Source organism: Anser brachyrhynchus (genome assembly GCF_964034855.1).
Source record: "Anser brachyrhynchus genome assembly, chromosome: 24".
Taxonomy (NCBI): domain Eukaryota; kingdom Metazoa; phylum Chordata; class Aves; order Anseriformes; family Anatidae; genus Anser; species Anser brachyrhynchus.
The window spans coordinates 5,526,022-5,597,471 of NC_137717.1; the positions used below are offsets into that span (position 1 = coordinate 5,526,022).

Below are 71,450 nucleotides of genomic sequence, written 5' to 3' on the forward strand. Positions count from 1 at the left end.
CACCCATTTTGCAGTTTCCTTTCCTCCTCTGAGTGGGCCCATTATATTGCAGGGGTTGTTTCCTTTTCCTTCATGCTTCAGTTTCCCTTTCTGTGGCACAGGGAGAGCAGTGAGGTGTGTTTGGTTTAGCTTCTTTACTTCAAGCAGAGTGAGAGGCCTTCACTGACCGAAGGCAATAGCACAGGATGCCAGGAGAAGAACGGTAAATTAAACCCAACAGAAGTGCTCAAAGCAATGTGCAAGACAACACACAAAACAAAAAGCCCTTTTCCTACTCATGTCAAACACATTTCCAGCTGCCAAGTTCCCTAATTTTCACTCTGCAAAAGGAGAAATGGGAGAGGGGAAACCAAAACCAAAAGCTTTTGCTTCAGGTCGGGTGGGGGAAAACCACAGTCAGACAGGGAACCCAATGGACATCTGTGGAGTCCTGGAGCATCTCTGCCTCCATGAGATGCCGCTGCTTCTAGAGGTGGTCCTGTCACTCCCACTTATCTGGCCTGCCAGTGCTGACATTATCAGCTCAATCCTCTATCTGTAGCAAAGTATTGCTGCTCATTTCTCTTCTGCTTTGGAAAAAAAAAAAAAAAAAGAAAAAAAAAAGGAAGTGCAGAGCAGCATTAAGCATATCTGTGTGAATTGGTTCGCAACCTATTTTAGAGAGACTCACATCCATAAATCAGTTTAGAGGTGAAAAAACAGTGCAACAGTAGCATACTAAAAAGAGTCTTTTATCAGTCTCAAAAACAGCATTGATAGTGCCATCATCTGACTTCTTAGCAAACTGGTGACAGCTTGTGTTTGGTTTGTATTGGCCAAATCATCTAACATTTCAGAAAACCAAAACCATTTCCTGTCTAGAACTCAGCCCTGACCTGGCTGGAAACTCACAATAAATCTATACATTTTATCAGATTGTAGGTTTTTCTGAGCCAGGCTTTCACAGGGAGCTATTCTGAGCCCCACGGAGAACACACTGCACGAAGCAGAGATCGTCTGGCTTGCTAAGAGCCACAAAACATCAGGTTCATTTAGAAGATCAGGTGTGTACCTGAAGGCTTGACTACTAATGCACTTTGAAACAAACCCCACCTCGGTGAGACGCTGAGTGTATTTTAGTTACTTCAGCTCTGTTATCAAAGTCAATTAACCCAAGAGGCTTGGGGCATTCCCATTAATGGGAATTTAATTAGGAGTAGAATCTGAGCCACTTAAAAAGATGAGAAAGGATTTTTAACACCGTTCAGTTGGATCACATTGAGAAACTCTCTTCTGGTTTAGAAAACAAATAAAGTTACCTGCATTTCTTCTAATGAGGCCTTGGGCAGACCCAGTCAGCAGGCTCTTGGTTGGGCCTGGTCAGTGGCAGGCAGTGGGGTAAAGATGTCCTGGTGCCGTGGTGGCTGTCACACCCCACCTTGGCACCTACAAAGGGAGGGACTGTGCTTTCAAATACCTCCCTAAACTAACGAGGGGGGAAGCTCCACACAGGTTTGTGCCTTGGAGGTCACCCAGCCCATGGCCCCCTCCAGACCTGGCCTCGAGGACTGCAGCCACAGGGGCTGGTAGCTGATGGGATGGGAATTGGCCAGTTTCAGCACCCAGCCTGGTTTTCAGGACTGTAACCGAGAAGACGGACAGGTGATGGCTGGAAGGTGTTGCAGACTAATGATTATTCCTATTTTCAAAACCAATCTTTTCTCTCTCCACCTAATTCAGCAAGAAATGGGGTTGGACCTTGATGCAAGAAGCTGGTTCTTCACCTACTCCTACAAGCTAGATTCTCAGATGAATATGCTGGACTGGCTGGTGGAAATACCATATTTCTGTTTGCAAACAGCATACACGTGAGCTGATACCAATGAGATGACATCAACCTAAACCCAAAATACCGTTTTTTGCTAACTAATTTTTCAAAAAATGAATTATTGCTCCCTTGTGACATGCTCCACACAGTAAGGACAGCACCCTTTCAGAAATCAGACAGCAAAGGATTGAAGCTGTTAACAGTTTTTCATTATTTTATTGAAACTTATCTTTCAATTCACACTAAAAGCAAAAAAATAAAAAATAAAAAAATTGCAAACACTCAGATATAAAATGGCAGAGCAATACTGTCACAATTCCAGCATGTTCTATATTCTGAAGTACACACTATTAATCATTATCGTAAGCAGACAGAATGAAAGCTGCATCGTTGTTCATTTGAGAACTTCATTTTTTTGCTGATCACTTTCCCTTAGGTCCTCATTAAAAGATGCTGGTTAGCATAGCATACTTCAGGGTTGGGCTATCTCAGAGAAAAGGTTCTTGCTTGGTTTTCCCCCCCATTCCACTTCCTAAATGCCTCATCTGCTGGGTTGGAGATGTAAGACAGATGAGAAGCAGCATCCTGCCTGACAAGGGATCCAGGCCAATGCCTCCATTTCCACATTAGGCAGATGTCAGAGGCCAGTGATGGGAACCTCTGATGCCTGGTGCCAAATTTATTACAATTAGCACTGCAACTCAGTAATACCAGCTCAAAACTGCCAGTGTAGAATGAGGCACCAGCACCAGCGGTTCACCATCACTCTTCATAGGCTCATAAAGTGAGCTGGAGTGTAATAAGCACGATATGTTATAAAGTAAGGACTTCTCAGTGAGGCCGAGTATCTGACAGAAGGGGTAAGAGGCACCAACAGCAGTACAGATGTCTTCTCTCCAGGAGTGGAGCTTAGATTGCTACGTAGGGCGGTGGGCATTCCTTGGAGGGCAGCTCTAAGGCTTCCTCATACGATGGCAGTACAGCCTGAAAGAGAAGAATATTATAGTCATGCTCTGGGTATCACACGAAGGGTTCCAAGTGAATTTATCTTGGACATGTTTCTCTTCCCAGTTCAACGTAGGGGAGAAGAACTGGGTGGGTTGTAGGAGATGGAGGGCAGAAATCCAGAAGAGTTGGAAGTGAGCAGCACTTTACAACCACTTTGCTGCCAGTCCCACCTCTGTGTCCCAAAGCATTGCCACAAGTGGACCAAAACTCTTTAATGCCCAGAATATAAGGCTCATCGCCTAAACAAAGAAGCTAAGATCAGATCACTGCCGAGGGCCTTGATGCATGCACAGCAGGGGCACACACTGCTGGCAAGACAAGGCTTATATTTGCCAAATTTCAACGAGACAAATGCCTAAGCTTAGCATTCCATATTCTTCCTCTTTGCTTCTCATCCCTCTTTACAGTATCTCTCATTTTCGGAAAGTCTTCAATATTCTTCCATTGTGTTAGGGCAGCTGGATGCTACTAGTAAAGAGATCACTGGTAATCTAGGTATGGACATTGATGAATATATATATATATATATACACACACACACTGCACACATATTTTAGCATACTTAAAACGAAGGGCAATGCACCAAATCTCTCAGACATTGATCCAGAAAAAGGTGAAGACAAACTTAATTTTAAACAGGAGTAGCACTGTTAGGCACAGAAACCAAAGTTGACCTGAAATTAAAAACACATCTGCAGATCAGAGATTAAAAGTGATATATTCCCATTTATGTACTTTGCCTGAAGTCTGTGTATCAGCTTCCTTGCGAATACCATTTGTAAAAAAAACATTTTATAAAACCTTCCAAAGAAAAAATTGAATGAAATATTACATAATTGTAAACTGGTTATTAGTACCTGTCAATGAACATTTGGAAGGTTGAACCATCTTTCAGACCACCAAAGGAGCAAAAGTAAGGATCATCATACATCTCTCCATTTAAACCATGCCTGGTTTAAATGATTTTCATGATTTAAATGATTTTCCTGGTTTTCATGATAAACTTAAAGCAGTCTTCACTCACCTTTTCAACTGCTTGTTGGTCAACTTTCACACTGTCTCTCTTGCTGGCTTTAATATACTTAAAGCAGCTCAGGACACATTTGAACATATAGGCCTGAAAAGGAAAGGGAAGTCCACCATTTTACTGCATGTCAACAAGAACATTTCCACTCTTGCCATCAGCCTGCCACTGTCCTTCTCTCCTTGAGAGATGTCTGGGACCGTACATCCCAAGGCCTTACATCAGTCTGTCTTGATCCTTCACTAGAAAGGTGAAAACTCCATCTATTCAGAGCAGCCCACTTGTGTGGGAAGTCAATAGGACTATTAGTGTAATTAAACATAAAGCACATGCTCAAGACTGCTGAGTGCTCAATGTCATCAGGTGGGAAAGGAAAGCATGTCCTAATTTTTGTGTTATTTTTCTTAGCAGGCTACAAAGTCTGGATGTCTCAGAAACATGTGGATGGGCACGAAATCCACCTCTCAGAGGTCCAAGGCCCCCTGGTCAATTAAGACTGACCTTAATGGTCAGCTCATTCGAGAAAATCCTATATTTTCATTAGCTACACTTTTCTGAGAAGACTGCCTTGCACCTCACAGAGTTACAACATGCAGTAAATACAGAGCTTTTCTAAGAAAAATGGATCGATTGACAGATTATGGCACAAGAAAATAAGCAAGGCTTGTAAAACATACCATATTAAATAAATATTTTCCCTACATTGCGCAGTGAGGCGAAGTCGTGTGCCTCTTATTTTTATTGGCGTAAGACCGTACTTTAAAAACAGTTGGCATTTTCAAAGGAACATAGGGAGTTATATGTCCCAAGAACAAGGCATGTAGCTTAGGATTTCCTAGAACAATGAGGACTGTTTGTCTTGACACAAAGCCAATACAAAGAATGAGAACAAGGAATGAAGTATCTGAGTTAAAGGAATCTGCCTCTCAAACAGACTCACAGAGATGAGGAGGTAAATCCAAACTTTAAACACCTTCAGGGAATACTGCAAAAACCTTCTCCTTCTGAAAGCCTCTTCATGCAGAGAGCAAATATGCAATGCACTGAAGCCATCGTACAAACTGTACAAAAAAAAGCACTCAACCCCTAAAGAAACTCCAATAAACTAAAAAAAAAAAAATTAATAATAACAAAAAAATCCTTTTTTTTTTTTAACTTTGATTTTTCAGAAGAGTTTGCTGCAGTGCCTATCCAGAATCTGCACTGAATTCTGTAAGAGTTGGCTTACATTAAGGCTGCTGCAAGCAATAGCAGGTTCGAGCAGAATGCTGTAGTACACACAGCTTATGCAAAGGGATCCAGTGATCTTGGGATCATCCCATTACTAGCTAACTTAGAAAACACTTGAGTTGGTGTAGGATATCCTTTTCCACACTGAATTGAAAATGGAAAACATCACTGGCAGCCATTGGCATTACAAGTGGATGGGAAGCTTGTCCTAAACATCAGGAGGGAACAGCAGTGAGCTACTTCAGAAGTAATTATATTAGTTTCTTTCATCTTCCATCAGAAATGTTTTATTTCCTCTTGGTTTCTGCATTCTTATCAGGATGGTGGTAGAGGGGATGATTTAGATGTTATCTTGGTGGGGGCAGTCAGTGAATTGGAGCTGATGGGCCCTAAATTGGTCAGATGGCTGTTTTAGCTATAAAATATTTCCTGTTCTAGCCTTGTTCCTCATCAGATCTGAATCACTGGGAAGGAACTCCCGCGACAATGGTTTTGCTAGACATAGAAGATGGAAGGGATTGTCACTAAGTTTGAAGGATGGGTTCCTAATGATTTGTTTTGGGGACTTTTGAGGACCTCAGTAGACCAAGGAGTACACGTACCTGTCCACTTCATCTTTCAGATTGATCTTCCCCAATCCCTCCATCTGCAAACTCCAGCACAAAATCTCATTGTAACTAACTCGGTAGAAAATTCAAACCAACTGATTTGCCAGGTCAGGGAGATTTCTGCTGAAAACCCACACAGCCAGCTGGGTTTCAGGGTTATCTCCACTCCTATTGCTCAGTTTATGCAAATACTAAAATATATGCTCAAATGCAACCATACAAGAAGCTCCATTCCACACTGGCTTTTCTGGCCACCTAGGAAGAGTCTAAATAAAAAATGCTTTCCAATCAACAATTGGCAATTTTCTCTGTGACAGAATCTGCTCAAGTACCTGGAGAGAGATGAGATTTTCTTAGCTGGTCTGAAACCCCTCGGTGAAAAATCTGTTCTCTGATCCAGTGAAGCAGGAAGAACAGAAACCCTCTCACAGTGAAGTTTTCTAAGATGTAAGCAGAATCTAGCAGCTCATTGCTTTTAATTAAATTTCAGAATATCAGCGTGCATTGCTCTGTTTACATCAGTACACATACAGAACTTACCCAAGTGGAAGATCTAACTTGCTGTTTAATTATCTAATTTATTTTGTCACACAATAGCAGAATAGTTTACAATAAGTTGTTTTCAAACATCTTGTCCTTTTACAGATGAATGGGCAGTAAGAGTTTTTAAATATGAGAGAGAGCTTGCTTTATAACTCACACTTGCAGAAGCATAAAAACAGAGATCTGAGGATCAGACCTACACTGAGGCATATGTCCTATTGCACCCAAGGAGAGACTGAGAAAGCTTTCCAAGGCCTTGGAAGATTTGAGAGAGAAGTAGAACCAGTTCCTCCTGTCCCTCAGGCAAGGGAGCTTTATTTCAGCCTTCACTGCTCACCACCCCCTGCAGATATTTACCTTCAAGAAGAGGACAGCAATGAATGCAATGGTGAAGGTGACCATCACTTTGGCATATTCCTCTGTTGGCAACTTCTCCAGGGTTGGCAAAAAGCCCTGTGGAAAGAGGTAGAGGGTCTCAGTCAAGCACTTGTTCCCTTTCCCAGGGTCACATAATGTGGTGCATATCCCAGCAGGTTTGTCAGCCTGCCTCTCAGAACGAGCACATCTCCAGTTACTTCTGGGTATATCATTATTATTGTTATTATTGCTGCTAACACTCCTTTGGCAAAGATCTTCAGAAGACTATTTAAATGAGAAATCAAAGTGTGACTGTTAAATAAAGATGAAAAGTTGATGCATTTTCAATGTATGCAGGCAGGCTCTATCCAAATTATTTTGCTCTGCAATTTGCATCCATAAGATTCTTACAAGAAAAACAGAGTGTACTTTTAAGAAACACATGCATAAGCAAGCTGTCAGTCAAGAACACTGTGTTGGTGAGAACATATGGAAAATCTTCTTTTATCATCAAACAGAGCAGTTCTGGATATGCCATAGAGATCAGAGAAAGTTTACTTTGTCATAACAGCCACTGAAAGAAACTTCTTAGCAGTTCACAGCATGACAAATCTGCTGGGCTTGCTCACCACCTACCCCATTGTCTGAAGACTTGAAGCTGAGATAGGTGGGGACCTCCATGTAGGAGCTGCAGAGGGTGAGAATACTCAGGCAGAAATCCAGGAGCTGCAGAGCCAGGAATGGGATCTTCGAGCGTCCCTGCTGCAAAGGCAAGAAGGGCAGGGAACAGGGTTTTGGTTATGATTACAAGATTGTGTCACGTCTATAGATCTCCCCCATTTACACAGGCCTCTGCTTTCATCTCATTTACAACCTAAGCTATTTAATTCACTTATACAAGCCAAAATGATTATCAAACCATCTTGTTGGGTTCGTTTATACTAGCTCCTCTGAAGAAGCCTCTAGCTGGTGCAGTGATATTCCTAGCTTATCTTCAGCACACTCACAACAACCTCCCCAGAGCCCTGAGACAGAAAATAAAATCAACAGGAAGACTCCCAGACATGGGAAATTAAACACTGTCCCAGCTGTCACTCGTTTTCCCTGTGGATTCTCTAACCCCTAAGGATTGCATCCTGCCTGCAGCCAGTGTAGGATCCACCTCCATGAAAAGCTGCGGTCCAGGGCAGTGACCCTGCACCCCTACATTTTGTGTGGGCATCCATCCCATAGAGGACACCAAACACCATCCCGACAGCGAGCTGTGACCTACCATGTGGCTAAGGGATGACACAGAAACGATGGCTGGGACTTGTATGTAGGAACTGAACATCGTTAGGAGGCTGAGTAGAAAGTCCATGATTTGTAGAGCAAGGAAGGGGATCAGGAGACGTTCCCTATTCTGAGAAAGAAAAGCAATGCCAGTTATTTCTGTTCTGAGTGAGAGGAAGAGACCAGAAAGGACATGTATTAAGGTACTTTGAGAACAAATCCTCTCCTAGAATTTCTACTTCTAATTCCAGATATTGTGGTAACAATTGCTTCAGAAACAGCGAAGAGTATCAACATGGATTTTTTTTCAAGCCCCTCAGAAATTTTCCATCAACTTTCACATTGTGACCTTGACACTCGATCCCACCAGAGCTGTTGTTCAGCTACCCCAAGTTTTGTGCTACAAAGAAAGCCGAGTTCCCAGACTGATGCAGTCATCTCTTCTCCCGAAATAGAAAATGAATCCTCACGTAATAGGGGAATTACGGCTCCCCTCCAAGACCTGACTTGCAGAAGAGCAAGGAAATGAGGCAATACAGCAACTTTTCCAAATCAGAATATTTCCACCCCATAACATAATAAATGGCTTTGATTTAAATGTCACTCAGTTTTGGTGAATCTGGCAGTTAGCAGCCTTGCAAATGAGCCTGAAACTGCAAAACCAGTTGCTCTCCCCCTGTTTTAAAAGAGCAGAGATATTTACCTATCATTTTGGTCTTACTTCAGCATTTTCAATGAGCATCCTCCAGCCCTTCCCCCAGCACCTCCCCTAACACAGAGAGGCCCCGGCAAGCGGCTGAATGTTATCTGTGGAGAACATACCTTCACCACACCAAGGAGCAGGTTGAAGCTGATGATAAAAAGCATGATGATCAACAGGAAACTGGTGATGACATCAGCTAAAAGTAAGAAAAGTAATTTCCACATTACTAAAAGCTGGAGTCTAACGTACCTATTCAACTGTACCTCTAGGGAAGAGTTAAACTGTGATAACCTGGCAGAAACAACTGCAGATGTGACAGAGTGAATGCTATGCAGCCAAAGTGCTGGAGATTGCCCTCTTTTCACTTCCTGCACTCACTTTTTCAACCATCTTTGAAGTTTCTGTTACTTTAGCCCTCTCCTTGTGCAGGCTCTAAGCTCAGGCACATGGAAGCCAAAAGTCTTTATTGCTTGGACTGAAATTTTAAATACCCTGGGCTACAATATTAAGGTAAAACAATAATACTACTAATAAAAGGCAGAGTAGTTTTAGGCATGCTGGATAAATAAGTCTGAGCAGGAAATTATTTGAGACTCACACAGATAAACAAACCAACAGCAAAAGCTGTGGGACAATCTGCAAGATACTTCGGCAGGCAAGAAGCACAAATTTCAACCACCCACCACTAGCATGGACCACAGAGTTTCAGAGTGAAATACGTCGCCTCCATCCAGCCTCTGTCGTTACCAAATGCAACATCCTCCTTAAAAAACTGAACATGCAAGGGGAACAACATGAGGTAGTTCTGCCTACAGGGCCAGGTAATCGCTGTCAGCTGCTGTGGGCCCAGGAAGGCGATCTCTGCCATGTGCGCAGCTCCCTACTGAACAGTTCCCAGGAAGCAATTTTCCCTCTTGGTATTGCAGCCTGTCCTGATAAGGACTACCAAAGTCTTGCTCGCACCGAACACTATACATATTTGATCTCTGTAGCAGTCTACACAGTGTCAATTTTTTTCTTAAAAAAAGAAGGAAAAAAGCAGCTCTCTTCAAAGGCAAAGCACTTCTACTTTCTTTATCCACCTCTGCATGATGCATAGTCTTTTGTAGTGCCTCCTCCAGCTCAAGCCTGATTTCTTTCTCATTGCTTTACCTGGACTTAAAATAGCAACACATTATTTGGGTCTCCAATTCCAAAATGCTTGAATAAAGGGTTTAGATTTATTAGAAGAGAGCCAAACTTTTATTTTTTCTGGCTTTTTTAAAGCAACTGATGCTTTCCAGAGGTACAACATCCCTCAGACAGGTTTGATTACTGGTTTATTTTCCCCGCAGACAGCTGCCCAATTTATTCCATGACTATTGAATAAATCCAGTCCTTAACTATATTTTTCCATTACCTCTTTAAGCCCTTCCACTTGCTTTCATAAAGAAATATAGAAATTATGTTGTCATATATTGGATTCCTTATCTATTCCAGCTGCAATGAAATCCTTTCACTGCTCCATATTATACAACTCCACCCCAAACCCTCTCTCAAAGACACCATGCCACCTTGGCCAGCTTCGAGGATTTTTGCCTACAGATTTGGTACCACGTTACATTTCCAGGGGATGGGAGTGTACATTAGTGTTTGGGCGTACACTAAATTATCCTTAACTCAATTCTTATCTTTGCTAACAACAGTCTTTGTTTGTTTGTTTGTTTTTATATATATATATACACATGTATAACTGTTGAGGCAGAGCAGTCCCTCTTTTTCTGGCAGGTAATCCCAACACTGCTGTTTGCAGCAACAAAATATTTGCCCCAGAGCAGTTGCAGCTATGCCATAATTTGGCCAGTTACTCCGAGGGACTGAAATTCACTCAGCTGTCCCCAGTCAAAGCAGGGGCTGTGCTGGAGAAGGACAAACCTTCCACCCAGCCATGCCCGTGACATCTGGCAGGAGAGGAGCATCCACGAGCTGCAGGAACTGCAACGTACTCAAACTGTCAGGCGTGCGTCTAGCTCTAAGCAGCGTGGGTATGGACAAATGCCAGCTAAAGAAAGGACCAAAAACGATAGCGAGAAGCTCTGGAGCCCTTCCAGGGTTGTAGAAGACCTGCCTGGCAGCTGGGCTGAGCCACAGCTGGCAGCCAGACAGGGCAGGTGGCACCAACGCTCCTCGCTGCGCGGCCTTTGCTAGCAGAGGGCACCCACTTTCATTTAAACGCATTGATACAGCAGTCAGGTATTCTAACTTCCCTTACTTTCTTCTCAAGTAGTTAGCAGCGTGCTTGAGCCTCCCCTAGAGATAGCATTTGCCGACAGAAACCTTTAGCCTGAGAAGAAGCTCTGACCAGCACTTCCTTCCCCGAGCATGAGACACTCCTTCTCTTCGGGAGCTCGAAGGGAAAAACCCTCTGCAGAGCCCACATCTCCCGGAGGAGCACAAGTGGCTTATCTGGAAGAAGAGAGGCAGCAGCACTACAAGAGCTGCTGCACATGCAGGTGTCAGCCAGGAAAGACCTAAGGGAGTGATAGAAAATGTCCAACAAACACTTAAGGTGTATCAGGAAAAAAGAGAGCTTGACAGCACAAAATAAAGGAGCAGCTTTTACAGCTTTCACTTCTATTCTGTAAAATAAATCCTGTTTTTTTTTCTTTTTTTTTTCTCCCCACCTTTTTTTTTTTTAAAAAAAAAAAACACTATAAAGTAATGAGAATTGAAACACATAAGAAGAGGAAGAAGTCTTAGGCAACAGCAGAGAAAGGAAACCCAAACCAAGCAAGCCCCAAACAAGAACAGAGAGGGGAATGGAGACGGAGCTGTACTGCAGAAGAGGCTGCTTGCAGCTTTGCAGCTCGCGAGGGTCACGGAAAGAGCCCGAGCTTCAAGGCAGAAAACCAACCCCACCTCTCAGAAGCAGGAGAGTGGAGACAAGGTTGAGATTTGGTGCACAGAGAACCAAAGGTTAGCACACGGACAGCATAAACTCCAAATAAAGAAGAGCTTGACAAAGACAACAGGCTCAGTGTTTGCAGAGAGGGATGAAAAAGCAAACAGCCCTAGCCCCACTAAACCCCATTTTCCCTTGTTCTCCTCCCAGAACCAGCAATCAGCTGCCTCCCCCAGAGGGGATTTCTCTCTTTAGCATGGCGTTTCCTCGGATTCAAGGCAGCTGTGTTTTTCTGCCTCTTTCTGCCTGGTCTCATGCTTCAGCTCTCTCGGCAGGCTCGCTAATTAATGGGATAACCGGCCATTGGTTCTGCAGGCTAATTGTCCAGCTGAACTTCCCAAGCAGAACCTAGATTAAAGGAAAAACACAACACAAACAAAACCCAAAGAAACAAAAAGTCTGCAACCTGACAGGCACAGAGGGATGGAAAGGAAAAGGAAAAGCAAGAAAAAACAACCTTCCACCCGCTGCCTGCCTCCTGCTTCTTCACAGCAGATACACTCGCCCTTTCTGCTGGCAGCACATCTCTCCATTCCAGGGATGTTTTAGCATCAACAGACACGGCCTCAGTAATCAAAGATTTTGCTTTGACAAAATGACTTCTTCCTTTGTGAGAGCACATCCATTTTTTTCCTCATTTTTTAGCAGAATGCGCTAAAGGAGTGAACCCTTGGAGAGTGGTAGCTGCTGGCTCTTACCCTGCCTATGCAAATCCTCCGTGGGATGGGAACACAAGAGCATGTTAGAGAGGCCAAAAGACACCTGAAATACTCCACAAGGGCTGGCAGTGTGGCAGCTTGCCTTCCAGGACCAGCAGAACAGAAACAGGGTCCCTGGGGTTGGAGGCACTCGCCCACAGCAGACCCCGCAGCCTGGCCCAGCATCACTAACAGGCTCCTTCCATGCCGAGTATCTGTGGTTCAAAAATGTTAAAAAAGTAATTTTTATGTCCCTTCAGTCTCTCCCTTCATGCTTAGTTGGCCTTTGTAGGATGAACGTTTGTCTCCTTTGTATTTAAAGGGCCTCAGAAAATGGCCAAATTTAGGACTCGTATAGCAAGGCTGTGCACCTGTATAATCTCAAGCACAGGGGCTTCACTCCACAGTTTTCCTCTCTGCTCTTCTCACACATTCATCTGCTGTCTGTCTCAGGAATATGCTGTTCTCTTCTGTACCACCTTAAAAATACTGAAGTATTCAGAGAATACCGAAGTTTGCCCCTGTAGGAGGTACATGGGCTCTTCGAGGGCTGTTATTGCAAGCGAAGACTCAATTGTCACAGTAATGGAAATTCCATAGAAAAAGAAAAAAAATATCTTACAATAAGTGATGCATCCTTGAGCAGGGATGCAGAGAGGTTATGGAATCCTCATTTTTTGGAAATCTGCAAACAGCAACTGGCCAAAGGCCTGGGCAAGCTGCCCCAGCTTTGGAGTCAGCCCTGTCGTGAGCTGGAAGTTGGGCTGGAGACCTCCAGGGACCCACCTTACTTCTGTTCTGATTTTATGATTACAAAATCAGGCAGGGAAGAAATCTCACTCCTCACAAAACCTGCTGCACTTGTTCAGCCCTAGAAGACTGTACTCTTATTTCAGTTCCACAGCCACCTCCATGCTAGCAATGGCACTTCATTGCTGGCAGAGCATGGTGAGAGCTTGTCCATTTTGAGGTGCCTCTTCTTCCAAAAGCATAGAGCAATAAAAAACAGCAAGTAAATAAACACATTCCGCCTTATACTTTTTCTTACACCCAACATACGGAAAGGGAGAGAATTGATTTGCCAAATGTCTATTTTTGATTAACTTCACATCAGGCTTTATGTTCTGAATATAACCAGGAGGGACTTTGAGTGACTCCTCATATTTGCCATGGAGGCAGAGAAACTCCTTTCTATTTTACGGCCAATAAACTGGCTCGGGAAATACAAGCAAGGCTCATAAAGCTGTGGTTTAACAGTTGTATTCACAGATTGTCGAGGATGGTTGTGTGCTGCTGATAAGCTGCAGGGAAATGTTTCTGGACAGCCACATTCGAAGGATGGGCAGCGCTAGCAAGGGAAAGAAGCCTCCCAGTCCCTTCAGCTTGATCTGCTTCCTATCAGAGCAGGAGGGACTATTTTCTGCATGGGATATGGGATATACATGCACACAGGTCCAGGCATACCATGGTATTTTTCTTGGCTGACAGGGCAGAAATTGAAACAACTTTTTGAGTTGTACTTTGCCCACAGTGATGATTTTTATATAGTCATTAATGAAAAATAAAAGTGATTAAAATTCAGGCATACGAAAAGACATGAACTGAAGACATACTAAAGATCTGAACTATGGCAAGCAGTGGGGCGTAACATCTCCAAGACAGAAAACCAATCATGTAAGTGGCTTAGAACTCGTAAGGAGGTTTTAATTGAAATGTTTTGGGGGGATTAGTTTTTCGTTTTATTTTTTTCCAGCAAGAAAAGCTAGTCTGCCAAAGCTCGTATTTTTTTTTAAAGACTGAAGCACTGCCAAGGAGACTTTTGCTAGAAACACTTCTCAGCTCCAAGAGGAGGTTTCTAATAGCCTGGAAATGGAGGAGCTGCACGGGCAATGCACACCCAGCTTTCTGCTGTGTGTGAGACAGAGCCTAAAGATGTGAACCTGATTCTTCCAAATTGCACGTGAATGCCCCAGATCACCACACAGCAGAGTTTATTTCCTGTTCCCTCTGTCTGGACAAATCAATCTTGTGTTATTGCTTAAATATTACGTAGGTAGTAAAGTTCAACCTGCTTTAGACTAGCTAATATCCTGGCGTTAACCCCACCACGGGTGGGAAGGTCATCCTGAAGGGTTCCCAAAGGACAGAGAAGAAACTGGGTTCTTCTTCCCATTTTAATATAACATTTTTAGTAGGTCTCCTATTAATCTCTTGGTCAACTTTAATTGAAAAGCATATTTCAGAGGAGTGCTCTAGGTCCCAGCCTGCCTGTGGCACCTTGTAAACCTGCATGGAGTGGCAGGCTGCTAGGGACAGAGCATCCTGCTTCTGAAACATACTGCTGAGAAATCCTGAGCGAGCTGTCATTAGTTATAAAGAGCTATCTGTATTTTTTTTTGTACCGTATCATTTATTGGTGGAAAGAATTTTCCCATAAACCTTGCCTTGTTTATATTCTTGGGCCGTGACTACAGTGTTAGCATTATATATTCTGAGACGTGCTTTAATCTGGCCGAATCTACAAATAGAGCAGCAGATGCTGAGGGCATCTACAGAACCTCTCCCCAAATTGTTCTCCAACTCTTCCATCTGGGTTTTGAAGTCGTATTGAACTTTGTGTACCGCTTAGCTCTCTTACTTCCCTGCTACTTTCTGGAAATAGAAGGGTTGCGCTGTGTTTATTCCAACTATATTCAGAAAGCACTCTCAATCTCCCAGGCAGAGCCCTTTGAAAATGCTTGGGAAGAGAAGCCAAGTGGAAGTGCTGGGGATTTCATTATGAAATGTTCCTTTTCGTGTAGGAGGCAGTGTAAGAGGGGGAGGGGGAAGACCTGTCATTTTGATTGTGTGGGAAGAGGGGGGGGCTGTTAAAAACAGGGCCAGTTCCACTCGGAATGGTTCTGTTCTTAAAGAAAACACTCCAGATTTGCAAAAGTGCACATATTGCTTAGAAAGCATATAGAGGTTTAGTATGGAAATTATCTGGAAAATGTGTCTTAACAATTCGATTCTTTTTCTTTTAAAAATATTTTACTCAGATACTGGAAGAAAAGTGAAAATTATTGGCCTCAGATGATCATTCTGCAGAAAAAAAATCACGAAAAACACTTGTCATTTTATGTAACTGTATCTGTGGGAAAGTATTCTGATCTGAAAATACCATGTTCAGTTTTCAGCACTTCAGATTACTGAATTAGTCAGAATGCATGTGCATATTGTACCATCAGGAAAAAATATTTCCCACTGTGCCCATGTCCATGCCAGGTGTATCAAAACAACAAGAACAAACATACAAAAAAACCCCACCAACAACCAACCAACAACAAGAAAAAAGGAAGACTTTAAGGTCACACTTGCATCATGTGATTTTTATCTATAAAATTAAAATGGGAAACCTATATTATAGAAATGGACAACTGGGTACTCCTACCTATGTTGTGCTGATCCCATCAAGGAAAGCAGCAGGGCTTTAGAGCCTGTTTGGTGCATTGCATGTTGCCTTAAGGAAGCCTCTGGAAACCTCTGCAGAAAGCATTTTGCAAAGCAGTCATCATGCACGTCTGCCCTGGGTATTGAGATGAGCCACAGCTGCAGAGGGGCCCGTGTGGACCACAGCCAAGCAAAGTAGCCTCCAACCCACCCAGCTTGGACTTGGTTGGAAATAAAGCCCCGTGTGGAATATGTGAACCACGAGAGCAGACCTTTGCTCCGCGCCCTAGTAGCAGGACTCACCCAAATTTCCATTCTCCACTTAATGTTGGTGCCTGTCAAAATAGCTGTGGCGGATCACAGTAGTGCCTCCTAAAACACAGATGGATTTTTTGACAAATGCAAACCCATCTGTCAGCAGTAACTTCGCCCAGACCAGCAGCTATGCCTGGTGCTTTCCACAGCCTGACCCCTACCACGGGGCAAGTGAGGTTGGGATGTGCAGGAGGCTGCTGGGCTTGGTCTCCTTTTCCTCCCCTCTCAGGGGTCTCTCTCCACATTTCTGCAGCCTGGGGAAGGACACGCTGGAAAAGCAGGGAACGGGCAAGTCCTTGCTGCTGTGGGTTGTATTTTTTATGGGGCTGCTTATGACTTCTCCACAGGGAGAGGCAATGCAGGCTGGGGGAGTCTGGTTTCCGTCTTTCTGAGCACAGTGGGGAAGGGTTATCTCAACTTGTGGTTTTACACCGAAAAGTGACTAAGAAAAGGAAAAAGTACCCAGGCGTTTGTTGTCTCCAAACAGCTTCACGCCAAATTAGCCTGGCTAAGTAATTTTTGAGGCTTGGGGAGTTGTTTTCTTCTAAATGGCACCCTACATGAGAAATCTGCCTGTCTCCGAAAGCTAAGCTAGATCCTCCCTGTCTCAAGCAGTAGGAATTCAATCAGCTGTGATGAATGTGATGCTTGTGACTATTTGTGAGATATGAAACAGACTAGCTGCTTCTTGCAGACAACTCATTTTCTGAAAAAAGAAACAGGAGGGATTGGGGGCAAAGGGATGGGAGTGGGAAAGTGTATTGCAGAGAGAAGGAAAGCTGGAGCAGTACAAAGGCACTGGTGAGTTTGTGCTGAGGGCCTGATCCACGCCCCTCTGAAATAAAGAAATAACAACTTCACTGAGCACACATTTGGTCTCCAAACACCAAACACAGCCATGGACTAAACCAAAATCCAAATCTGTAGAGGCTAAATTTTCTCTCCAGGTCTGAGCTTTTGGTCCATCTGCTCTGAATACCAATTTCCATTTCCCTTTGATGAAAAAGAAAACTGACCCCATGCAGAATTTTGGGCTCCCTCTCAAACCCACTGTCCCCTGCTGCTTTCCAGCACCCCTGCAACCTACCAACTCTGTAGTAATCCTTGTCCAGGTCTTTGCAAAAGCCTTTCCCGCTTGCCACCTCCAGGGAATACTCGATCAGCAGCAAAATGCTCATAACCTAGAAGAACAAAGGCAAAAGACACAATTCAGTGGGCCACAGGCCAACTTCCCATCAGCAGATTTGTTTCCAGAGAGCACGCAGTGGCCACAGTCCTGAGTGCGGGGTGGCTCTCCAAGTGAGACAGCCATGAAGGATTTAAAATCCTTTACAGGCAAACACTGAGGGAAAAGTTATCAGTTTATTAATGGTTTGGGTTTAACTGCCTTTTTCTGCCAGCTTCTGAAATAGGATGGAGGAATTATAAAGTTATTAAGTTTTGCTTCAGTATTTTTTATCACGGAAGTCCTGGCTTTACATTTCAAAATTGCATTTTGCTTTGGAGTTGAACTAAATGTGACAAGAGCATTTCAAATTGCAAAAAGAAACACAAAAAGAATAAAGATCTCTCTGTAATTTTGGATATACTACTTCATTGACAAAAATATCATTTTCCTTCTTTTATTTATTTGAGAAAAACCTGGAAATGTGCTTTTTTACATTGAACCAAAATTATTTTCTCTTCTCCACCAAGTTTCCGAGCTGTACTACCAAGCTTCCAGGGCTGAGCTCAGCTGGCTGTGAGATGGCGTGAGGACAGGAGCTGTGGTCTCAGTCCTAACCCTGTACTTCTGCAGGGAAAAAATAATTTCTAACCCCCAGGTTAGAGAGAGCTCCCGGCTCACACGTAAGGTGCTGGGAAGTCAGGCTGCAGGTCTCTAAGGCTAGAAGCCTCACCATGGAGCACCTCAGACAGCAGGTCCAGGGAATTTCCATGCACATAAACCCAGAAAACAAAGAGCCACAATGCCAGACAGCCTCACCACAGCTCCTCCTGGGGACAATCCCACCCCGCCAGCCTGTACACCACCGACAGCACGTCCCAGGGCATCACACCTGCTGTGGATGCAAGAACAAGAAGTCCAAGGCCACAAGAGAGCAACAGTCAGTGCCCACATAGCGTTGTCAGAGCAAATACCTCCTCCTGGGGAGTACTGCCCTGATGCCATTTATTGCTCCTTCATCACCTTTCTGATACTTTCAGCACCGTGTAATTTGAAGGCACATTTCGGCACCACCATGCCTCCCACACTGTTCATCACTTTTCTTCCTCATCCTCCGTTCTCCGCTGTCCTCCCTCATGCTCACTACGTCCTTCATTTCTTCTGCGTTTTTTAGGCAGGAGCAAGCAAGAGCACAGTACGGTCTGCCAGTCCTATACACGCAGCTGCACCTTCCAAAAGCAGCACAGGCTGTGCTGGGTTATTTTCAAATTGGCTTCACAGCACGAGGAGCTGGGGAGGAAGGCTGCTGCCACGTTCCCTGGGGAAACAGGAAACATGGGCTTGTCATCCTGCAGCTCCATCTCTCACTGTCTGGACAAGCTCTGTGACCTCTCGGCAGCTTGCAAAGAGCTGCCACGTCTTCTCTGCCTGAGCTGTACCTCTGTCCAGGAGGACCTCTTGCCACAGCAACAGCCTGAGAGCAGAGCAGGAGTCAGACCAGCAGAAATGCAGGGACCACTGTGCCCCGTGTGATTTCCTGCAGAGGCATGAGAACTGAGTCTGCAGGAGAGGAAATCCTGTGCTGTGCAAAAACGTGGGAACCTGTGCAAACGTGGCTCCGTCTTCACCCCACCGATGCCGGGTCCAGCTTTGGGAGCACCCATTCTGCACGCTACACGGGACAGGAGGCAATAAGAGGACCGTCAGCAAAAAAAAAGGAGGTCACTGTGCAGAGGTGAGAGAAGCCATTTTACGTGAACCGCACAGCCTCTGTCTGGGAGTTACCTGACCCCCGCAGTGATGCAGGAAGCCAGTATATCTGCCACCAAGATCAACACAAGCTCGCGTACCGTGTAGCCGAAACAACTTCTCCGCAATAGCTGTAGCAGCCTTTCGTTTCAACACTTGCTTGAAGAAGTGATGCAGGCAGGGAGGAACCGGAACAGCTGTGGTTGTGCTATGTTTGCAAACGCCGTGTGTGGGAAACAGCCCAAAACAAGCAACTGCAGGGAGATGAGACAAGCCTAGCTGCTAAGCAAGCAGAAGTGAGAACACATTTTGTCTTTTGAAGAGCGGTGGCTTGAGGTGCAATGCAAGATCTAGGCAAAGTTCTGGCTGGAGTAATGCAGTCAGATGCCTCCTGCGCTATCCTTGACATCGAAGGCAAGCAAACGAAAGAAGCTGGAAGGAAAGGCTTTGCACTGGCCCAGAAATGGGGAAGCAAGGCTGGGAGGGCAGCAGCGATAATGGCCTGTAGGAGAGACAGAAACTGAATGCAGACTCTCCCACTGTCTGCATTAGCTGAAGAAGACTAGGAACTATCCTCCAAACCAAATTAATCCATTTTCTTTGCCATAAGCTGCAAGCACAGTTTCCAAAAGAACTGGAGCACGTCCACGGGGTACCTGGGAGCCCTTCACTTCTTGAAGGAGCATCCACCAAGCCATGCTTGCTGCAGTGGGGACTGCAGCCCAGTGTCCCACCCAGGGCATTAGCCTTCCCTTTGAATGCAAATACTGTCTAGAGTCAGAGTTGGATGTGTCACATTTTCTCATTTTCTTCTGGATTGTCCAATATCCCACAGGTTTTTTTGTTTGTTGTTTTCTTTTCTTTTCACTGTACAGCAAACAAGCATTGCAATTTGCTTGGGGGGCTGACAGAACTCCTTACAGGGGCACAAGAAAATTAACATGAACTCAGTTTAATGTAATAGTGTTTAAACTCCCAAGGAAGCGCTGAGCCTTGCCTAGGATGAAATTGCAGCGATCTCAAGTTTCTTTACACCTGGTCTCTCCTGAGATGTAAAACACCTCTTAACTAACTACACGTGGAGATCCCGTGCTGACTTTGCCTGCCCTAACTTTTCTTAGGATTCGTGCACATGCTCCCCAAGAGACTTTGCTTTTCTTATTGCTGCTGTTGGTCAAACTCCTCGACTGTCAGCATGGGAAATACAGGAAGAAATTGCTTTTTCGGGTTTCTGTTAAACAGAGGCCTACATATCAGACAGGAAACCCAAGCGCAAGCAGAAAGATTGCTGAGAAGATTTTTTAAGCGAAAGTTGGTTTAAACTTTCCATTTAAAAGGGTTTTTGCACAGAGAGAATGAGCCACTGAACACACTGAGATAAGAGACGAGGCTCCCTGGGCCGTTCCCTTGGCTTTCCATCACAAGTGCTGAGCCTGGACCAGGAGATGTCTCCATCACCCAGCCCTGGGTCTGCTGCCTGGCGTGAGACGATCAGATCCATTCCTGCAGAGAATATACTCCCCGGGGCTACGTGAATGCTCTCACTCGAGATACAGCCATCTCCAGAAGAAACCAAAAGGTTCCCATTTCAGACAGACACGAGAGCTCTGAGCAACATCCTGTTCCCTTTTATTGCTATGTCATGATAGCAGAGAGAGTGGTTTAAAATAGGAAATTTCACCTCCCGGCACTCAATTCACAGCCTGCTCAGTGCGATGCCTCGCCCAGCCCCTCCACCAGCCTCCGCTTCTTATTTTCTCTCCTATGGCCACATCCTCCGGAGGACACCCCGCTTCCTTCTCAAATGAGAGCTGCAAACTGGCTGGTAAAAGTCCGACCCCTGCTGCGGGGCTGTTAGATCTGTAACACCGGGGAGTGATGCAGGACTAAGGTAGAGCCAGTCGTTAACCCAAGGCAGCTAATTTAAGCAAGCAAGGGGGTGTCTTGCAAGGCAGAAACTTAACTGCACGATGCATGCAGCCCCTGTTCCCTGGGGAATAATTCTTCTGCAGCTGCAGTGGGGTTAAGCTGCTGTCAGAGGCTGCGTCATGTGCCTTCTTTTTTTTTCTGAAATCTGTGCCACTTGACTAATCTCCAAATTATTTATATTTACGCACGTGGCCTTGGTGTGACGGCTGCTCCTTATTTTCACACCCAGCCTTTTCGGAGGAAAGAGCTTGAAGCTGTAATGAGCAGGGGTCAGTGGGGATAGTGACGTGCTGCTCTGGCAGTGCACTGGGTGCTGCGAAGGCTCCTGGCAGCGGTGCGTGCAAGCTGGTGACACGTGGCACTTTGAAGGCAAATAATACCACGTATAAATGCTGTACTTTCAGTGCTTCACCTTTTCTTACTTTAATATAAAAGTGGTTATTGTGGCTGCGTAGTTGAGGAGTGTTTTTAGCTCCCACTTGGTTTCCTTTCAGAGCATTTCATCTTTTTCCTTTCTGCTGCCTCCTTTCCCCCTCTTGTTTGTGTGCTGGAGATGTTCCAGAAGGGCGAGGCAGCAGCACAGGGGCTGTGGAATACCCTGGGTCAGCCACAGCCTGGTGAAAGCACAGCGAGTTGCAGCTCTGTGCCATCATGAGCCACATCCACAGGTGAGGACTGGACCTGGGGAAGGTCCCAGAGACGGACTCTGCTCCCCGAGATACCAAAGAGAAGAGCACAGCTGTGGCAGAGGCCAGACCAAGCTACTGAGATGCTACTTTCCAAGACCTTTGTCTCTAATCAAGAACTAGGTGCAAATGAATTGCACCTTCTCTGCCCATGCTGTATGCACAGAAGCAACTGCCAGGCCTTGCTCTTGAAGCCAATGTCAAATAACCTGAAATCTCTGCAGGAGCCAACAAGCAGAAGGACAAATTCCTGCACATGCTTCCTTTGAAAGTCACCTGAAAGTCACCTCACAACACCTCGTGAAGCTTTGCTAACCACACGACTGTCCCCTCCTCATTCCCCTCCTTCTTCTTCCCCACTTGTTTGAGCACACCCATGATTTATTTCAACTGCCTATGAAGAGATCAGCAGTAAGACAAATCTAATTTATAGGAGGACAAGACATCACCACAAAGCCTGAGAGCTCATGTTTGATGGCATTGCTATCACCCAGCATCACTATGATTCATCACTGGGACTCCCAGCAATAATTTACACCGATACAAACCAACAGTATTGATGTAGCAAATCATCCATGTCGCTGCTGAGTTATAAATTCCCTTTCTCTTCCCCTTCCTCTGTCCACCTGCAGCAACATCATCGAAAAGGTGGAGACGAGGTAGGAAATGAAAAAGGTTGCTATTCCTCTGTGTTAGCTCATAAAGCAGGAAGACAAGACAATCTACTCTAAAAATCAAACTGGTTTTCTTGGGGATCTGTGTAAAAGAAACTGACTGAGATGACACAGTAGGTACAGACACACGGGGACCAGCAGGGACTCGGGGTATTACAGGCAGCGATGGTCACTGTCAGGTCACTGTCAAGAGCCAGCAGCAGCGGGGTCGGAGGTTTGGACTGACCCTGCACATTCCCCATATGCTTTCGTGGGTCAGCCCACATCTTCAAGAGCATCTCTGGCTCCTTAATCTACGCCCCAGCTGCATATTAGCTGCTAATGCTCCCTGGCACCACATGCCCTGCGTTGATCTTCCAGAAACCAATCTTCTGCTTTTGTAATGCTGTGCCACAGAGTTTCCGAGGCTGACCCTAACCCCTCCTGCCACCAGCCACATCCAGCCAGACACCGTGGCAGCAGCTGAGCTGCACATGAGTTGTTATTTTCAAACGGCAGCTTCCTACCCAGCTACGGGTGGGCAGAGGGAGAAGGACCCAGCTGTGGCCCTGCAGGATCTGCTCCCAAAGCGTGGTGAGATCCCACGGTGTGTTCGCGTTGCTCGTGATATGTCTGGTGCAGGGGGGAGCCAAATTATGTCCCAGCAGAGCAGAAAGAGGGCACATGCAGATGGCTTTGGCTGAAAAATGAGAGAGTTCAGGCCTCATTACAACATGGGTTATCCCGACTAAGTCCATGCCTGTGAATGGGCTTAAGACACAGGGTGAGTCTGTTTCATAAATATGCTCAGAGTCACATTCAGCTGCTCAGTGCAGGCTTGTCCTACATAAAGGAGGGTCAATGGGTAGTTCCAGCAATAGATCTCGATTGCCCAGACTACTTAAAACTTACTTAGCTTGCTCCCTGTTTCTGGTTTGAACCACTGCAACTAGTTTCCTTCAAGACCAACCTGCCCTGAAAGGGACTGACCCCAAGCCAGACAGCATCTCTTGGCTTCAGGACCCAGGATCCTCCTTTACACCCTTTTAGCAAGTAGTGCAGAGAATCTAGGTGTCTTCTCACATAAACCCATCCTTTTATTTATATAGGAGAAGCTATAAACTACAACTAAGCGTACCACACAGTTTCTGGTTTGAATCATGTCTCCATTGCTAACAGTCGGCTGAGGGACAAAATTCACAGCAATATAAAAGAAGTTGTAGGAAACAACCTCTGCTCATGGAGAGCCCTGTTATACTAAGATTTGTCAGACTTGGAAAAGAAATGATTGAAAGGGAAATATGTGCACAGCAGCGCTGGAGATTTTTTAATGCAACAGCTAGAAACTATGAGAGTTTTGATGTAACCCCAAGCAGTCTCTCTTGTACTTACTCTGGAGGATGCATAGGGCAGGGATCACTTGTCCTGCTGCCAAGACCTTCTCCAGGCAGCAGTGGTTGGCTGCTGTTGGAGACCAGTTGGGAGGCTGCTGGACTTCGGGGCTGGCTCGGGATGTCTGTCTTATGACTTCTGCCTTTGCCATCTCGCAAAGAAAAGCAGCTTTTCCTGCCCACACTGAGTGGCCTTTGTACCTCTTCTGTAAAGTCCTTCCTGAGAGCACGGCAAAGCCTCACGCCAAGACTCTGCCTTTTGCTGTTTAAAACTCATCCTGTGTCTTCAACAGATGTACAACACTTTATTTAAATAACACATCTTTCATATAATGTCACTGGAGCTAAAGGTTTCTCTGCTGGCCACCAGCACCATGAGCTGCTGTCTCGTTCTCTGCCATCTCACACTGGTGAAAATCAGGAATCTCTTCTGTTAGGGGCATCACAGCGAAACAATTATGAGAAAAAATGTGCCTCATTTCAACATGTTTGCAGACTTTGGAGAGAGACAAAGGATATTTCTTTATGATTCCCCCTCCCAGCTAGGAAAAACTAGCTCCCATTCTGTGCCTGTTTCTCCACTGACACCAGGCAGCTCACATCACAAGGCATGCTTGTAGCCCTCTGAAGAAATCGTGTCGTAGCCCCCTGTCATGCATTTCCTGCCTTTGCACAGATCTTTCATTTAGCCAGTTCCTCTTCAAATCTTGGGTAGGCTTCCTATGAGCTCCCATTTCTAAACAGTTCGTGACCGTCCCTCTGCAAAGGCTACATGTTTAATTGGTTGTCAGAAATTGTTAGTGCTCTGCTGCAAACCCTCTGCTTTCATACGGCTCAATTTTTGTGTCTTGGGGTCATGAGACTGCACAAGAAATTCAGCAATTTCCTTTTCTTTAAAACAGAGAGATTATAAGTTTTGAGCTTGTGGTGAGAAGATGAGAAGCCTGCCTGGGGGGTAATCTAGATGCTCAAAAAGCAGAAGGCAAAAGAGGCTATAAAATTGCATGATTCTTTAAACCAATCTCATAATATTTTGAGGTCCCCAAATGATTAAAATTTGGCATTAGAAATGCCATTACAGCACCTGGCTTTTGAGTAATGCCAGGGGGAAGATACTGCAGACCCAAATGTCTCTGCTCTCCTGCTCTGGGGTGGCACAGGGCCACCTCCTGCCCCACATCACAGAGCTGCCAAGACTCTGCTCACTCAAGCACAGCCACTGCCTTGCTCCGAGCACAGCCACCCCCTCGCTTGCAGCCTCCAGCAACCCCTGGTGCTGCTGCTCCTGGCGTGTTGATAACCCCTTATCCTTCACTGAAAGCTTTCCCTTTCCCTTACCTTACCAATAGCAGCTAAACTGACCTTCAGATCCTGTTACCCTTCATTTTATGAATCAAATCCTCTCTCAATGTATGCAGGGTTGGCATTATGGAAGTCAAAACTGTTACACCAACACATGCTGGACCCCAGCCTTGGCTTTGTGTGATTGAGGAGGGGACTATGGCACAGTGAGGGCACGCCTGGTTTGCTCTGGCTGCCCCAGGAAAGCCGGCCAGCTCTGTGGCAGGACCATGGCACATCCTTTTGTGCATGGCACAGCTGCCACGGATGCCAAGCTGCGAGTCCCCGCTAGCTGTTATCACCCTGTGGGCTCCCAACCTGTGACTGTGCGCACTGAGTGCAGCAGAAGGGATTATTTAAAGTGCCTCTGCTGCACAAGAAACCACATCCTCAGCATGACTCAAAGCCACCTGAAAGCACTTCTCTGCCACCGGGCTGGGGGGGAAGAAGCGTCCCCCCCAGGCTCTGTTGCCTCTTCTCACTGCCATCTGCAACCACCCCGAGCAGCTCACCAGCTGCTGGCAGCCGAGCACAGCTGCATGTCAAAACGGAAACCAAAAGGGTGTGTATTGGCTCCAAGTGGCCGTACAGAGGGGAACGAGGTCGCTTTGCCCACCCAGACATTGCTTGCCCCAACATTCGCATTGCCCTGCACCGCCCAGTTCCTAACCGATAGGTCCAGGTGGCCGTGCCGAGCCCTGCCCGAGCAAGAGCTCCTGCATTAATGCTCCTGCATTAAGCTGCAAGGGAAATAACAGGAAGCAGAGGTAGTTTCCACGATCTCCAATGGGTATAGCTGGGGAAAAATAGTTAAAAACTCCTCCCAGGACAATAAATTTCTTCCTTCCCCCCACCTCTCTCCCACCGTTCCCCTGAACTTGTGCATACCTTTAAAATCATTTGTCTTTCACTTTTGGGAGCACAGAAATATGAACGGTCAGGAAGCCTGGTGATCTGCAATAATTACACCTTCTGCAAGGATTGCACCTCTGCCTCTCCCTTCTCGTCTCCCCCTCCCCGTCCCCCCTTCTGTAACTTACCATGTGGAAGATCCCTAGAGCGACTGTTGCCGTCTTGATGTTGAAGAAGCAACATTTTGGGGGCTCGGTGGTCGTTTCGGCAGTCATGTTCGGATTCCTCTGCACAGCTGGGAGTTAGAGGAGTTGAATTTGCAGCAGCTGCCCCACTGCAAAGCGAAGCAAGCAGTGCAGTTCAACTTCCTTCCTGGTCTATAAATGTGTTAAGTCATCTACACAGTCACATGAGGTCTTTGATTTCTCAATAATAAAGACAGCAAAATTGTGTTGCTTTTCTGACAGATCTTTAACTGCTTGCACATCCCAGATGGCAAATGCAAGCAGGAAAGCTGCTTCGGGCAGGTAGTGGCCAGCAAGCGGGGCGTATGGGGAGAGGCAGGCACTGAACCTGGACGCAGCTTTGTCCTACAAAAATCATCGGAAACAAAAGCAGGGGGCCGAGAATTTCACCTTAAACTTGACCCACTGTTTTTGCAGTGCAGCATCCAAATTCCTCCATCTGAAGCAGCTGCTTCCTTGCCAGCAAAGTCACCGTTCCCTGGAAGTGCTTCTGGGAGCTGGTGCCTGAGCAGCCCCTGCCTCCAGGCCCAGCAGGGCCGCGGGACGGCGAGGGACAGGGTCCTTGGCCACGAGATCCACAGGTTCAGGACGGATGTGATTTGCATCAGTCAGCCCCTGGTTTAGAAAGGTGAAGCTGCAACGAGACCTGAGCCCAGGTGACTTAGCCCCCATGCAGTACGTCTGTGTCTGCTTGAACTCATTAAAACATGCTCTTTGCTGTACATTTACCATCGTTCTCATGAAAAACATTTTTTTTCCTTCTCCTTTCCCCCCTTCTTTCCTTTCCTTCTCTTTTCTGTCCCTGTCGGACAGGGCTTTAGGTCTTGCTTTAGCCCTCCTGTGGAGCAGACTGGCTTGAGTTTCTGGCTTCCTGAGCAAGGCCTGGCGTGGCCTGGTGTGGGGAGGGGACACTCACACAAGGTCTCCATGAACTTGGGCACCTTCTTGCAGCATAGTAAACGTACTCACCAAGCTCCTTGCTTCACTCTCCCAGGTACTTTGCCTAGCCAGCACAGCCAGCCTTACCTGCTTTGGAAGAGGCTTCTCTTGATTGTTCTTCATGAACCTACGAGTACAAATTCCACCTCAGTGCCAGGGAGTAGCTGGCCTGTAGCCCTCCAAGGCCGTAGGGAGTACTGCAGGTCCATGGACGGTATGGATGTGCACTGGAAACCTTCAGCCGGGCTGAGTGGATGCTCCCAAATGCCACGGAGGTCCCACGGTGACGCGTTTTTAGAGAAACTCAGGAGTTCTGGGCAGCGTGAGTACGAAACACAAGAAGCTGAACGCCCCTGGAGACGCTGCTGCTGAGACAAGCTAAACTTATAACTTAAATCATCCGAGCCATAAAAGCTTTTATATCCAGCTCCCCCTCCAGAGCCAGGGATCTCTGCAGCACAATGACACGCCAGGGCAGGGCAGGGGCAGTGCAGCTGGGCCCCGTTGCATATTCTCATGGTTTTCTTTGGACTTTTACCAAACTTGACAGTTTATTACTGAAGTCCCAGGTTTTGGAGTCACATGCCTTTTTTTTTTTTTTTCTCTGTGTTTCTCAGACTTGCATTTTTGGAAAACAGCTTGCAAATGACAGCTAAGTGCAGCTGGGGGAAGAAGAAAATGGAAAGGACTCTTTATTATTTTTTTTTCTGTTTGGTGATTATAATAATGAGGTGGGGAAGAAGATGGACACATATTCTTCAAAAGACCGATGACAGCAGCACAAATCCTGCCCCGTGGCCATCAGGAAACCAAAGGCAGCCTTGAGGTCTCCCTGGGACCAGCTGAGAGCCAGAGCCTCACCCAGCCATGGATAACTTGTGCTCTCTGCTATCCCACTGCTTCGGCAGAAATGCTCAAAGCCTCCAAGTCTCCCCATTGCCCTTTCACCATGGGGCAGCAGCACAGCCCTGCCCGATGGGAGGCTGGTGGGTCAGGGGCCCTTGGGAGGGCTGCAGACAGCCATGGAAACCTGTCACAAAGGTAGGATGGAGCCTATTGCAATTACACTCCCACATATGCTGCATTTCTGGCTCCCCAGCAGGTGAACTGCCCGCACGTGGGCCATAACCTTGCTTTTTTGAGTCAGGAGAGCACAGATTGAGCAGGGCCTCGTGCAGGGATCTTCCCTTGTAGGTGTGCCTACAGCCACGGGTTCTCCATGCCATGCTGGAGACCCTGGCAAGGGAAACAACATCCAACACTTGGCTCCATTCGCTTCTCATCCCTGTTCACCTCCATAAATGTCACTGTGGCTCCCATACACACCATAGCACCTGCAAAGGGTACTGTAAGATCCCTCTTGTCTGGAAGACTTGTCTGGTCTCAGCAGACTCTGCAGAGGTGGGCAGGCATCACTACCCCTTATCTACAGGTGGGGAGGTGAGAGTGCAGAAACACCCCAGTTTGTGGCCACGCCGCTGGCCAGAAGGGAGCTGGGAAGGTAACCAGTGCTTGCAGATTCCCAGGCTGCTCAATTTACAAGGAGAGAACTCTTTGCAAGGAAAACATGAAATTTATAGACTGAAATTACAGTGTTGGCAAAAGATGCCATCGCTGTAAGCTATATTTCTGCAATCCACTCCAAACCTGCCTACCTCCGAATTTCAAAGATACATTTTTTTACACACAGTAAATTTGAAATATGTTTGGTCTCATTACTTCCTGGTATGAGCTTTTACAGATTCTGCCTCTTTTTCTTCCAGGATGGGAAATAAGTAACTTCTACAGAGTATAGCTATGGGTGTCTCGCTACAAGAGACCTCCTGTGTCTTCCTGCCTTCATATGCAAACGCAAACCCATGGCAGCAGCTGGGAAACGCTCCTTCAAGATAGCTTTTGCTTATTGACAGAAGTAAAGATTTTATCATGCATTATCATTGCGCTGAAGGGTTTGGGCTGAAGCCCCCAAGATGGGATCTTTAATCACTGAAGGGGTTTGTCTGCATTTGCTTCAAGTGCAGTTGCTGTAGGTTTTTGTTTGTTTGTTTTAATAAACAAAACAGAAGAGCAGCCACATCTCCTGGAAATGTCCTGTGATCTCAGTGCTGTTGGTGAATGTTTACTAGCCCTGAGAAACCGAACGTGCCTGCAGTCTTGCCTGCTGTTTTAATTTCCATGCTTTGAAGTGAGAGGAGGGCTTGTCCAGGGGTCAGGGCCCTTGCTCTCCAGTCCAGCTCTGCACTGAACATCGCCAAGGACAGGAGACATTTCTGACACCTCCCCCTGTCCTGTCCTGGGGTTACAGCTCCGAGCAGGATGTCGCCTCACTGTCTGCCCCTGCCCCTGAGCCCTCACCCTGACCAAAACCTCTGTGATATTTATGGCTCCACAAAAACTTTGCCTTCCTGAGGTCACTACTGCAGCGGAAGGAGTGCAAAAGCCTAATATTAGTCCCCAAGCCTAAAAATTGTCTCCGTCCATGAGAGACAGCTCTGTCCCAGATGTGTCTCCATGGGCAGAGCTTGCACTGAGCACAATGCCAAGCGACCGCCATCCCTCCAGGCCTCCGGAGACGTTCAGCGCTGAGGCAGCAGACACCTACAACACTACTTGAAACACAGCAAGAAAGCTCCCTACTAGGGATGCAGTTTATATTAGCAAAATGAGCCCTTAATGGAGCACAACATCCGCATTCCTCATCAACATCACCTGGCAGAGCAAAGCAGCTCTGTGAGGGTAGAAACTTCAGCTCTGGAGGTGGGGAGAGACAGGTTGCTGGAACATTATCTCTGCCAGGAGCTTTTTTTTTTCCCCTCCAGACACACTGGGGCAATGTTACAAAGACATACAGTTTTCTTGTTGCTTTAATTCCAAGCAGCGTTATGAATATAGACTCCAGTGTTTCAGAGCTCCTGCTTCCTAGCCTCCAGGAAACTGTCAGGTGAAAAGAGGAAGGAATGGGAGATATACAGTGAACAGTGACTGCATGTCTAGTGTGCCTCAGACCAGGTTTTGGCTAAATCCTGCCACTTTGGGGACCCTGTTGAACCAAGCCACTTGTGACAAATAACTGGTAATATTCTGACACCATTCTGTTTGTCTCCGTTCTGGTGGGTGATCTTTGGGCTAAAAATGAGGCTGTTTTAGTGCATTTCAGAATAGATGCTATAATTTGTCTAACTACTGGACAAAAAAAGAAAAATCCGGCTGCCAGCATTCACTGGAAGACCAACTGTAGAGCATGAAAATGAAATCTTTTCATGCTCAGGGAAAGCACAAAGTCTTAGAAGAGGACTGAAGGCACCACAAGCTTCAAGCCCTGCATCTATCAGAACCCCTGGGGTACCTAGTGCTACGTCAAACCACAATAATGTCTGGGGCATCTCTGGGGGGATACAGTTAAAAATAATATTTGGCTTTAAAAATTGGCCTGTTTAAACATCTTTCATTTACAAATCAGTTGCAAAAACAGGCTTTGCTTTTCCTTCTCCACATGAAGTGTATTTTCTTTGGGGGTTGCCTCCCCTCAAAGCCAGCTTGTGGGCCCAGCTGAATGAAGGTGCAGGAGGATCAAGTATTTCCTGCTAATATGAAAAGCCAGTTCATAATTTGAACCTGACTTTCCTTGAAAAGTGTACTTTCCCTTTGCAATTCCCCCATCCTTTTAGAGGCAGACAGAGGCTTGCTTGTGCGTTTGAGCGTACCATACCCAAACTTAGCGCACAACATGTAAAAACAAATAGAAAGTGTGGCCCAGGCTGGACTATTGGCTTCAAATAGTCCTGCACTGCCTAAATGCCACTGCATACTTGGCCTCCAGCATTATCCTGAGTGGCCCCTTTCAGTGGTCTGCATACCAGGTCCTTCAGACACCCAGACTGCTGCTGAAAGATCAGCGTTGTAGGAAGTCAGTCTGCTCTGAGGAACACAGCCCTAGTTTTTCCATAGAGTTACGGACATGTGTTATGTGCTTCTTGGAGCCTTGGCCCTGGCTCCTTCCTGGAAGCAATCCCAGGCAAGATCTCTCATTTGAGGGGTCTCAGTGCTTCAGCACAGGGTCTCCAGCTTGATTCACAGCCTGCTGCAAACAGAAAGCATCTTCCATCAAGACATCTCCTTCAGACAGAGCACAGGGAGAAGCTGAACCCAAGCCATGTGCTGGGCTATTTTGCTCCCGCAGTGGTGAAGACCTAACCAGGTTGGGCTGTGGTGCTTCTCACTGAGAGCAGAATCATTTAGGTTGCAAAAGACCTCTAAGACTATCAAATCCAACTATTAACCTAGCAGTGCCAAACAGGACTGTAGGACAGCCACTGTGAATAAACTGGAGCCGCCAAATTGCCCACGTTACTCAGAAGGGTATCAGCACGGCTGCACTTTCCCTGTCTAAATCTTTATGCCCCATTCGCACCCAGGTTCAGGCATGCACCGCTCTATGTAAGGACAATTACTGAAGACGTGACAACCCTGCAAGGGGAAGGTCAGGTTAGAAAGATAAAGCTTTCAGTCTAGATGAGGAAACAAAGTACAAAGATATTAAGAAACTTTTCCCTGCGAAACAACAAGCCTACAACAGAGCTGGCTTGCACATCAGCTTCCGATGTGCAAAACCCCTAACACCCTCCTGTAAGAGTCTCCCAGCTTCCATGCAGCCCTGATCCTGGTTAGTCCTGGGCCTGGCCCCAGCCAATGCGAAATGTTGCTTCTGTCCTTCCTAATTGACTTGCTCCAAAGCATCGCTTAATGTATTTGCACTTTAGAAGCAGCCAAACAACAATGTGAGAGCCTTAATGAGAGAGGTGCTGCATGCCAGCAGAGCAATAAATCTCCGGCAGAGGCTGGCATTAGGTCTGCTACCGCAAATTCCTGTTGCAAACCAGTTGGGCTGAGGCTGCTGCTGCTGCCAGGAAAAAGGGAGAGTTTGGTTAAGTGGCTGACAAATGGCTTCTGCTTGTCGAGTCTCCTAATTAAAGTAAATGCACTTTCCTTTCAGGTCTGTTTGCAAAAGAAGGTTTGTGAAAATGCAGCTTGCAAAGGATGCAAGAGAAGCGAGAAGCTGTGCAGTCACTGAGAGGCTGCTGTCGGCTGTCACATTGCAGGTAAATGCTCTGGGGGGCCAGGGAAGCATGTCAGGCTTTCTCCACAGGTCAGGTTTGCAGCTGCTTGTGAGCTACAAGCAGAGCTCTGTGTCATGGGATCCTACCTTGGATCAAGGTGGAGGGTGCTCACAGCTTAAAATGTTCCCCTTTCAGTGAGCTTTGCCAGCCTGGGCTTTAGTGACATCTCTGCCTGAGTCCATCCAGCAGAACCCCACTGCAGCTGTGCTCCCACAGGGGCAGGCGGTTGGGTTCCTCCATTCCCTCTGCAAAGCCTCCTGTCCCCCAGCAGTGCTTTAGTGGGAAAAAAGGTGAAACCTTGTGTTCAGAGAGAGTCACAATACAACATGTGAAATACATCAGCATGATTTAAAAAATGCTTTCAAATATGCTTTGAACAAAGGTGAAAAGCAGTGAGAACGGCAGTCCATCTGTGCTTTTCTGCCTATGTCTTACTGAGCAGACTGTGTTTCATCAGGGATATTTGGGGAACAGATCTTTGTGCAGGCACTGGGTATGCGGCCATGGATGGGCTCATCGCAGCAGTAGCATTGCTGGGTTTCGGCACGCTCCAGCCTGGCTCAGTGTGTCATGCTGACCTGCCTCCCCCCAGCTCCCCTTACTAAGCCCAGCAGCAAAGGTTTTCATCCTGACAGATTTCTAGACCTGATGATAATATCCAGCGAAAGGTATTTGCAAGTGTCAAGTATTATTAATTTCTGAATATGAAAACTGGAACCCCCTCCCAATAGTCCTGTGTAGCCAAAAGCTCTCTGAGGGCTCGGAAGACAAAATGATCACTTTGCTTATTCAGGGTGACAAGAGTGATCTATCCATTAAAGTGACTTTCATCCATCAGTTCATTATGCTTTATGTCTATGCTGATGCGTGTTTTGCCATTTGCTACTTTTTATCGCCATTATGTGACATGCTTTATTCATTGCACCAGGATTTATATCTGCCCTGTTACCTGCTTTATTCTTTCATTATATTTTATATCAGTTTTGCTATGCTAGATGTCTGTACAGCCTCCCTCTAGATATACCTTACCATATTTTATACATTACTTTACATGCCTTCTGCTTTATTCAGACATAAAAAATAATCATCTTGGAGTATATTTAAGTGCTCACAGAGGTAAAAGACTATTGTTTTGATTCAGCTGGATAGGGGAAGCTGCTGTGTTAGCTTTTACTTACAAAGCCTCACAAGAAAAATGCCATCCTTTGGTTTTAAATAAGGCAGCAGTTTCATCTAAATCAGTCAATGAGGATAAATTGATGTGCCAATATTTTTGTTCAATTGTTCTTCATGTGCAATCATAGAATCATAAAGGTTGGAAAAGCCCTCCAAGATATCTGGTCCAACCATCTCCCTACCACCACTATCACCCACTAAACCATGTCCCTAAGTACCACATCCAACCTTCCCTTAAACACCCCCAGGGTGTTTATATGATTGATTAAAGGAGAGCTCCCTCCCACCTTGACCTAGCCTTATAAAATTAAATACGGGATTCAATTCCAGATTATGACACTTAAGCTTAGATGTTTCCATGTGTGCCAGATGTCTAAATTCCCAACACATTTGGTGAAGATCTGGCCTGACAGTGGGAGCTATTTAGGTCACCTTAGAGCAGACACCCACCCAGCACGCAGAGGTATCTCCAGTTAACAACCAAAATGCTGCTCCTTAATCTAGAGCTAAACCCCACCTTGGCTGTCCAATATAAGATATAGGATATAAGATATAATGGGCTTGTTAGCAGAGAGGAATTCCTTCTGCAATGGCAGCTGGAGCTTTCTCCACAACATGGTGGAAACGATGACTGAGGAAGACTCCAAAATGGAAAGGCTAGCAGGGGTACAGGAGGACTTTGAGATGTGTCAAAGTGCTGGAACAAAATGTCCCAGACTCGTGCGGCATCGGCACATGGATGTGTGAGCATCCATCGGACTCCAGAGGACTGCGAGTGCTGCTGAGTGCTTGTCCTCTTCCAGCACAGAGACCAATCCAGGATTGGGTCTGGCCATGAGACAGGCACACTCCACAAGAGCAGTTCACATCCAGAGCCAAACTCACCTTATTTGAGGGCAAAGGAGAATCCTGTTCCACAGTTCAGTCCTGGACCCTGCCCATTGCAAACTGCAGGAGGTTTGCCCAAGTAGTGGCTTGCTCCTTGCCACAACAGAAAAACAACATATTTCAAGAACTTAAGTCACCATATAAAAATCTCATCCTTTTTGCATTTTCCATCCCCAGGTTTGTTCATAACCTGCCCTTGCTGCTCACCGTAAGCATCTGCAATTACCTCCTATGAATGATATTTTTGTCCCTGGGCCTGATTTGTTCAGGAAACAAACAAACAAGCAAACAATGGATTATTTAGCTGCAAAAGGGAACAAATCTGCCTGCTGCGACATTTGCAAACCCCAAAAGATTTATTAGGAGACACCAAAAAAGGTGAGTGTTTTCTGCACAAAGCTGGCAGAACATACTGTATGAATAACTGAATGACCTTTCAAATATTTACACATACCTAGGATCCTGCATGGAGGCTGCTTCTGCTCCTTCACCCACTCTCAGGCTTTTCACCCAAATTCCCTTGCAGCAGATAGAGAAACACTGATATATGTTTTTAACAAAACAGCCATGGCCAAGAACAATAGCTGAGAAATGTAGGAAAACAGTCAATTTGCACTGTAGAGTTAAGCCTTTTCAGAGCTGTGAATGTCAAGTGAAGTCCCAACTGAGCCCAGGAAAAGAGAGAGCTTTTAGCAGCTGGTCACACTGAGCAAGGAGTTGTAGAGAAGAAGGGAAATGGGGACCATAAAGGCTGCCGTTGGCCTGGTTAGAAAGAAACCCTTGCTGCGTTAAAGACTAGCATCTCAATAAAATTTACCTGGTTGCACTTCCAGCACAAAGGATGGTTGCATATATCTGACTAATTCCCACTGAAAGTCAGCAGAAAGGCTGTGGAGGGAACTGTGCCTGCTGGTAGCAGAGGAGGTTACCAAGGCTGTCAGCAGGAGAGAGGGGACAGCACTGACCAGGAGTGGTGTGCTGCTGGGACTCAGGTGCTGAGCTGCTGTTGTCCTCCAGATAGATGGCCTGTCCCCAAAACTGCCCTGCAAAAAGCAGGGTGGGCAGCAGGTGCATGCAGCTGTTGCCAGTGTGTTGCAGATCCCAGATCTGTTTGGGAATGTCATCTCTTCAAGAGACTAACCAATTCTGACTCCTTAGATCATATTTTTGGATAAACATGATGATTAAAATTAAATTACCTCTTGAGTAAGAAATCTCACAGGGAATAACTGTGGCATCCTCAGCCTTTGGCATTGTTTCTATTGTTTAGCCATAAGACCAAGCATGTGCTTGGCAGGAAAACAGCAATTTTTCCTCCCCACAAGCACATGGAGAGTTCAGGCACGGGATTATCTCTGACACCTACATACCAAGAATTCAACCCAATCTGGTCCCCCTGGAGCACCTTTCTGTGAGCAGAAGGAAGCTGTCCTGCCAAAATGCTCAGCTGTCCTGTGGCGGAGGAGCCACATGGACTTGGTTGGTACGAGGCAGGGGCCAGCAGGACCCTCTCCCACATCCCAGGGCAGAGGCCACCGTGCTTCACAGGGGGTACGTATGGAGTAGCGCAGCCATGCTCAGCCCTGCATACCCCCAAAACCCGGGTGCATGAAGCCAGTCTCCTGGGAGCACGATCACACCACTGGTTCAACAACAAGGGGATGAACAGGTCTCATTTCGCTTCGGCTTTTAATTGATTAATTTCTAAGCACTTTAGACTGCTACATATGGAAAGTAATTGTCCTAATTATAATACTAATTATATTGTTCAAGTTATGCTGTAGTGCTAAGAGATTTAGCAGCGCTACAACTGAAGAGGGTGTCTGCATAGTGCGGGCAGCATCCTCTGTGCAAAGAGCTGCAGGAGATGGGAAGACGGGGAGCGAGGTGTGGGGTGGGTTAGGCAGGGAGCTGGGCAGAGAAGGGCCTGGCAGGTCGGTGTCAGTGCTATCAACACTCATCTTCAAGGAAATAAAAAGAAGGATTTGGTGGCTACTGTGTGGTTCCCTGCAGCAACACCTTCCTGTTTTTCTCAGGAAACCCTGTGTGAAGGTGTTTCGGAGGCCCGGCTCATCCCAGGCCGCAGCGGGCCTGGCAGGCTGCCCTCAGGCAGCATTAGGCCTTGAACCGCCCTGCCTGGGGAGGGGGGCATTACATTAAAGCTTCTGTATGACTTGAATAATTATTTAGCTCTGCAGGCTTTTAGCCCTGAAAGCCTGCCTCAGTTGCAGCATGTGCTGGAAAGCTCAAGACGGGGAGCCAGGCTTTGGGAAATGGCTGGGCCCTGGCACCAGAGAGGGCCCTGAGCAAGCCCCTGGTCTCCCCTGGAGCCCCCCTGTGAGCTCTGCAGAGCAGCTGTGTCCCCTGCGGTGGCCTCTTGATGTCACTGTGGTAACACCGATCAGATCCATGGCTCAGGTGCCTTTGGATCAGGCCGGGAGCATTTTTTCCTGTGGCAGAGAGAAACCTTGCGTTTTGCACCCACTCCTGAAAGGAAGCATCAATCTTGCAGGGTTGCAAATAGTCTTTTCTTGTGACTGTCCCCAGTACCATTGATCTTAAGATATTGCTGCAGTTTGTGTGCATAGATTTCAAAACAGTCATCCTTTCTGCCAAAATGAGAACAATCCATTTCCCCTTACATGGCCACTATACCAGCCCCCATACGGACAGCCCCTCTTGTGCAAGCGCTTCACCGCCAGCAGTAGCATAGGAAAAGGGGCACGGAAAGCCCAAGCCAAACTTTTCTAGCCCAAAACTCAGATGAGGATCAGCTTGTACCCTACACAAATGTATTGCAACTTAGCAGAACTTTTTCCAAAAAACCTCCACCCCCAAATTATAATATAAAAAAATGGGAACATTTTGTTTTTGCCATTTTCAAAATAAAAAATTTCACCTTCTCAGGTTGAAAAAACATTTGACCTCAAAATATGTTTCAGTGTTATTTATGGAAAAAAAATATGTTGCAACCAAACCAAAATGTTTCACTTGATCAGATTTTGAGAGTCTTATTATGCAAGCCACCACACTTTTGGATACTTTCATTTCTGTTTGAGTCTTCTTCCCCTTTTTCTCCAAAATTCAGAACTGCCTAAGGACCAAAAATGCAGTTATTCACAGATGTACTCTAATTAGCTAGAGCTTCTCTGTATCTCTTAAGAATCCAATCAATGATTACTCAAGTGAACTACAGAGGCCTTGCAGGAATTTAAGTAGGGTAGAATCCTTAAGCTGATTTTCTGCATAGAGATTAATTTCATCCTGGTTAGAAACAAATGGAATATATCCTGCTGTCTCTGTCCCCTTGTGACTGTCCTTATTAAGGACCTAAGCTTAAAATTCTCGGTTGGACCAGGCTCCCACTGAGTTAATGAGGTCTTTGAATGGGATTTTGAATTAGTTTTGAATAGAGCGGTTGGAGCTCTGCAGTTAGCACAAAGAGCCCTCCTTGCAATGGAGGCAGATCCTCACCACCCATCTGTCATCATGCAACTCTTGGTAAAGTCCTTCTGCAAAATCCTGCAAGAAAACACAGTTTTAGTGAAATGGTACCACTCTCCCTGGTGCAGAGGGTGCTGACTCTGCTGATGGGTTTCAAGTCAACAGGAAGACCCTCCTGGCACTCATTTCAGAGGACAAAGACGCTTTGCTGCCTGCAAAACTATTAATTCTGGTGAAGTTATCTAACCCAGCAGCTGAGCAATTTTTGATCTGGTTTATTAAAAAATAATTACTCTGATATGCAAGGTTTTCAGCAGTCAATAATTCTGTGGGACTGCTCTTGAGGATTCAGTCACCATGTCATTAGCTTTATGCATGACATTTTACTGTGTTCACCTAAAATAGAAAACTGAAGATGGAAGAAAATATAATTTGGTGAAGAACCTTGGGACAGGTCCTGCATAGACTCATTTCGAGGCAGGAAAAGTAGGCAGTTCAGCTTAGATTCACATCTCAGTTGGACAAGAGATACAGAAACAAAAATAAAATACTTCATTGAATCAAATCTTGGGTTAAAATAAAAAAAGCACACCACAATTATCACATGGAGTTTTATCACTGTAAGTGGAATGTATAATAATTAACAAGTTTTGATAAAGAGATCTTTAAAATGTACAAGGGAAATTCCTGTCATAGTTTCTCAATGTGGCTGTTGCACTATAGAGCTGATTGAAATCTTAAAAAAAAAAAAATCCAATCAAGAAAAAGAAGAAAAATAGCTGAAAACATTCAGCAATTACCAAACCATTCTTCTCAAGAAGCACAGACTAAGAACAGGAAAAAAAACACACAGCAACCACTTTCCTCTCCTTTCCACGCTCCAAGAAAAATGATCTAAGCAGGGTTTTATATAGCCCAGTAGGAGAAAAGAGCAGAGATTCCATTAAATTCACTGACGACTTCATCTGTTTTATATGGATACAGTTTGGAGGGCTGATTGATAGCTCTCAATGGGAAACTTCTATGAAACACAAAGATAAAATTTTTACATATTAATTTGCTGTTCTCATGGATTTTAAAAGTACTACGTGGGCAGCAGCTACATGTTTAATAGTAGCTATAGAGGAACCTTATCAGCTGGGAGTTTTTTTGATCCTGGTAACCATCCAAAACGTTATGTTTTTCCTTTAGGTCTTCAAAATCCAGGCCAGGAGTCTCAGAAGAATTGATTGTGGCAGAATGGCCTCTTTCATGTCCCAGAACCTGAGGAGGGGCCTGTATTTAACCAACACTTGGCATCACAATCCAGCCTTTATGTCTGTTCCTTTCCCTGCTGGATATGTCAAATGAAGTGAAAATAAAAATTTGGAAAACTTATCTTTAAATTTTGGATAACAATTATTTTGAAAGAAAAAAAAATAAGTTTTTTTCCCCTCTAAAGCAGATGTGCAATATCTAGATGGGATTTACACCACTGCCTCCCCCCCTCCCCTCCCCACTTTGGGCTACTGGACTTCAGAACAGAGAGAGCTCAGAACTCCCTGAAATGTCTCTCCTGCCACTGTGTACATGTTCACATCTATTTTGCGGATAATGCCTCAGGATCCCTGGGCAAAAGCCTTTCTTGTCTGCACAAGATCAATGCCCTGAGACGTGAGCCCACAAGACTGTTTTCTCTGCTGGCCCTGGTTACTTCGCGCAATGTTTTGGATGCTTATTCATCCAACTGGCGTAGGGAACATCTGCTGAAAACATATATCATCCTTACAAGTCTGTTACTGTACGTGAATTATGGAGAGGTGAAGGGAATGGACTGTGTGGTCCAGTGGTCGGGGTCACAGAGCCAAATTTCCCCAGTATGAATCAGCAGTGACTCCACCAGCTCCAGCAGAGCGGATAGGTGTAACGTGCAGCTTTCCTTGGAGGAAATCTCTATTTACACCTGCATGAGTCAGAGGAGCATCTGCTCAGAGAGCTCCACCTCTGCCAAGTCAAAGAGCGAGTGTGGGAATCCTCAACCTCGCCGCGCTCAGGGGGCCACCACCCAGGAGCAGCTCTCCAAAACGCCAGAAGAGGACACTCCTGGAAAGCCCCACTGACACATCAGAGCAAGGATTAGAAAACCACATTACATGTATCCGAAGAGGAGGTCTGGCCTTGTCCAGGGCAGTGGTTTCCCACCATCACAGGCCCCCAAGCAACAGTTGCTAGCAAGGAGGACGCTGCTGCCTGTGCTCTCCTTGCTTGCTGCACGTAACCATGACTTAGGGCTTCAACTCATCAGAGGGGTATATCTGAGGGGTCAGATTCTGCTTTTTTTTTTTTTTATTTGTATCTTTTCAGTGCTTTTGTTAGCACCATTTGGGTTCCATTGAATTCAGGGTTGTGAACACAAAGCAACTCCACTTAATTCAATAGTGTAAAACCTTTGCTAAGAGGGGTTTTACTCTAGTTTTATGGCAGCATAACTGCAAGCTCACTATGAATGAAAGGAAAAGTAATTTATATTCCTGGCCAGCTTTTCTTTCCCTGCCCCTGCCCAGCACAATTTCATATCTATAATGCTCTTTTGCAGCAATGGGAAATAACAGAGAAACCTACTCCAAGGTAACAATGACATTAGCTGCACAGTGCTAGACTTTAAAATGAGGAGATTAAAGACTGGCACTCTTTTATAGAATAATATAAAGAAACAACCTGAACTTTCTCCAAAAATAAATTAGCCTGTAAAATGTTGAGAAATAAACATAACTCTTCTGCCCACAAAAGGAATAACAAAACAGGCTTTGTTTCCAGTCAGATTTCTTGATTGCAGGGAAAATTCTAAAAAGAAAACCCAAAATAAGGCAACAAAGCAAAATTTTACCATGTAAAGTCCTTGATATTTTTCAGGAGTGCGGTTATTTTCCTCTCCTTACCTTGCTACTTGCGTTGGGGAAAAAGGTACAGATAAAATAAAACATTGTTTTGTAGAGAAATTGTGATGCTCTAGAATGTCAGAAAACTCTTAATTAGAGGTAGAATTAATTATACCTGCATATATAACCTATTAAGTATAGGTTTCACCTGTCCTAACTTGCACTTAAAAAGACCCTGCATTTATTCCTAATAGTCACGTAAACTCTGGGAAAAGGCACAGAAGAGACAAAGATGTTTTCAGGCATCTGTCCCAGTGGTGCAGGACTCATCCCTTACCAATGATGTGAGAAGTGCCCGAGATGAGACCTCCCACCAGATGAAAAAAGTCCATTTCACGTCAAAATGAAAGCTTTCTTAGCTTCTTTAATCTCTCATTTTCACCTTTGTCTTGCCTTTTTGTTATTAGATTCTAACCATAGCTAGAAACTGAAACAATCAAAAGCAAAACTAAATTATTTAGGAGGAGGTCCTAAATAGGTTCCCTGCCCTGGGAATGGTGCCTTAAGCTGCTCTTCATAGGCAGGTATGTCAGATTTCTTTTCCACAGGAAAAGACTGACTAGTTTGTCCACCTCCACTTGTTAGCACCTATGGGTAGCCTTGAAAAGATTCAGGCTTTGTAACTGACAGCCTGCAAATGAGATTTGGGCTTTTTGATTGCGCAAAGCTTGAAATCTCATCACCACAGCTGGTTTGCACATCCGTTTGTGGACAACGCATTGTGCAGCTGAACAAAGGAGATGCGATAAGCTGGGTTCCTTGCTTAGGAGGAAGGGTGGGGTTTTGTTGTTATTATTACAACATTAATTTTTTTTTTTGACTAAAGAAATGAGAATTCATGAAAATCCCTAAATATAGGTGTATGGTTCAATTTACCTATTCCATTGTTGGCTGGTAGAAAACATGCTCCAGTTAAATACCAATTTCTCTCAATAGTCATGTGAAAATTATTAGGTCCATTGAAATAAAAGCAATAAAGAAGGGGAAGACAGGATCTTGGTTCAGTACCCGCTGTACTCTGAAGCAAGAAAGTATTCTAACAGAGCAAAATCTCTGGTAATTCCTGTTACAGGTTGATTTGAAAGGAAGAGGACCGTGACAGTTGTCGGTGACCTTATCTTGAGAGAACAGCTCTCAGATCACACCCCTCAAATATGCCCTTCTATCTCCTAAAACTACCCCAATTTACATATTAATTTATTACCTGTGCAGTGTGTCATCCCATAAGATGCACTTAGCGAGACCTCATTCTACTGGATAAGATTGCATTCATATTGCTTTGACCTTGACAGCAGCATTAAGACCACCTAATGCATCATTTTCAGAATTCACAAATATATTAAGAATGCTTGGTTCATTGCAGCCTCACTTCACTAATGTCTCATAAGGACACTTGATGCTAAAACAGGGTATTATCTCCTCTCTGCACACTCTAGATTTACTAGCCAGTATAATACAAGATTAATTGCTTTCATTACTCCACCATACTCATTTTATTATGTTACAGTAAACATTATACACTTATTTCTATTATACATACAATGCTACTTCTGCTAAAGAATTTTAGCAAATGGTTTGGTTAGGCCAATTAAGATTTTCCTTGTTTAATGCATATCCCTTTGTCACCATTATTTTTAAACGACTTAATCTACAGAAATACATTACTACAGGCAAAGCCAAAATTGCATGATCCATGCTGGGGTCTAGGGAGGTTTTTATAGTGAGACCGAGCAGTGGGAGCTGGGAGGGCAGCTGGAGGCAGGCGCAGCACAGGCTCCTTTCTGTGTTTTACAGCGGAGCAGAAACCTGGCTGCTTTCGAGGCACCGGATTTTTGCTGTTAGGCGCCAGATGATAATTTAGCTCTCCAGCTCCAGCTGTGCCAGACACACTTCATTTTCATAAGCAGTTACATCAGGGCATCGGGAAGTTTGGACAGACTGAATATAGAGTTCATATGTCTATGGTAGAAAGCATGTGGGACCAAACTGTGCTTATGTTCACATTAGATATAGCCGTATCGACGGCAGTCCAGCCTCTTGTTGGTGAGTGTACAAAGCCGTCCTGCTTTCTTTAAAGGAGCTGTATTGCGTTTACAGCAGTGACGACAGGCAGAGCCTGCCTCGCAAAATCCAGGCTGCAGGGGAGAGGTGCAGAGCTTCACCTCAAAGGCTGCAGTGCTTGAGAGGTTACAAGCCAGCCAGCGGCATGACAGCTCCTTCCTCACCTCCTGTTCCCTGTCATCTCTCAATCTGTCTCCATCTCTCCTACTCTTGCACTCATTTTCACATCCCCAACAAGCAAACAGTGAGAATCTCTGTCGTTCCTGTGTGCTGGTGCCAATTTTCAGCTCAGAGCTTGGGTCTGCAGCACAAGGGACCACGGTGCTGCTTGCACTGGACGCCGTGAGCCTGGCAGCACGAGCCAAAACAAACCATCCCTCCGCTCCATGCAGGTGAAACAGCCCATATTGTCCCATTCAATAAATACGTCTGAGCCAACTGCACTAGCCTGAAGGCTCAGGCGGATTCAGGAATTGGGAACTGCAGCAGCAGGAGCGTTGCACCTGGATATGGGCCAGCAGAGCGCAATGGTAAGTGCTGCAAAGAAACTGCCTGCACCAAACCGCTGGCTGTACCAGTACTCGGTCCCAAACACCCAGCAATCAGGGAAGGAGAGGCCCCAAACAGTAAGTGTTGTGCATGTATTCCCTTGGAGAGATTCCCTGGGATGCTGAGAACAGGCTTTGTGGTGTAAATGAAAATCAGCATATTTGGGGTGCTGATTTTAACTCTGAGCACACTTCCCGCCCACAGGCACCACCAAGAGACAGTCCATGTCACACGCGCCCTGCACACCAGACACTGAGCAAGCTGCCCTGTGTGCATGAGAAGAGATGTTCTTTTAAGATTGAGGAAATCAAGGATTTAACGTTCCTGACAAAATCAGTTCACGCTCTTGCTTTCCTATTTTCTCCTCTCTTATCTCTAACCATGCTCAAAAATCAGTTTAGTTCAGTGAGGCTTTCAGCCGTCCTGCCAGGGCTTGTCCTGTAACCTCTGGTCCGCAGAGCCTCCCTCCACCCCCCCTGCGTTTGCAGAGCATGGGGGAGATCTCCAGAAGTCACCAGGGAGAAAAGCAGAGAACGGCTGGGAGCTGTTGGCTCCCAGCACTGGGTGCCACTGAGAATTAGAAACCTAGATGAAAGCAGAAGGAATTCCTCTTAAATTTCTCAGGTATACCTGAATAATGGGGGTTTAGGTCCCCCAGTGAAGCTGGGGACTGAAGGGGGCTGCACATTTCTGTCCAAGCCAAAATTATAATTATCTGAGCAAGAAAGTGATCCGCTGTGGTACAGAGCTGTTGGAAGCTTGGCCTGGATGCCCCCAGAGAACTGGTCAGGATTTATGTATTTATTTGTCCCAGTTGGAATATTTAGAAGGAAACAGGGCAAAATCCTTGGAAATATATTATTTGCAGGAAGAAATGAGCCCTGATTTTTTTGGGGGGGACAAGATCTGAACGTCGGGCTTTGAACATACCAGCATTACTCTATGGCCTACCTCACACTTTCGTTCTCCTGGACTGAAATTCCCTCAATGTCTCACAATCCTTTCCTCAAAGACACAAGGCCATATATCTTGGGATTTGCATTTGGGCCACTGAAGGAAGACATTCAGCTGGAGAATCCAGGTACCTTTTATTTGAATGAAAAAAAAAAAAAAAACAAAGCTTTGAGAAAGGGTAATGCAAAGGGTAATGTTTCTTTTGTTTTTCTTGGTATTTAATATCCCTTTTCTCCCAGAGTAGTCCTCTTTCTCCTCTTCCTACTCTTCAATAGACTAATTCCCACCATTACTTTTAATCCTATTAAATGTGCACAGGCATTGTGGCATAACTGATAGTTAAATGTTGTTGCAGCACCTGAACAGATAGCAGCGGGTTGGAGCAAGGTCCTCAGGAACGCTGTCTGCACTTGTGCATCCCAGTAAGGCAGACCAGCTTTTGGTACCCAGTTGTTAAATTCGACAATTGGTGTGTTTTTTCTACAAATAAAAGTCTCTTGCAACAATCCTTATGAATGCAGAGTGTCTGTCACTCTTAGCCTACAGCCCTCCTCTTTGACTGTAACTGTAGAAAAACAGGATCTGTTTCATACCAGACTAGATGCTGGAAGGTCATAAATCCCACCGCACACCTTCTTAAAACTGGTGATTTTTTTTTCGAGGCGCTCCTGCGGGCTGGGTAATATAGACCCCGGCGTTGTGCTGGGGACCATCGTGAGACTCCACGGCAGCCTCCCCAGTGAATTCTTCCTCCTAAAAAGTGATTCCAACTCTGTTACCCAGACTGCTTAAATAAAGACACCCTTACAAGGCGTGTTTGTGTGCTGGCTTTCAAGGCTTTTCATTCATTTTTTTTCCTTGCCTGCAAGAGGAATGACTGGATGTTTCTTCTCTAGCAGGGGAAGGGGAGAGAAATGTTTTGAGGATGCAGCGATTCAGAAAATCTTACTGATCTGAGGTTGGGATGTATTCCAATTCTCTATCGCAGAAGTCACCCTTATCCAGAAAACTTCTGCCCTGACTGGCTCCCGATGGTGTTCCTCAAAACCTGATGGATTCCTCATATCTTTGGGTGGCTGAGGAGTGTTTAGTTCCCTCTACATCTCTGTTTCCCAAGTTCAAGCCTTTTGCAGAAGTCTTTGCCAGGCACGAAACTTGCATGAGGTGATGAAGGGATCTGGGCAATGTGTGCTAAACAGATTTTTTTTTTTTTCCTTCCACTCTATCCCAGCCTCTATTACTGCTGGTGCCAATGGTCAGGAAAGCAGCCCTTTGCTGTGGATGTCTGAGAAGACATCTCCAGCCATGCCCTGGCTCGTGTGGGCAGTGGATGCCGTGCGGTGGAGCTAGAAGGAGAGGTCAAACCATGGAAGAAATGATTTGCTCTCCACACCACTTCAAGGCCAGAAAAAACTGCCAAAGGGAACATCCCAGTAAAGCTGTCCCTGGGACACCTTTTCCCTGGGAGGTGCCTGGTCCTGGGCACCTGTCACCATGCCCAGGCAGGGCACAGAGGGAGGCTGCGGGTCTGCGAGGCTGCCAGGACACTCACATACACAAATCCTGATCCATTTTCACTTACAGTGTCAGAGTGGGGAAGTCATAGTCACTAGAATTAGGCAAGAACTATTTGTTATTTCTTTGTGATGGAAACTTTGTCAAGGAATTTGAATACTTCTGATCCTGGACCAGGGCAGAATGTATTTTTTCTTTTTCTTTTTTATTTTTTTAAAAAAGGAAACTTGCCTAAACTAAACTTTCGAGAAATTTTTGGGCAAAGCTTTATATATAGACACATACATATATACACAAACACATCTGTGAGTCAGAATGCTCCATTTAACTAATTTTCATTTTCAGAAACATCTTCCCAACATCAGGTAAAGCTTTATTATTTCAAAGTGTTCAAACTAGCTGGTTCAGGATTTTTATTTTCTTTTATACTTTTATACCTCAACTAAAGGTGACAACATTGATTAAAACACAGCCATTCTGTCAAAAACCTCAAATTCCAGCTAACAGGCGCTTTCCCGAAGAAGACAACCCTGGGAAAACCCAGCTCCATTTTTCTCCCACCCTGATCGCCCCGTATAGAACAGGTCGTCTCTGCATGTTTGCACCAGACATCCATATATCCTTGGCTATGTGTCCAGAGACCAGAGAATTTATGTGTGTTTCTTCTCTTTGCTGTGTCCCCTTACTTCAGACTGTATTATACTCCTATTCAAGATGTTCTTTAAAGATACTAACTTAAATATGCATAAATATATAAAGATACATATGAGTGTGTGCGTATGTATATATATTCCCACCACAGCCCACAGCAACCACGGCAATTTCCCCATTGGAAAAAATAATACCCATTAAACATTTTTCAAATTACTGTGGCAAGAAGGTGGGTTGGTCCGCGCTCCCATTTCCCCCCTCAGGGACCAGATTTCGTACCCCGCTGAAGCTCACGCTGGAAGATGCATTTGGTGGTTTCGGCACGATCCCAGGCAGCTGTTTGTGCATCCCATAATGCCATCACACAGAGTTATCTATGCGCGGGGTGACGGCAGGTCAGGAGGGAGACTCGCCGCCTGGGGACACATCACACCCACCCTGTCCCTGCCTCTAAATCGCCCCCTTGCAGAAAAGTGCTATTTTGGTGCTATTTTCACCCACAGCATGGAACAAAACAGGGCTCTTCAGCGAGCCATCACTTGCACCATCAGAGCCAGCAAGTGCCTCCTAATTCCCAAATGGGGCCACATCCTGAGTTTTCGTTTATAAAATAACCAAAGATATGTTGTTTTTTTCTGAGTCAGATGACAGAAGATTTTTTATTTTTTATTTTTAAATAAGTTAATTGAAAGGTTAAACAAGTCAGGCTTTTTAGATTACTATCACATCCAAAATTACCCATCTCAGATTTGATCAGAATGAAGCATACTATTCATCTTGAAACAAATGATTTTGTCTATTTCTAGCTATTTTATGCTTTTGTTTGCTTGGAAATTGGTACAGAATTTAAGTGACAAAAACAAGTTTTCATTTTAAAATGTTGCCCAACTTCTCCTAGAAGCAGAGCGCTCCGATTGCTTTCATTGTGAACTGTGGGCACTGAGCAGTTTTTAAACATCTGGTTCTTAAACTCTAGGATACTGACTCTTTTTTCACACAAAATAAAACAAAACACAACCTTTTATTCTCATGCATCCTTTTATCCTTTGCAGCAGAATCCAGGTGAGTCACAACCTCAAGGTCTGACTTTGACATTTTTTAAAATTAACTATTTTGATTTATAGCAGCATAAAAGAGAATAGATTTTTCACCTTAAGCCTCCAATTCTCTTTTTGTGTGAAACGAGCGGAAAGAAGCGGCATTAGAGACTAATGCTTTTAAATAAGTCACTTCATATATATTCATGCAATTTGCGCTCTGAGAAGCTGCTATGTCTGGATATAGATTTCATGACTATTCAGTAGATTCTAATCACTTAAACGTTCACATCCCTCCATGTGGATATGTGTTTGTTTTAAAAGTAAATGAACCAGTATTAAAAATATCCAAGGAAGCTATCACTCTCCGGATTAGGGACTCTGTGCCATCATCAGGGGCAGTACATAGCACAAAAGGGCTTTTGTCTACTCAGAAATCCAAACTGCATCGGCTCTATAAATAGCGCCTCGATAATGCTGCCTGTGTCCAGGCCTCTGTGCTGTGTTTATTGCCGCAATGGCTGACTACAGAGTTCAAAAAACCTTTTCTTGAACAAAGGCTTTGAGGGTTGGTTTCAAAAATATCCCCACCTACAAATCCTACACTCCCAAATCTGTCCATTGCTAGAAGGAAAACAAGGCTAAACATCTCTGTGAGCTGTGAAATGGGTCCTGAAGAGCTGAAAACCTAAGATCTTGATTTTTAGGTATCTGAAGTGAGAGCCCAAGCTATCGCTTGGCACTAGCCCAAGCACGTGTGCTCCGTCTTCTCTTTCTCACAGCCATCCAGAGGATACTACCAGCCACAGATCCCCACTGCCCTGAGCACACTGCAGTGCCCAGCACGTTTCAGTGCAGGATCCTGTGTTCATGAGAGAGGATGCACCAGAGGCGTAAAGGCCAGCTGGCCACGTGGAAACCCACCCTCTGGAAGCAGCACAGACACAGCCATTGACAGTGCCACTGGTCCCAGCTCACAGTGCCAGTCTGAGATCCTTGGAGACAGTCACGAACACAGTCCCTGCGTTTGGGTTCAAGTATCAAACCATGCACATTCGGTCCTCCAGGCTCCAAGGGCTGTATCTGTGCTGGGGTTGGCTGAGATGCTCACGTACAGCTTGCCAGTGGCAAAGCCTCCATGTCTTATGAGGGAATCGCAGTTGGCTTCTGACTGCTGCTCCAGAAAGGCTCTATCTCCTACGGGTCCTGAATTGTATCAGTCAGTCCCTTGTAGGCATGCTGGATGTTCTAGAGCACCTGAATTTATAGTAGACTTGACAGCAACAGAATCAAGTCCTGGACCTTCACCAATTATAAAAGGACCTTAGATTCCTAGATAATGTGTAGATGCCTCTATTCAAGTGTCTTAATCCAGAGTTGAATCTTGATATGGCTGTGTTAGATGCAGAAATCTGAGCTGGTCATTGTCATCTCAATGGAGAGGAATGGATACCTCCTGGCAATTGACTGCATCTATGACAATGTCTGATTTAGGAAGAGACAAATCAAGTTTCAAGGGCTGTCTGCCTGCTTCTCAGCATCCAGAGGATGGATTTCTCCCAGTTTCCTTTGGTAACTACTATTCATTCACTAACTCTGAATCTGACGTGTAGAGATGAAAGCTATCTCTCATCCTACATCTGCAAACCAGCTATGTCCTCTGTTTGACTACCAAACCACAGACTGCAGAGCACAGTGCTTGGAGACAAGACTTTTCCAGGATAAATGCCTTTTAATGATGCATGCCTTCTGGAGTACGGATTATTTAACAAAGCAGGGAACATTAAAACAAGGAGCAGGTGGGTGCTCTGATAACGATGGCCATCATTATCATGTGGAGGTTGTCTGGGCCATGGTTGTACCTTCAAAGCTCTGTTGTCAGCAGCTGGGTGGAAAGAGTAGGATTCAGGTCTGTACCTCACAGTCATTAAACTTTTGGCCTGGCAAGAAGGTTTTGGTGTACGAGGTCATCTTTCTTACCATGTGTCACAGTTCTATATTCCCCAAACATCTTTTTGTATGTGTCAATATTTATTTAATGATGTTTTCCTGTGGTTGAGGAAGGTGGAGGGAAGAGAGTGGAAAAGCATCACACCCAAAACCCACTAGAGTAGAGGTCCTGCTTGAGGGAGAGCTGGGAGGAACTGGAAGGCTCTAGGCAATACTGGGGGGCACTGGGAGGTTACTAGGGGACTCTAGGCAGCACTGGGGGGCAGTGGGAGGGAACTAGGGTAGTCTAGGAAGTACTGGGGGCACTGGGATGGTGCTTGGGGGGGCTCTGTACAGTGCTGTGGGCCACTTGAAAAGCACTGGGGAGCTCTAGGCCTTACCCGAGGGCACTGGGAGGGTACTGGGGTTCTCCAGGCACTTCTGGAGAGCTTTAGGCCATGCCCCATGAATGCCCCCAGTGCTGTCTAGATCCTTACAAAACACGCACAGCGGCCCCCAGTGCTCTCTGAATAGCCCCAGTTCCCTCTCGGTGACTCCCAGTGCTATCAGAGCCATTCAAAAACACTCTCTGTGCCCCCCACGGTTGTCTAGAGCCATTTAAAGGACTCCCAGCACCCTCCGGTGCTATTCCAGCCATTTAAAACACTGCCAGGGTGCCCCAGAGCTGTCCAGGGCCATTTAAACCACTGTCAGGCCCTCCCCAAGAGCTGTCCAGAGCAATTTAAAAGACTTGCAGTAACCCCCACTGCTGTCCAGAGCCCTGTAAACCACTGCCAGTGCCCCCAGTGCTATCCAGAGATATTTAAAACACTCCCAGGGCACCCATCCTTGTCCAGAGCCATTTAAGACTCCCAGCCCCCCCCGTTGCTGTTCAGAGCTATTTAAAAGACTCTGAAAGGCCTCCAAAAGCTGTCTAGAGCCACTTAAAACGCTCCCAGTAGCCCCCACTGCTGTCCAGAGCCATTTAAAACACTCCCAGTCTCGTCTCCCAGCGCTGTCTAGAGCCATTACTGGGGGGCAGTGCCCCCCACTGCTGGCCAGAGCCATTTAAAAGACTCCCAGGGCCAGCCACTGCTGTCCAGAGCCATTGCAGATCCCCTCGAGGCATTCCTGATCCGCTTAAAACACTGCCAGTGCCTCCAGCGTGCTCCAGAGCCATCTGAAACACTCCCAGTGCTCCCCAGTTCCGCCCACAGCTGCAGCAAGCACTTCAAAGCCCCCCCCCCCAGTGCTTTCTGGAGCCGTTTAAAAGGCTCCCAGCGCCCTCTAGTGCTGTCCAGAGCCATTTAAAAGACTGCCAGCCCCCCCTCCCTCCCCCCCCACTGCTGTCCGGAGACATTGAAAAAAATGCCAGTAACCCTCGCTGCTGTCCAGAGCAATTTAAAATAAAGCCAGACCCCCCCCCCCCCCCCCCAGCGCTGTTCAGAGCCATTGAAACACTCCCAGCACCACCCCCACGCTGTCCAGAGCCATTTAAAGGACTCCCAGTGCTCGCCCGTGCTGGCTAAAGGCACTTCGGGCACTGCCAGTGCTCCCCAGAGCTGTCCAGAGCCATTTATAAGACCCCAAAAGCCCCCCTCAGTGCTTTCTGGAGCATTTAAAACACTCTCAGAGCCCTCCCCCAGTGCTTTCTAGAATCATTAAAAACACTCCCACTGCCCTCCCCGCCCCATTGCTCTCTAGAGGTCCCCAGTACTCTCCCAGTGCCCCCAGTGCTGTCTGGAGCCTGCTGGTATAATCCCAGTATCCAATCTAGAGCCCCTCATCAACCTCCCAGTGCACCCCAGGGATGCCTAGAGCCCCTCAATAACCTGCCATTGATCCCCAGTGATGCGTAGAGCCCTGAAATACCCACCCAGTGACCCCAGTACAGACTAGAGCCTCTCCAGTTCCTTCCTAATTCCTCCCAGTACTCTCTGGAGCACCTAGGAGCCACCCAGTGTCCCACAGTACAGCCTAGAGTCCCCCCTCTTTGTTCAATGTGAGGCAGTTGGCCCTCAAACTGGGGTTTTGTCGTAAAATGGAGGCTGTTAACACTGAAAACAAGTTCTGGGTCCTTTAAATGGGGCTTTTGAGCCCTCAAAATGGGGGAGGTTGGACTGAAACAGGAGGTTTTGCTCCTTGAAATTCACCTTTGGGCTGTCAAAATCAGGCAATGAGCACTCAAAATAGGGTTTGGACTGAAAAGGTAGCTTTGGACCCTCAAAATGAGAATTTGGACTCAAAAAGGAGACTTTGGGTCCTGAAATGAGTCTTCACACCCAGAAATAAGCCTTAAATAGTGAGGGTTTAGACCATAACAATGAAGCTCTGGACCCACAAATAACATTTGAGACCCTAAAAACAAGGCTTTGGCCCCCAGAAATACATTTTGGACCCATAAAAAGGGGGTCTGGACCCTGAGAAGAGAGCTTGTGTCCTAAGAATGAGGGTTTGGACCTTAAAAGTAAGGATTTGGACCTTCAAAATGGTTGTTTGAACACTTTAAGGAAGGTTTAGACCATAAAAAGGAGAATTTAGGCCCCCAAATTAGTCTGTGAACACTGAAAAGGAGGAGTTGGTCATCAAAAAGGAGGCTCTTGTAACTCTCAGTTCACTCTTTGTACCCTAAAATGATTCTTTGGACTTTAAACTGAGGCTATGGGCCCTAGAACTGAGAGTGTGGGCCCTAAAAGGAAGCTTTGCACACTGAAGGCAAGGCCTGGATGCCTCAAATCGACCCTTTGGGCCCTAGAAATAGGCTTTGACTGGGAGCTGCTGCAGGTTGAGGAGGCACTGACACTATTTCTTCATCACAGAATGAAATAACAACTTCATTGCCAGCAGTGTTCAGAACTGTGCTAGTCGAGAGGGTCTAGTGCCAAAAATTGTAGGTGTTGACCCTAAAGTGAAGCCTTGAACCCTTAAAATGAAGTCTGTTACCCTTCAAATGAGACTTTGAAACCTCAAAATGGAGCTTTGAACCCTGAAACGAGGCTTTGGGCCCTCTAAATATGAGTTTAAGCCTTCTAACCAGGAATTTGGAATAACAAGGAGACTTTGGAACCACAAAGGAGGCTTTGGGCACACTAAATGGGAGTTTTAGCGCTCCAAATCGGGGGGTTGCACTGAAAAAGGAGGCTTTGGACCCTGAAATGAGGCTTTCAACCCTGAAACTGAGCTGGTCAAGAGAGGAGAGTGTTCAGAATTTAGGATTAAAAAACTAACAGATGGTCAAATCTCCAGACTCTAAGCAAAGTGTCAAAGGAGCTAAGGGAGCTGCTAGAACTAGAAAGACAGTATGTCAGAAACTTCCTTGGATAATGGAAAATTAACAGTGGACAGAAGTGATGTGTACATACCACCTGCCAAAGGAAAATGCTGTAGGGAACAGCAGAGCAAAACTACAGGCCTGTAAAGCTTGACATTGCCAAAGGGGAAGCTTCTAGGGAACACAGATGAGGGACAGATGAGAAAAAAATGGTAAGTTTTGATTTAATTAAAGAGAACAGGTCTAGATTCACAAATGGGAGATCATGTATAGCAATCCAGGTGAAACATTTTTGGCAGGGGGAGCCGTGGAGATAGTTTAATGAAATTTTAGGAGGGCATTGCAGTGAAAGGAAACTTCCAAGGTCATTGTGTCATTGGAGCTAGGCATGAGAAAAAGGATTGATGAAGAACATTGGCCCAATATAGTGATTTGGAGGATGTTGGGAAACTGAAGGACACAGTTAAGTACTCCACATTCAGATTAATTCTTTTCATGGGCTTGTAATACTTCTTGAAAATACTTATAAAACAGTCCAGGGTGCTGGACCTTCCTCCAAGCTGGGCAACATGCTAAGTAAGTATATATCCTGATAACACGCTGGTGTAAAATCCTACCAGATCAGGACTGGGAGACAAGATGAATAATGTGATCTTTGTATCCATTTTGTTGTGGTCTAGGTTGTGTTGCCTGGGCTTCTTCAGTTTCTCAGTTTTGGAACTAATGCAGAAAAGGTGGCTGGGTATATGTTTGCAGTGTTGCTCTGCCTATGGACAGAAGCTAAGATGCCACAGAGGCTGTTTTGATAAGATCTTTGCCTGTCCGTTTGTTCACGTCACCTTGACTATTGATCAATTATCCCAACATCTGTGCTATCTCCATTACTCTCCACAACAGCTTTGGTTCTATTGTCAGCTTCTATGACCACCTTTTCTCCTCTTTTTTTTTGATGCTGGCTACAAGCTTCCTCCATTTACTCATGCAGACATTTACGATAGAACAATCAGAATCATTTGGGTTGGAAAAGACTTCTAAGGTAATCTAATCCAACCTTTAACCTAACACTGACAAGTCCACCCGTAAACCATGCTACTAAGCTCTACATCTACACGTTTCTTGAAGACCTCCAGGGACGGTGACTCGGATCTACAGATATTGTTCCCAAGGGCTCCTTCCTAATCCATACCCAGGCTGTTCTCTCATTCTATTTGTAGGAATCTTAAATTTAGATACTGTCTTTTGGAAGGCTGCTAAGTTTAATCTCCTCCTTGTTCCTCCCAGAGCTTGTTTGCTTCAGCTGTGTTACTGGAGCCTGAAACCAAGTTACAGCAATTCAGGTGCTCCCAAAACAGCAGTGCTCCAGCAGGGAAACTTTCCGTCCTCTCTTTCCATGGCCTGTGCTGCACAGAGATTTAGTTCTGGATGAAGGTTCACTCCTCACTTCTAACATGGCACTTCAGAGATCTGTTTTTGAGTATGCAGGCTGGCTGGCTGGGTAAGTGGGAGCCTTTGTACACACCAAGGTGTGAGCACAAGTGGCGAGGTAGGTACAGTGATGCTGTCTGGGCCAACCTATGGGTTGGTGAAGCCTTCTCCATTGGTCCTGAGCTCAGCTGACTCCCATATTACAGTCCCTCAGGTCCAAACCTGATACATTTACCAAGCACAGCACCAGTTGCACATCCAGATGTGGCAGGCACAACCATCCCGCTGTGGCTGACGTGTGAGATCCTAGGATGGGAGAGGGGCTGTGCCCATGCTCAGACCAACCTGCACAGGAAAACTCACTGGTGCTGCGGGTCTCCCCCATCACGTTTCCTTCTCCCCTCCCTCCCCCTGCTTGTATGAATGACTTGGCATCCATGCGACACTCCCATGCTGGGAAAAACGTATGAGAAATGTGCTAGAGAGCAGCAAAGCACTTCGTTTGCAGTACAGTGTGCAGGTTTACAGGCACACTTCAACATTTCACGAAAAACTTCGAACTTGCACACTGAAATTATGTTTTGCCAATATTTGAGGTGACTGTCCTGACGTGTTTTGAATGACTGACAGGAGCTGAAATAATAAGGTTTTGAAATCAGCTCTTGGCCTTGCTATGAATTCTCACAGCTTTTATTACTCCTGCATCTCCAGCTGAAAATTCATCTTGCATTCCTAGAACAAAACAAAGGTATGAAAGCCTAAGAGTTACCTCTGCGTGCATAGATATATCACTGACTGAACAACAATTATTCTTCAGGAGTCCGTTGGTGGGCTAAACGCGGTCAGAAATGAGGCAGGTTGTCCTGAACTGACTCAAATGTTTGTTTTTGCCTTGTTTTTTACTTCTGATCTCACTCACTCTGGCTTATATCAAGATTTCTTCCACTGACATCAACACCACTGCTCCAAATAAGACTGTGCAAAAAAAAAGTTAGGCTCTCACAGCAATATTCAGGTTTTATTTGTGCTGGAGCCATCCCACTGCCTTTAACAGCCAGATTTACAGCAGTCCTTACAGGAGGTTCAGGTACTTTCTGACAAGAAATGGTCCATTATTATTACGTGCTGTACCATCTCCTGTGATGCAATGCAGAGAGTTTCTGATTTGGTAATTCATGCACAGGGGACTCATATATGTTTTACATATGATGTATTATAGATATACTTGGAGTCAGTGTTTCTTACGTGTTTTTCATGAGCCCACTATTGTCACAAAAATCTCTCTCTAACTTAAGAAAGATTTTTTTTTGTATCCTTTGAAATAAACTACAGTTGGCCTGTAACACCTCATAATTTCATTTTAAAAACCAGTAGGATTAAAAAAAAAGTCTCCTGTGAATTGTGTTTCACAGGATACAGCTTTACTATAAGAGGGATGAAAATAGTGTGAAAAAAAAATCTGTCCGCTTTGAGTTATGTTCTTTTATTCCTTTCCTCCTGAGTATTACATATAGAAAAACATAATATAGAGACAGAGATAGCTAGATAGTAAGGTAAACAAGTAGAATAAAATAGACAGACAGATCAAAAAAAAATACAAAGTCGTTAGAGGAAAAGCTTTAGTGTCAGGCAAGGACTTAGGAATGATCCTCAAATGAAAAACATAGTCAAACTGTAAATTAGATAAAGTTTTAACATATCAGCTTTTTGATTAAGTGTGCCAGCTTGATTGATTTTGGTGCCAGACAGAATGACATCCTGTTACTGGAGTGGAGACTAGCAGATACTGTAATGATACAGAGAAAGCAGTCGTATCATCTTTACTGGCTCCAAGACGGTGTGTGGCCTGACCAGGATGTCCAGGTCCAGCATTCCAGTATCTTTGGTCTCCAGCCCATCATTCCCCACATCCTATGCTCTTATCCCCCCGTTGCAGAAGGCAGGAGAAGCACAGGCTACAGCTGCCCCCCATATGAACAGGATGGGATACCCCTGAGGGTATCTGTACCACCTGCAAGACGTAAGGTCCTGAGGTGGACCCGTGATGCATCTCCCTGGGTCCGTGCCATGGGCAGCATCAATGTCACCTATGAGCACACTGCTCCTTGTAGTTGTCATGCTCCTAAGTCACCTTAAATACCCCTCCGCAAAGCAACCCAGTGCCTGGTGTCAGCTGCAGCTCTCCGCCTCGCTGAAATGACCGCTGCTCGTGGGATTTATGCTGCACAGCCCAGCAGGAGCAGCACCAGGGCATTTCACCAAACACCTTAGTCAGTAAACATGTTAATCAGTGACGTGCTAGGTCACCTTAAATAAATTGAATGGATTAGCGGCTATAAAGCAAAAGGGACTTGAGTTTGTTTTCCACCTCTGTGACTCTGAAGAAGTGCCGTTGCTCATTTTTGTTTCCCTGCAGACGGGAACTTATTGCCAGCTACTCATTTATTTATTTATTTTGCACCAGTGAAAGTGATGGGGGCATGTTTCTGCATTTCACTGAATTCCCAAAGAGACTAAAGGCCTGAACTCAAATGCTCCTGGCAATGCTTGGTCTGCTAGGTCCACAGACAGAATGTCTCTGAAGATTATTCAATACCTGCATGAGATATAAGTTACACGGCACAGTCTGAGCTTTGCTACTTGACTTGCAGAGAGAAAACTTTGCTGGTTTACACATTTGACCTGGCAAAACTACAAAGATGCATTCTCTGTGGAAGTCACTAGAAATGACAGACAGCTTTCCAAGTGCTGGTTAACCTGCTTTGCAACCAGATATACCTTAGAGATGTCTTCCTCCCTTTTCTATATCGTGTCCCTTTAATCTAAACCACATCTCTTTAGTCATTTTACATATCCTGGACATTGCTAATAAAGACTATTGCCATAGTAATAAATATTATTGCTCTAGTGTTTTTCTGAAGAGGTTTTGAGGTTTAGAATCATTGTTTCTGTTAGGTTTAGAATCTAGTTTTCTAGTGTTAGAATCTTTCTTCCAGGCTATATCCATTTCAGTGAACAAACAAATCACACCCTCCTGCTGTGCACTGAATCTGGAGATTTTGTTATAGAGCACCAGCAGCTGCATTTTTCTTTTGCTTTTAAAGTGTCTGGCCATTCGGTATGATGAAGCGAGAAATCAAAGCTTGCAATCAAAAGTAAATCTATTATTATTGAGATTATGAGATTCTTGTCCTAAAAGCAACATCTAAATCAATATTATGATGAATATATTTTCTCAGCTGTGTCTTTTTGCATTAGTGTTTATGGTTTAGAAATATCTATGTTTTAATACACTGTAGACGTGAAGTGACACTGAGTCTTATGTCTAGACTCTGTTCATTAGGGAGAAAGACTGTGCATAAACTGCAAATATATGGAAGTGGAAGCAGTTGCACATTATCTACAGTCAAGAAAAAGTCGTAAATGAGAACAATGCAAGACAAAGTTCCTAGTGTCATTCATTCATCAGGGACTTTCTGGGTTATGCAATCAAAGTGACACAAATAAAGTGTACTAAATATAGGTTTTGGTAGATTTGAATAAGAATTGGGAGGAATCTCCTTCCAGAGGCACCTCCATTGACAACAATGTCTGGCTGTGATTAGAAGTCTAATATCAAAAATATAACATTAGGGAAAATAATTTCCTATCCAGGATACCTCTGGGGCATGCTTCCTCTCATCTTACAGAACCTTTTTCCTTCTGACATTGACTTGATTTGACCAAGACAGAGCAAAGGGGCTCAGATGACTTTGCATGAAATGGTTGAGGAGCAATGACAACAGCCACAGCTGCCTCCATCAGTTCATCTGCGGAAGCGGTGACCTCCGGGAGAGGAGCTCTCACCTCTCATGTAGGCTCCAGCCATCCTTATAGATATTGTACGAGTGCATAGGGTTAAATGTCTTCCAGGGTTAACTCTGTACTCCTATGAGGTCATTAAACATGTCCTGTTTGTTCCTGTCTACTCCTTGCATTAAAAAAATACGTTATGTGATGCAAACCCAACGCAACAAAAAACTGAACCCTAGAATCTCCTGGGCTTATAAACATTGCAATGACCTGGGATTCCTGCTCTTATTCATCAGATTGAACATGGCTTGGAAGCCACACTGCCTTTTCAAGCACCTGAGAAAGTGTGCTGTGCTTTTCTGTAAGCCTTTACCTTCAAATCCCAGAGGTTTGAAGCATCATGACCATAGGTACAGACTGTTTTTTGGCTCAGACCTGGGGAGTGGCTGCCAATGTTTATCAACAGCCTCTCTGGGGGCACTCAAAGGGAAACAACAGCCCTTCCCTCATATCTGCTTGCACATTCACAGGCATTTGGAGCACGATGAATGAAACCTCAGAGAGGGGCTGTTTATATTTTCCTTTATGGGACTGCTGCCTCTAATGCTTGAGGCTGTAGGGATCCCAACAGATCACATCTGCACTCCCTGAGGGATTTGTGGGACGAGAAAAACGTCCTACAAATGCAAACTCTGGTCCAAGAACACACATCTCCTGGGGATATGGTCTCCTTATGTGCATGAGGAAGATGTTTTTGAAAACCATCTTACACTCACACAAAGGAGAATTTGTATGAGTTGCTGTTTATGCTTGGAAGGGGCTTTTGGACATCTTGTTACCATAATAAACCTGTTTACAGAAAGAATTAACACCTTCTCACACCTGCCTGCATGCGAGAGGAGCACATTCCTGCTGGTCTGTCCACAGCTCCACGCATTATGTAATGTCTTGTGGACATTTTTGCTGAACCTCTGATGATCCCTAAACCCTCACAGAATTGCCTAGCGTTGCCCAGAGAAAGGGCACAATTGCACCGTGGGGACACAGCGGAAAATGCCATGTCGTTCTGGCCTTGTGCTCTTTGCTAGGAAGCCAGTGTTGGCCCCTGTCAGAGACATGGCTGGACAGACAGATTTGCTCTTACTCTCAGGTGGACTGTGTGAGTCCGTAAGCACACAAGCTGTTATCAGCCCGAACACGGTGGCACCGTGTGTTCTCTCACACTGACATGCACATGAAGACAGATACATTTGCTCCCAAAGCACCACAGCATAACATCTCTTACACAGAGCAAAGGCTGTACTACCAAAACAATGACTCCTTGAACCAAACTATATAAAGTCCTATTCGTGGAGCCAATTGAGAGGTACCTTTTTTCTTTCTTTCTTTCTTTCTTTCTTTTTTTTTCCTGCTGCATTTCCTTTTAATGCAATTGCCTAGAAAGAATAACTATGACAAAGAGCAGGTGACGTGTTTTAATCACTCTGCGTCATCAGATAAAGTTTTGATCAACAGCATTAGTAACTTGATGGCATCTCTTCCCAAGGACTTAACACGAACGTTTTGGTACCTGTTTTGATCTGCCTCCGTTTTGGCCCTCCTTCTCACACCACATATTCGTTATGAATGCTGAAAAATCCAAGCACCCCATATGTAGCTGACTACCAGGGCTAACTTGTGAAGTCTGGGTCTACACTGAGATTTCCTCCACATCCAGAAGAGCAGGCAGCTACCCTGGTGAAAGAGCGAGCTTTGAAGGTCATACCCACACCCAAATGTGGGAAGGTGGAAGGCTGCTGAAGATAAATTGCTAAGATGTCAAGCAGTATTTGAAATACTCTGAGTTTTTTATATATATATTTTTTTCAGTGAACCAGACTTGCATCACCACCATATCAGATTCACTTAGAGTTCCTGGATTTTAGCATTTTAAGGGCTCAGCTTATCTCTTCTGTCTGTGCAACAGTCTCAGTGGTGGTTAAATTTAGATAATTACACTGAATATTGCAACATCGCTCAGGTTTGGAAACCTCAGGTTTTTCGGTGAAGTTTCAGACCTGACACAGTCCAATCCCTTCCTAATTAGCACTGACAGTGGAAAGGGCCCTACAGCATTCAGCTCTCTCGGAGTCATTATGAAATTAGCAGGGTGCCTGGTTTTGCTTTGAAGTCAGCGAAGTGTATCTGATGTAAAGGTTGAGACATGGCGTGAGGCCACAGACTCTTAATATCCGTAAAACGATCCAATAATGAAAATATTTTTTAAAAGTGCAAAATGTTGGCAGAAGTCAAAGATACCAAAATGACTCTGGAAAGGGAGCAAAAGTCCTAATGAGATCATTAGGACTCGTATCTAGATCCCGAAGGATCCTATTAAGAACTATTTGTTATAACATTAATCTCACTTTATTTAACCTGTCTAAAAGTTTGGTGATTGCTCTAAGGCAGGTATCACATCCTGGACATGCATAACACAAATGTCCTGTTAAAAGATTTTGGCCTAGCTCACTAAAAACTCTTATTCCCATTAACATCACTATAAGCCCACTGTTGCAACGCTGATTTCGGATTTCTACACAGACACCAACAAAGAGAATGTATCCTGGGGATTCAGTAGTTTTTCTGCATCTGCCTAAGTCCAGTGAAAAGACCTGGAAGAGAAATGGCACCGCCTGTCCTCCTTCCAGCAGAAATAATACTGTTATTAAACGTTCTGGGTTTCAGGTTCCAAGGGCAGGCGTCACACACAACAGCACAAGAAGAAAACCCGTTTTCAGCAGCGCCTGTATGGTAAGCCTGTTGCAAAGCTCCTGGCTCCCCTCCCAGCACTTTTTCTTCCCACCGCTGGACTGAATTATATTTCTTTGGGTAGGTCAAAGCACTCATGCCAGGGTCAGCTCAGAGCAGGCATTCTTCACCTCAGCTCACCCTGTGAGCAGCTGAAATGTTTGGCAACCTGTGTCCTTGGAGCGGAGGAGCGAGGCAATGCTCAGCAGAGAAAGTTGCCCTGTGCTTGCAGAAAGCACACAAACGTCTTGTGACTGCAGGGTTTCTTGTTCGTCTATCTGTGGAGAAGGTCCTGATAGAGATACATCAGCAGATCTCACTCGTGCTTCTCGCTGCAGACGTTGGGAGGTAGTGTCTTAGCAACCTGAGTCGCGACAGCCTGTGAGCAGGCTCCACGGCTGAGCTGAATGTGTGCGTGGGAATTCAGCATGAATAAGGGATGCGATGAAGGAAAAGAGCAAGGCATAAAGCTCGTGTCCCGCCACTTGAGAAATCTGAAATCACAATCGAGGTGGTTGCTCTGGAATCGGTGGCAGACAACACAGCTCAGGCAGGCTGGGACGATGGAGGGTGGCCACCAGTCTCGGCCTGTCTGCACGAGTCGGGAAAACTCTGTGAGATCCCCAAAACACAAATCTCAAAATGCAAACGCTTTTCCTGGATCTCACGGCATCCTTTTGCATACCTTCAAGTAAAGCACTTTGGGTGAAATTCATCTCCAGAGGATCATAACAATACAAGTCCACACATCAGTGTTTGAGTTCCCATCGGAGTAATTAAAGATCAACAGCTCTGCCTAACCAGAGGTGTCTGGGGCCGTTTTAGATGCCCAGATCTCTGCATGGGGGTGACAAATATGGCACAGAGCACTCCTGTGCCGTGGCAGCAGGATGGCCTTAAGCTGCCTGTAATGGCACTAGACACTGCGTGGGCCGGTGAACTGGCCCTGATATTCATGACCCCAGCTGTGATTCTGTGATTCTCCCACCATCTTCCAAAAGGAAGTGGCACTGGGACAATTCCTTCTCTCTGCTAATCCAGACAACATCCATGAAGGTTTTCTGGGTAAGAAGAGAGACAAGCCTTCACCTGGATGACTGCAAGCCGGGTCAGGTTTATCATCCAGAAGTAAAGCCAACATCAAATTCCCACTAACTTCAGTGGGAAGGAAGACCACGTCCCCTGTGCATATTTTTAAGGCAGATCTGATAGGGACATCCCTGAGCCTCCAGCCACACCAAAACATTTATTTCTTGTCTACCAGCTAAATTCACTGAGGTGATTTTGTTTTATTTTATTTTTTTAGTGACGTGTTTAAAGGTTGATCTGTTGAGCAGGCCCCACTCCCTCGCACACCCAGCTCCTGCAGGACAGAGTGAGCCAATGCTCTGCATCTGCCAGCCTCTTGCACAGCGACTGAATTTATATTTATAAGAATAATCCTGCACTCCTCCTATGCCACTGGCTATTAACGATGAGGGGAGTTGCCTGGGGAGTGACACTGAGGAATTCAGGTCCTCGCCGGCACAGAGGGAAATCATGAAGTCCCTGGTGGGATCCAGATTTTCCTTTTCCTTTCCAGCCCTGTTCCAAGGAAAATGAAAATCACTGGTTTCACCTTAGCCTGTGGTGACGTTAAAAGCCTGTTACCTTTTCGCTGCAAGTCAGGGCCCATTTGTGTGGCTGCTATGAACCACGAGGGCAGAAGCAACAGGCAAGTCAGAATTCCCAGACCCGGTGAGTCAGTCCATGTGATGAATCTATTTGCTAATGAAAATGGCTGGTAGTAGAGAGAAAATATTTGTCAGCTTGAGCTGTATTCATCAAATGGGTTGGTTCAGAAAAACAAATGGGTGAAGAATTCAGATGTGATGAAACTTCTTTTCCTGTTCTCTCCAAAGTGAAATGAATGGGTTTTCATTTCTAAACTTTTAGACAGCAAAGATGGCAAAACATTTTGTTCAAAAGAAAAAGCAAATGCCAAAACTAAACAGAAGGTTGTATCGGACCAACACGGGACTTTATGTGAGCTGAGGTTTGGTAAGAAAACTGAGGAGCTTTCGATTTTAAGAGACACAGCATCCTCCTTCTGAGCAGTAATTTGGACAGCCCCGCCCTAGGGATCCCAAGGCTCTAACTTCGGACCAGCATCGTGTTGGTGTCCCTTCCCCCATCACATCCCAGCTCCCCGGGACACAGCCCAGGAACCCTGCTGCTCCTTCCCCTGGAACCTGCGTCTCCACCAGGAGGACACCCAGGGCTGTGAGCTGGGTGCGCTCTGAGCAGACACCCAAGGAGCACGTGGTGCCTGAGCACTGGCACCCTCAGCTCACCTCCAGAGCCCCTCTCTACCTGGATTGGCCAAAACGAAGCACCGATCCCACCATGCCAAGACTGTCAAATCCCTTTTTGCAAGCCCATGAATGCCTAAGAAGATTCAGGATCCAGACATACCACGTTTTTACCACTTTTTCCCCTGATAACGTGTCCAGGCAGCAGAACATTATTTGTAGCCACATTTCTGTGTTATTACAAGGTAGGACATGTTTGTTCTCTGCCAAACACACCAGATATTCCCAACTATGAGGAACTTTATGTGCCCTGAAATGTCCCTGACGTGGCCGGGTACAAGGCACCTGTTCCCACTGATGATCCTGTTACACCGAGGAAAATGGGACTTGTTTGGTTGCCAAAGATTACAGGTACCTTGGGTTAAAAGGCATCTGCTTAGCAAAGCGCATCCAGACAGAAGCAACCTGCTGTGTTTCTCAACATTTTAGGTGAATGAAGATAGAAAAGAGGCAGGGGAGTCACTGGCAGTGATGCTTCCTAATGGGATGGCTGGGAGCAACTTCTTTCCCCTTCCTATGCCTCAGTTTCCACAGATGGAAAATGGGAACACAGCTGATGATTTCCTTTCCAAAGCACTCAGAAGTACTGCTGAATATATACATGAATCTAATGAAAGGCCACATCCAGGTGAACAGAAAAGCCTCTGCTGTGCCTCCAAGGGTCCCAGGTGAGCTGTGCTGGAAAAAGCCAAGTGCACACAACTGACGATCTCTGTTGCAGCGCTTAGCATAAAGTGCTAACGAGCAGATTCTGCCCTATTTTGGACACGATTTGCAAACACACTGCTGATACTTGATGAATTCTGTCCTAGGCATATTATTTTATGAGCAGCTAACTAGGAAAAATAGAAATGAGAGTGAACACCTGCTTTTAATAGCAACATTAGCAGCTTCGGCCAGTGCCAGTTTTCAGTATTTATTGAAGACTGAAGAGAAGAACGAACATTTCTACCTCTCACTACCCTGTGAATTTAATGCTTTTGATTGTTTACAGACAGCTGATCTATAACACAAGCAACTGCCTGCATTATTTCATTAAGGAAAAAAATATATATATAGTTTCCCCCATAATTCGGGGCTATTTCTTTCCCAGCTATTTGCATTTGAAAGATCTGACTGAATTAATTTCAGACAAAATGTAAATATGGCACCTGGATTCTGATCAGGAGAACAAACCGTCTCTGGGTGTTTTTTCATGACTGAGGCAAAATCTTCAGGAGGAAGAGTACTGGCGAGGCCCCATCTCTTTCCCCAGACGTGTGCTTTCATAAAGCCCCTTCATTAAACATGGGAGGAAAATGTGAAGCTGTGTGACAGATGTGGGACAGGTCTTGTCTTTCTATCACAGGGAAAAAAGTCCAAAAGGGACCATCCTGATGAGGTAACGAAGGCAAGGAGCATCAGGCCGTTTGGCCTGGAAGAAAGCGTCTCTTGTTCCATGTGTGCTGCACCAAGCTGGGGGACTTGGTTCCAGCTGCATCTGGGTTACATCTCTGAAGAGCCGAGCTCCTCTCGGGTTTGTGGCTGTGGCACGGTGCCATGGTCTGAGAAGCTGCAGGGGGGTTGGCCTTTGGGTTTGTCACTTCAGAGGGACTTGTGTCTGATTTCAATCCCCACATTTGTCTGATTCCTCATCTGGCACTGGATTACTCCTTGCTGCTCCTCAGCCCATCACAAGTCTCTGTTGCTATCCCCATTTGGGATAAGGCATTCATCCTACTGCTGTGTTTTTGCACTGAGCTTAAACCCTTTATAAAACCCAGACGGTGCCCTGACACCTAGGCTGATGCATGTTTGTTTTTCTCTGGAGGACATTTAGGATCTTACACAGAGAACCTCAGATGAGGAAAAGGGGTAAAAAAAACTTCCCACTGCAACCAGTGACCACAGATGCTCCTAGGGCTTTCCAGAAACACTAGAAGGAGGGCTGCTATGCTGCTGAAAATCAGAAAGAGCCTTAAAAAGCAAGCATTGATTTAGGACAGCTGCAGCCTCTGTAAGGACACAGGCAGTTTGTTTTCCACAGCCTGCAAGCTTTGCACACCTTATTAACCAGGAGCTGGGCATGGGCTGGAGCAAGGCGCAGTCCACAGCAACATCTACAGGCAGAGCAGCACAAGGCAAGCAATGCTGCTCCGGTGTGCTACGGATATTTTGCTCCTTGTGATGCTTACTTGTTGTTAAAAAGGCTCTGCCTTGTGTAAACGCACAGGTGGGCTGGTGACTCAGTGTGGCGTCCCAGGGGGTCGGCGTTAGAAATGTTTTGCTCTGTATGGTGGGAGCCAGAAGGCAAGCAAAGGCAGGGATTCCCCTAAGGGACAGCACCTTGTAGCAGAGATGGTCTTAAATACCCTCCTGTGCTATGCTCTGGGGAGCTGTCCTGTGATTGTGGCTTCATCATGCAGGAAACATGAGAGAAAGCGTAACTCCTAGGAAGTTAAACCAGCAATTGCACCGGCACATTCACCAGGGTACTGCACGCTGCTGGTGATCTGACCTGCAAGATGCAGCAAGGCAGCTCAGTCTCCAGGCAAGGCCCAGGAGACACGAGGTCTTTAGGACTGCTCTGTGATGTTGGCAAATCCACAAACCCTTCTACAGCTGCTGCCGCCCTGCCAGATGCCCCTGGGAGGAACGGATGACCCAGTGTCTCCGAGCCCATCTCCAAAGCCATGTCCAAACCCATGTCCATGTCCATCTTTACTCTCAATCTTAGATCTCCTGTGTCCTGCTCACAAGGACATGTTCAGGACGCAAATAAAGCAAAGGTGACCAAGCCTCAAGGTCCACTTTGGTGAGCAGAAATTTCTCTATATCCCCACGGGCTACTGGTGACGAGCTCAATGTGGTTGCTCATGTACAGAGCCTGGTGCCACTTAACTGCCCTAAGGGATCTCTCCCGGCCGGAGGATTACTGGTCCCCCAAGGTCCTGTCACATTTTCCAGATCACTGCATGTCTTGTGTGCCCCCAGGATGTCCCAACAGAAACAAGTGCTTTTGCTTAAGTAATTCAATTGCTCCCAAGATCTCTATTGACTCTGATGGGAGGACAGGGGCTCAGCTCGCACAGAGGCATGTACATTAAAGCCTCTTAATCTGGGGATGATTCTTATCCAAGTGAGTCCCATGTGCTTAAGCTGCCTGTCTTCATCTCTCTGTAGATGGACATTTTTTTGTCCCCTTCAAATCTCTCCACCTGTGGTGACAGCTTTCTAGCTGAGGAGCTGGTTTCCAGCCTCCCCCTTCCTAAAACCTTTGCGAAGGGGATGCCTCCAGGCATCACTCTGCAATCACTTCTACAGGCTTGCAGCTTTTCTGTGGGCTTAGCTCAATATGAAGGCCATGACGGCTCTGTGCATTTCCAATTATAAATTTTGCAGCATCTGGTCTCATGAGAATTCACTTCCATGAGCATCACTCTGAAATCTCAGAGCTGAAGATACAGAAACTTTGAAAACGTTTCTAGAGGTGTAATTTGCACAGTGAGATGAGCACGGGGCTGCATCTGTTGAGTTAGATCAAGGCTAAACAGCTCATGGCTGCACACGTATCCTAAGAGAAGTATTGCATATGTTTCCCCAAAATGCTGTGGCAAAAAATGATTAATGAGTAAGGGTGCTAACTGAGCTGAGCATGAGTGTCTTTTCTCCTTGTGTGCAAACTGCTGATTTTTGTTGCATAATCTCTTTTGGACTCCAAATAGAGCAATCCAAAGTTTTAAGTAAAAGAAACCTCCAGGGTTATGTCTTCAGGTTTCTTTTCTTTTTCTTTTTTTTTCTCTGAAACATTCAAAGTGAAGCTGAACGGTTAAAACCATTTTCCTCTTAGCGTGTTTGCCTTTGTTCACAAAAATGGAAACAATCCATAAAAAGTGACTGGGAGATGAATGTTTCAAAATCCTATTTTTCTGCAAGAAAACAATTTGGACTCATCCAGACCTTGCCCTATTACACCAGGGTGTTTTGCTCCCCCCCAGACACTGCTGCTGGCCAGGCAGGGGTTAACACCTTTCAATCAGTGCAAAAAGCCCAGAGTGTGCGATTTTCCACATCAGTCAATTCCCTTCCCCTTCCTTTGCCAGTGGTCTGCCTTTGAAGCTGGATCTTGCAAAACTTGCGTTCATTAAATGGGGCTGAACGTGGAAACGCTGAAAGAAATAGAAAAAAATAAATAAATTCAATAAAATCCTCCAAATCTTTGAGCCTGTTTCCTTGCGACCACGGCTCAGCCAGGCGGTGTGGGCTTAGCAACCGGGGAGAGGGGAGAGCATCCTTCGCTTTGCATGGGAGGGAGGAGAAAGCTTCATGGATGATTTTCAGACCCAGTTTTTGAGCAGATCTGTGAAATTGCATGCCAGCATGGCGCACAGCCTCCGAACCTGCCTCCTGCGAGCCTGGGGGCCTCCAGCACACCCAACTGCATGGCACAGGGGGAAGCTCAGGAGCTGCATCCCTCAGGCCTGGGGCTCTGCCTCCCTTCCCAGAGCCCCTGCTCCTCTTGGCCTCACTGCTTTATGATTGCTGAGTCAAGTATTCCCTCTGCTGACCGTATCAAGTAACTCTTTATTGGTACACCAGAGAATTATTATGTATATATATATATATTCATTTTTTTTTTCAGTGAAATAAAGCATCATTTCCAGGGTCTGCAGTAAATTCACCAAAGCCAATATATCCAGGGATGAATGAGCTATATAAAGTTTGGGGTGAGTTTTTGTGCACGGAAAGGTCCTGCGGGTTTGCACCCAGCTATTGGTCGAGTTATGTTTGGAAAGCTTAACAGTTTGAGCTTCCTCTGGGCTATGTTTGATGAGCATGGAAAGCCCAGCTATTCATTTTTAAGCTAATAAACCAGCACACGTGGTCTGCCTCCTCTGCCTGTGTCACACCGTTAGCATTCAGAAATGTTTCAGCTAAGCAGTAAATTTTACTCATAACTTGTGTTTGCCTCTAGGAGACCCAATTGTTCATTCCCAGGTTGTTATCTCTATATTTATTTTGACCAAATTTCAAAAATAGTAATGGTACATTAAAAACCAACCTAATCCTGGCATACAGCACCATCTGAAAATTGCTTTGTCTTTTGAAGGAGGAAGGTAACATTTATTGTTATTTTATAGTGGGGGGGATGAAGCAGACAATAAACAAACCGGACTAGAAAGCAGAAACTGATTCCCAGCCCACAAAACAAAGGGATTTAAAAACAGTTTTCCTGCAGCTGAGGGAGCGAGATAATTTAATATCAGAGCCTCGTGATGCACGTCTTCCCATCCTATGGGTGCCATGGGGCACACGTGCATTTATGTGTCATTCTTGTGGGACCAGGCATGCGTCCTGTAAAATGGGGTCGTGGTCTCATGTTCTGGGCAAACAAGAAACAGAAGAGCAGCAGCGTGGCTGGATTACATTATTCAGCTCAGTGGGAGAAGCAGCTTTGCCTGCTTAAGATTAATCTGAACTCAAATTAAATTATTTGATCTATAAAATTGAGTTGATAATGTCATGTTTTGTTCTCTCTGTGGAAGAGACCAACCACACTTCTAGGAGCAGCTCTATTCTTGGCTCCCCCAAGAACAAAACAATGTAATTTTACATGGCAGTTATGCTTTCTGATGACTCACATTGAGAGAACAAGTTGGGGTAAATCTTCGGAGCTCTGTGTGCATCTAGCACAACCCCTGTTTTATTGAGGGGTCTGAAACAGGAGTTCAGACTGAGTTGTTACACAGGGCCAGCTTCCAAATTCAAACTCACATCTGGAATTAAGAGTTCCTGAGTTCTGGGGGTGTTTAGCTCCAGAGCTATGGGTAGAGCCCAGCTTCAGACCAACAACAGGGCAGGAGCTGCAAATCTGCACTTGATTTCTTAAGGCAGCTCATCACTTCTTAATGTATCCTTGTAAATCCACATCCACCCTAGCACTGGATGCATGTGTGTTGGAGAGTTAATTCTGCAATGCCAGGGCACGTTGAACACATCCATCTCTCCTGATTTCATTTTAAATTAGGTACAATCATTCCCCTCCCAAGTCCTTAAATGCCTTGTGTATTGTGCTAGAAAGATGCTACAGAAAAATTTAAATTAAATAATTAAATTTGACTTCTATATGCAAATCACAGCACAGTTGCAGACACCAGTGAGAACATAACCTTAACCACTGTCCTCCAAACAGCACCTGGGGATGAAATGTGTGTAGCTCTGCATTAACCTTAAACCTTCAGGCCTCGGTCAGTCAGATATTAAGAAGGGCAATTCCTAATTAGGACATTTTTAAAACAACCTGACATTAACTGTTGTAAAACGGAAATCTGCTTTTAAAGACTTTGAATTCTCCTTTTCTAATAGTAATTCTGAAGGCAAATATCTTTAGAATCGACCTGGGGATGGCACAGCAAAACGTCCCCTGCCTGTCACACAGGTGTGGTTGGGGAATGCACACCTCTGCTGTCTGTGGGATGAGGGAAACCTCTCACTGAGGCTGATGGAGACCCCCTTTGGGACAGCCTTAGATTCTGGCGTGGCCACAGTCAGATCTCCTCCCTGTCCTACCTGTCACCAGGACTCTCCCTGGGACCACAGCACACAGTCTGGTGACAGGCAAGAAGGCCTCAGGGGTATGAATTTATCACAGTCCTGATTTTGCCATTTTCTGGAGTAAACTTGGGCGGAGACACCATCAGTATGCATTTTAAAGCTCTCCCAGGAGGGAAATGCCCTCGTGAGGACTGGTTTTTAAATGCTAAGGAGTTTGCTCTACTCATAAAGACAAAACAAAAGTCATTACACAATGAAGTTACCCCCCCCAGTGCTGCAGTGCCATCAAGCCCTAGAATGGCTAGTATTCAATTAAAATGTAATCGTATCAAAGGCATTTCGGAGTTGTATGACAATGACTGTACACAGCACTAATACTGTAATGACACAGTAATCAAGTCTCAGTTGCATCCTATTCAAGTCCCAGCTGTTCTGAGTGAGGTATAACTTTCATCAGAGCTAATTATTTCATATTAATCTCAATACTTTAGCCCATACAGCTCCATAATACGCAGCTAATGAGGGTTCTCTTGTTGATGCCACAAACAAATGAGTTGAACCTCCTCTGCTGCATGGCCATAGGAGAGAGACAGAGTGACTGATTGAGACAGGGCTCCCACGGAGGGATATGAACAATTTAATTGTGATTGGGTTTTATAATTGGATTTCGTTTTAATGGTTCATGCTGCTCCCAAAAGGCTCTTGGTGTGGGAAGTACTTTATAAATAACATTTATTAATTGTTGTAACCTCTTTTTCTTTCATGGTGGGAGGGCTTTCTGAAAGCAGCTCTCCACCCCTGGTTATGCCATCCAGAAGGATCTCTGGTAAGGATACAGCTTAAAATCATGTACAGGACTTTCCATAGTGCTGCTCACCCCCACGACCGGGGAAAAGCATTGCTGCTTCGTCTGGATTTTCAGTGGGGATTGGGTATCAGACCTTTCCCGTTCAAACCTCCCATTTCTGCCACCTGAGCTAAGGAATTAACCCAATGAGTTTTCAGCAGCAGCTATTTCTGAACTAAAAGAGCCACTTGAAGAATCCTGTGACAGTTTGGGTTAGTCACATGGATGATTAGTCATGAGGCTTTCAGCTTAAAGCTTTAATCCATTTTCCTTTAAAGTTGATGGGAGCTTTGGCCCTATATCTGCTAGGGTGTATATTGCTTATGGCAACTCTAGTATAGGTTGCAAACCCTTATAAATCCTCTCTTGCCATGAACTCCTAACATTTACTGAACCTTTCATCTTTTGGACTGAATTTTTCATGCTTGGTCTCTGCCAGGAGATTGTTTTTAATGGATAATTTGAACACAATCCCTCTGGCCATTTGAGTTCAGGGACAGTTAGACACACAAAAGCTCGTCTACATTTAAAAAAGAAAGAAGTATTGTGATAGAAGTGAATCAATTTAAACTCAATCTTTTACAGACGTAAACTGGCTTATTTCTGCATAGTTCTATGCCACAGCTTTGTGAAACATCGACACATTCACATGCCCCAATTCCAACATGTGTGTGCCATCATTTATGCGATAAAGAGATCACTGTGACAGTACCAAATCCAGCTGATCTCACCCAGCTGCATTTCAGACCTGCTTCCCTCGCTGGGGACTTCAGACCCATGGAGAGCAAGAAAGCAAGCCCCACTGCTGCTTGGTGGAATTAGAAATGCAGTAAATGTCCTCGAAAAATGCAGTAATAGAGACGGGAGGAAATTCAATAGCAGAAAGCCCATGCATTTGGGAGGCTGAAGACTGCCATTTTTACCCTAAGCTAGAGGTGAGCAAGGAGGAAAAATCCCAGAATGAGCTTCTGGCCAGAGCTCATCAAGAAAACAGGGTATTTTGGGGGGAGCTGCCCAGGTTCAAGAATGAGAAATGGAGGCACAGGACTACTGGACTGTCTGGAAGAGCTTAAACACACATGCGTGTCATCCACGTGCTCATGCACCCCTGTGAAAACATTTCACCAAGTGACTCAATTCTAAAACAGAAAGACACTCATTTCACTGCAGAAAATTAGCTGTGAACTCCTGCAATCTTCAGTACTGAAGAAAAAGAAAAGGGGAGCGTTTTCCACCAAAACCACGGTCAGACAAGGTCACCCCATGAACAGCCTGGAGAGAGCTTGTCTGAAGGAGGCAAATCTTGTCTTTCCCCAGTA

General features: G+C 45.4%; 1 protein-coding gene and 3 long non-coding RNA genes across 4 annotated transcripts in view; 2 read left to right on the forward strand and 2 right to left on the reverse strand.

Moving 5' to 3' along the window:
* Positions 1-2,003: 2,003 nt before the first annotated feature.
* LAPTM5 (lysosomal protein transmembrane 5) lies at positions 2,004-26,307 on the reverse strand. The gene is made up of 8 exons (XM_080566734.1): positions 25,890-26,307; positions 17,023-17,116; positions 8,672-8,748; positions 7,851-7,979; positions 7,214-7,339; positions 6,578-6,673; positions 3,840-3,932; positions 2,004-2,791 (listed from the first exon to the last, which is right to left on the reverse strand). The coding sequence occupies exons 1-8, from the start codon at positions 25,974-25,976 to the stop codon at positions 2,717-2,719; spliced, it is 777 nt and encodes a 258-aa protein (XP_080422860.1). The 5' UTR covers positions 25,977-26,307; the 3' UTR covers positions 2,004-2,716.
* LOC308182323 lies at positions 10,650-12,747 on the forward strand. The gene is made up of 2 exons (XR_013941766.1): positions 10,650-10,784; positions 11,251-12,747. It is a non-coding gene; the product is annotated as an uncharacterized lncRNA (long non-coding RNA).
* Positions 26,308-31,877: 5,570 nt separating the features above from the next.
* Positions 31,878-39,803, forward strand: LOC308182260. The gene is made up of 3 exons (XR_013941725.1): positions 31,878-31,984; positions 34,244-34,444; positions 38,702-39,803. It is a non-coding gene; the product is annotated as an uncharacterized lncRNA (long non-coding RNA).
* Positions 39,804-65,550: 25,747 nt separating this feature from the next.
* The window catches only part of LOC308182261, an 8,101-nt gene continuing 2,201 nt past the window's right edge, over positions 65,551-71,450 (reverse strand). Inside the window, exon 3 of the long non-coding RNA XR_013941726.1 lies at positions 65,551-66,898. This is a non-coding gene — a long non-coding RNA (uncharacterized lncRNA). The remainder of the gene's footprint in view (positions 66,899-71,450) is intronic.

What these genes read in the sequence shown, in the direction of transcription:
- LAPTM5 (XM_080566734.1), bottom strand. Translation starts at nt 25,976, where the DNA reads ATGACTGCCGAAACGACCACCGAGCCCCCAAAATGTTGCTTCTTCAAC. An exon ending in CTCTAGGGATCTTCCACATG is followed by an intron (nt 17,117 to 25,889) that starts GTAAGTTACAGA and finishes TTGTTCTTCTAG; the next exon opens with GTTATGAGCATTTTGCTGCT. An exon ending in TGCTCCTTGGTGTGGTGAAG is followed by an intron (nt 7,980 to 8,671) that starts GTATGTTCTCCA and finishes TTTCTTTCTCAG; the next exon opens with AATAGGGAACGTCTCCTGAT.